The following is a 72,089-nucleotide window of genomic DNA, read 5'->3' on the forward strand; positions in this document are numbered from 1 at the left end:
CCCTTGATCATATCCTGGATCCGCCACTATATATATATATATATATATATATATATATATATATATATATATATATATATATATATATATGTATATATGTATATATATAATGTTTGTGTTTAGTATGTTGTACGATGGAAGCTGATGAAAGAGCTTTATATTATTCTTGATTTTTTGACAGGTAAACAAAGAATATTTCGGGGATTAATCTACTCGATTATTATAATAAGATTATAATAATGTAATTTATTTTTTCTCTTGTATGTATATTCTCAGTCCTGCAGGAAGCTTTCATTTCTTTCTTGGAATAGATAAACGAAGACTTTGGTTCGGCTTCTCCTTCACAAATCTCTGTCAAAAGGTTGACTTTATCGCTACAAACACAAATTACTTCTTCTCATAGAAACCATCTACAAATACTCTGTACTGCTGAAACAGAAACCATCAACTAAAGAGGTCATAAATTTTGCCATTCCTCGTGTTTGAACTTCCTGTTCTTCACAACGACTTCCTTCCTCCCGCCCCTGTTAAGAAGTTCAAAATAGGTTTTCAAAAGGACTGGCTCCCGCTGAGAAGGAAAGTGGGATGAGGAATGACTATAGTGCCATCTAGCAGTTAGACGGCCAAGTACGTGAACACGAAAAAATCTGATTTCTGATTTCTGTAGATTCAATAATGAAGGATATAATTTCTCATCGATTGTGTAATGAATGTCATTGGAAACAGCGAAAAAATAGTACAGTAGCGCACAAATACAAAGATAGTACTCCATTCTCAAAAAAGTCCGAAGTTTTTAGCTCTTTTCCTTACTGTAAAAAAACAGAAGACTTTTCCCTCTAATTTTGATCATTTTCTTATGGGAATTTGGATTATAATTATCTGTATTTATAAGAAGAAAATATCACGCACAGCGTTCAAATTGCACCTTTAAAATGAGATGCATCATATTGAGTGAGCTATTGAGACATTTTTGCGAAAGAACGAAATGAAACCATGATTTGCCTAAAAAATGGTTGAGATCCCATGTTAAATTGAACACCAATCTTCCGGCCGCTGTGGCGCACTCCTTCTCCCTCTTAAAAGAAAATAAACCTTTTCGGGAAAATCCTTTTCCCATACCTAAACAAAAGTAAAAACTATTAGATGAATTGATAAAAAACTTGTTGGAGCAGGGAATTCTCTAAGGAATTGATTGTTGTGAATACGGAAGTAATTGTTTTTTAGTTAAGAATAAAGATAGTAGCTATCGCTTAGTATCGAAGGCTAACCAGTTAGTTATGGGGGATGTTTTTCCGTCTCCAAACATGAGGAATGTGTGTCTAGCTTAGCGGCTTGCCGTTATATAAACCGCTTGGATATGAAACGGGCCTGCCACCATCTCGTTTTGTCTAAAGATTCTAGTCCTATTACAACGATTGTTACACCAAAGGTTGTTATAGATAACCCCAGTACCTTTTGGTATCAAAACTGGGAGTAATTTACTGAATAGAGTCATGCAAAAGATTTTAGGAGATCTAGAAGACAGCGGTATTACTGTATTTTTGACGATCTTTTATTAGGTCATAGAGACAAAGAACAACATAAACAAACGATCAAATTGGTATTAGATAGTTTAAGAAAAAATGGTTTAACAATATCTCCGGATAAGTCTTTCTTCTTTATAAAAATATTATGCATTTGTGATTCTTAGTGCATGGTAACAATATAGAAATTGACCCATCAAGAATTCAAGCGACTAGAAATCTTCCGCCACCTCGAAATGGAAAAGGATTATTGCGTCTAGTGGGTATGGTAAATTTATTGAATTGTTTTTCGCCCGACTTACAAAATATATTGAGTCCCTTGAGCGAACGTAGATCTCCCACGAAATATTTTGTTTGGGGCAAGGAGCAAGATGATGCCTTAAGTAAAATTCAACAATTAATTGAAGATCATGCTTTATTAAAGGTTCCCGATTTAAATAAAAGGTTTTCCGTGTTTTCGGACGGATGTGGTAGATCAATTGGTGGATGGATCGGATAATATGATGATCAAAATAATCTTATTCCTGTAGCGTATTATTCAAAGAAATTCTCAGATTCAGATGGACACCAATCAATATACGAAATTGAATTCATTAGTTTAGCAAAACCACAACTCGAGTTAAGCATTATTTAAGAAATAAATTTTACTACGTTTATACTGATAACATATGTTTGACCTGGATATTAAACAATCCAAAACGTATGTTGAAGTATGGTCCTTTAACAGAACAATTGTGCCAATTTGAATTTGATATAAACCACATAAGATCGGGTGATAATGTATCAGCTGATTTCTTACAAACGATGTACGATCCGTATGAAAACGATTTAGTCAGCAGTAAAATCGGCGAAAATATTAAAACAAAAAAATTAGCTTTCGTAAATATATGGAAATCACCTTTTGTGCCTAAACGTATTCAAGAATATCAACAATAAAATCCTGAATTGTTAAACGTTATAGAGAAAATATAAAAAGGACAAAGAGTCGATGGATTTTTAATCCATAATAATTTATTATTAAAGAAGACTACAGCGGTAAGTAATCCATATAAGATTGTCATATCTATTGTATTAAAAGAGCTTTAATGGAATATTTTCATAATCAAATTTTAACAGGTGTACATGCTGGGACAAAAAGGACTATTGTGACAATAATGAAAAGGTGTACGTGGAACAATTTAGTTGGTGACGTAACTATATTTGTTCAAAGTTGTGAGATATGTCAGAAGGTAAAACAAAACCAAAACAAAAAGAAAATGGGTACCCTGTTAGGTTCGAAGGTTTGTTTTCAAATAAATTTAAACTATATCTTAGATCTTATAGGACCAAATTCCTAAATCGAATGGATATTCGTATATTCTTATTTGTGTAGATAATGCTTTCACTTTTTGTCATCTTGGAAAAATTGAGCAAGATCAATGCTAAGATAGTTGTAATAATTTGTATTCATTATTTTGCAGGTATGCATTTCCACAGTCAATATCTACTGAAAATGCCAGTATTTTTGTATCAGAAACTTTTAAGAGTTTTCTTAAAAGTTTAGGAATATAACATAAGACTGGCACCTTATCACGCTCAAGCAAACATATCTGAACGCTGTATTAAGACTTTAAAGGCTTCTATGAAAGCGTATTTTTCTCATTGTCAGACAAAATGGGCAGAGTATCTATGAATTTCAATACCAGTTAAATATTTGTGAACATTCCGTGTTTTAAAGGCATCACCTATCGACTATTTTAGGTCGACCTTATAACACCTCTTTGGTGAATCGAATGTGTATCTGTGATCAGGAATTGTATAAATCTAAATGAGTAGAAGTTCGGAAAAAAGCCCTAAATAATATGCAAACATCTTGGCATAAGAGAAAAAGTTATTTCTAAAACGAAGGGAACCAGTTTACATTAACGTAGGTGATCGGATTTTAATTAAAACCCATAAAAATCTTCGTTATCAGATAAAATATCAAAAAGTCTATCAGATAAATGGTGAGGTCCTTATGTACTAGATAAATTTTTTAACTCAAAAACACGATACTTTCTACTAATGTTAGAAACAATAAAGACGTTAGAAAAGCCCATGTTTGTGAAGTAAAGAAATTTTTTCCTTGAAGAGGTGCAAATTTTTGATTGGTCAATATGGAAAATCATATTCTCCAGTAATGGAATTGTAGATATTTATTTGTTTGTGTGTTATAATATATGTAAAATAATGTGATTGCGTCGCTCAAAAAGTTTCCTGATTGTGTCGTTAGCATGCATGCAAATAAACAAATAATTAAATTAGATTTCTATTTATACCTTGGTATACCCTTCTGCACCGACTAAAGTAAGGAGACTTCGAAGTCACATATTTTTTGTGCTTTTTCCGGACAATTCCCTTGTATTTTCCAGGTATAGGAGAGATAAGTTGTACTGTAGCAGGTAACAAATGTGTTTTATGTTTAGTATGAAAGAGAATTAAGAAACATACTTTTATGAGAATTTGATTCAGATGGAATTTGTGAAGAAGTGAAATATTTGTAAATTAAAATTTCAAATTTTTTAAAAAGATCGATTATTAAAGTTTAAATTGTAGTGAAAACAAAATTGAAATTAATGTTGAAAATTTCAAAATAAATTATTTAGAAATTAAGCCAATTTTCCACCCTGAGAGAATTTAGATTTGTAAAATTTGAAATTTGTATAACGATTACTTAAATCTGATAAAAATCTTTGATTTTTGAATAAAAATGTTATAATTTCTCCAGGGTGGGCCTCTTGTAACGTTTGTTACAAAATTTCTGTGTTCATGACATTTACAGAAAATCTTAATTTATACACACGGCAACGCTGGAGTGGCTTTAGTAGGGTTCGCGTCGGTTTGAGTCGAAATTGTGTGGGCTTGCTTCTTTGTGTGCAGAGGAATAAGAAGTGGTTGCTGAGTTATGGAAGTTGGGATAACGTATTTGTAACGAAATAATAAATCGTTTGTTTAATGTTTCTTTTCGCTATAACGACGGAGAAAACAAATATATTTATTCCGGTGAAAAGAAAAAACACGGGCAAAAGGACTGAAAGAATGAGTGTTCCTAAACATTGTACGTGAGTACGGTGTACGTGAATGTATTTAAACTTTTACATATTGAATTCCTTTTCATAAAAAATATGTAATTCAGTGTTACAAGTCTTTATTTAATGGATAAAAGCAAAGAATAAGAGCTACTGTTACTCGTATAGCAGGCTGTGCGTGTAAGAGTTTGAGTTGAGGAAAGTAGTTTGGCAGGTGTTCGGCTTGCATGATATGTTGGTTACTCGTTCTGGCGAGGTAAACTTTCTGCAACTCTTTTTTACGAGTACATGCCTTGCCTTTGTAGGAAGAAAATTTAGATATATGTAATTGGACTCTTATTTATAACAGAGTCGTTTGTGCAAAACTTCCTATAACGCAGCAATCATTAAATTACATGTTTTCTTTGCGTATTCTTTTGATTAAACTATGAAAAATGGAAGGAGAACCGAAATAGATTTTGCATTTAATTTTTGATACAAAATTATCCCAAAGCCTTAATAAATGGTAAGTCTATAAATTATTATTTGTTACATGAATTACGGAAGACGTTATCGTAGTTGAAGCCAGTTTTTAATTTATTTGGCGAGTCCGAAAGTAGAAGAAAAAGGTTGTAATTTTCTCTTTCATTGAAAATAAATTAATTTGTTATATTTAACAAGGTGTCTTTCATGTGTTCTCATGCAACTATCCCTTTTAATAATTACTGTACCTCTACATGAAGGAAACCTGTAGCTCTATATGGTTTTGCAGGTATGGGTTTTCTCCGGTTTTGGCATTTCAAACGGAAAAGTGGGATCGGAGCATTCGGGCACTTGTGAGATCATCGTCTTCGTGCTGATGTACTATGTAAGCGACCAATCATCACCTTCCGGGCACAAGGACAGATATTACTCGCCAATTATGGAGATATTCAAGAAGTTTCCACTCCCCTAGTACGATTCTGTAGAATGTTCATGCCTTACATACCTCGTTTTACGGAAGAGGTACACTGTAGCTTACCAGAGCCAATGGATAATGTAGACCATCTGTGCCAGACATATATTGCAATTTGGGAGGCATCAATCGTTCTCACCCAGTATGGGCAGCAATAATTACCTACTTCACATCGTTCAAACTCCGTGCTGATGTACCGGTATGAGCAAAATAATTGATGCTCCACTTTAATCTAACGTTAATCACAACAACATTCTTAATGTTTGTGTTCAATATTAAGAAGCAAAAATCTTTAATTTAGCAGAAATTCCGAAAATTACTAACTCTGTTGAAAGGGGTATATTTTAGATCAGGAGGGAATTCTGTACTTCAACGTACAACTGACACCTCTACGCCACTGATAGTTAGAACAATGTCGGTTCATATCCACAAACAAAACATTTCATCAAATATTTCTAACATTTCTTAGATCTGTGGGCCCCTTATAAATAAAGCAAACAGTGGAAATGATCTATCAAACGGGACAAAATCCAACAAGGTCATAATAAAACTCTTGTCTTCTATTAGGTCAAACATACATAGCTAGTAAAAAAATTGGTAGTGCAGAAGATTAGCTCGAGAGCGTAAAATCAATCAATAAATGTGATTGAAGGCTGTTCGAGGTTCCTTTTAAAGAAATCTTTACTATCATAATTCATTATTTTGTTGTTTTCTCTCTGTCAGACCAAATTAAACTACTGCATATGTTTAAAACTCAACATGATATCAAAGTTAGAAAAATGCTACTATTGCACCTGTATTACTATTCTTCATTTTTGTTTGAAGAGGTTTGGTAATTATTTTCTGTATGGTCATTGGTGCATAAAGAATGCTTTACCCTGAATTTCATTTCTTAAAAGCAGTAATTTAGCTAAAATTATAATCAGTTTTCATATTACCTATGGTCTCGAAATTACATGATTGTGTCGTCTTGTGGCATCAGTACTTAATTAAATCGATTAAGTACTAAGCTTTCCCTCAATTTACTTGTTTCGTAACAGACTTCCGTATTAAATGTTTCATATTCTCTGTAAACGTTTATTGCAATAGTTCTATAATTAATTTAATTATGTAGTCATACTCCTAGATAGACAATCATATAATTATCGAGATGAGACAACATTTTAACGAGACGAGCTGAGACAAGATTTTAAGCTGTCTCGTCTCGTCTTATGGCCACTAGACAAGATCTTTCTCACGTTTCGTCTCGATAACGAGAAGAGGATTCGAGACGATACAGACATACAACTTTGAGACCAGATTGCGTTTGCAGCAGACCAGACGAGACACCCTACAATTTCGTCTCGTCTCGTCTCCTCCAACAGTAAATTAGGTTACTTTACCTTAGGAAAACATTAAATATCAGTAACGGTGGAAAAGATTTACCAAAGTGAAAAAGTAGTGAATTCGTGACACATATTGCATTTCGAACACTTTGAATATAGTTATTAAATAACAGTTACACAAATGTTACCAATAAGGTGGAAACGAAAGTATTATTTTCTTTTAATTCCATGAACGCCAGTAGCGAAATATACGACATTTAGTACCTAGGTTACATGAAGAAGTAAAGAAATGTGTTTCTAATCTACACCTTAGTCCTAAAACGTTGAACATATTAATTATGGCTATTTTGAGGAAAAGATTTTGTAAGTCCAACTTCGGTTATTTCCGGAAAACAAACGAAATATGCTAGGTTCAAACTTCCAACCCAAACGTTGCCAACCTGAAGAATTTCTCTTCTTTTAAATATAACAAGGCATGTTAAAATGTTACCAAGTGTAGAAAGAAATCAACATTGATTGAAATATTTAGTGATAAAATATTTCTAAACTATCTCTTCATGTCAGCATATGCTCATTTTGTCGTTTAAGCTTCCGTACGTAAAAGAACATTTTCAGAACATTTTAGATCAGCCAGAATGATCATGAGAGCTCAGTGTTAAACTACTGTAGTTCAAATTGAAAGGTCGTGAGCTCGATTATAGTTTGGACCAAAATTTTTAGTATGTAATTCTATTTGCATCAATTTCATGAATATTTGAATACATTAAATAGAATTACATTAAATAGATCAGTTGTACATATATTCACTAATGATTTCAGGATTTAAGTAAATATGTTCAAAGTATACCATCTGTGATGTACAAAGTGTTGACAGAACGTCGGTATATTCTACTTGAATGTTAAATACAACTTAACCAAATTGTGTAGTGGCAATAAGTAAGATGTGTAGTGTATATATCTGCAGCTATTTGTCATACGGAAGTTTCATCTCAATATTGTCAGAGGCGTAAATAGGACATGTAGGTATAAACAAAGAATATCCAAAATTGGATAATGGTTTAAGGCAAAAACCCTAGCGCCAAACCCTCACAACAAATCGCGATCCCCAAAGATCATTTTATGAGACTGGAATTATGTTTTAATAAGGACGGCAGACCGGAACTTCTTTACGTAGGTTTTGAGTTAAATATTCTATGCTGTTGCATATGCAAGTGCTGACGCTTGGTCGCTCTCTCTGTCTCATATCTAAATTTATATATAAAAAGATGTGTATGTATAAATATGTGCGTGCGTTTCAAGATAGTTCTGTTATGCCTGCAGTAATTTTAACCAAACTTCCTACACATATAAATTGCAGTCTGGTGAAAAATTCTGTTTGGGTAAGCTGTGATGAATCGGAGGAGGAATACAAATAAAACTAATCGAAAAGATCAATATTAGTGTCGAATCCATAGTTTTCGGGGTCACTCAGGTAAATAGTGTAACTTCCGATTCTATTTGACTCTGTTTTAAGCTTCCATTTGCACCCAACTGAGTGAAGTAAAAATATTGAAATGGACCGATATTATTATCAAATCTTAAATTTTCAGCGTCGATAACTTAATTGGCAGAAGTTGTAATGCTAAGTTCAAATTCATTTTCACTGGGGGCAATACCCCAGCCCTCCTAGGGAAAATTAGGAGAAAGACAAAATGATAAAAAGACCAATACGAATACCGAATCCCTGATTTTGAGGATCACCTAGATAGATAGTTAATTCCATATGCCATTTAAGTGCATCCCAAATTAGCACACTAAAGGGGGGTGAGAAATTGTGAGATGCAAATGTAGTTGAAAATGACCGATATTACGGTCGAGTTCATAGCTTTTGGCGTCCATAAGTTCATTGGGAACAATTCCAATTACCTTTAAGTTCAGCTTCCAGTAGGGGTAAGACTTCCTAGGACACCTAGGGAGAGTGGTTGGAGGTAAAGATAAAATCATTCAAAACGATTGATATTAACATAAACTCCAGGGATCACCGATATAAATAGCAACACTTCTGGTGCCGCTCAAGTCGAAATTCAACCCATTAGTACCAGTGGTGTTGGGCCGAATTCACATGAAAACAATAATTTAAAACAACAGGCATTAGTATCGAATCCATAGTTTTCGTGGCCCTAAATTCGTTGTCAACACACTCTATACTATTAAAGTCTCTGTTTAGCTTCCATTAGTAGCCTGGATTTTTGGGAAACGGCTGACTAGTAGAAATGATAAAAGAGGACCGATATTGGGGTGAGAAAGAATGAAAATAATATGCCTCAAATGATTGAGATAGTATCGAATTTGTAGTTTAGATTCATCAAGCTATTGGACTACAATCGCAATGGCATTTAATGCCACATTTAAGAGTGAACGGACATTCAGCTGGATTTTGAATTTATAGGGGCAGCATCGAAGGCGTTGCTCGCACAGCTAATGTATGTGTAGAAATAGATATTCCAGTGTAACTCAGGAACGTCTGGATCAACTTTTAGCAGTCGCGATAGACATATTTCTTACAATTTCAATCTAAGAAAAGTAATGATAAGACACCTCAGATGGAAGTTGGGCCACATGTGAGGGGTGACCTGAAAATAATTCAAAATGATTTATCTTAGTTTATTATCCATAATTTTCTGGGTCGCTGAAACGAATAGTGACACACCCAATGGAGTTCCAATTTTATCCTCATCAGCAAAGGATGAGGGGCGGGAGAGGTAAAAAATAAAATTTTAAAAATTATTAAATATTTGTCGAATTCATAGTTTCCGGGGCTAAACATTTTTATTACCTTTTATAAGGTATTTTGTACACGCTTCAAACTAGGCTTTTCAATCATATCAATTTGATGGAAGGCGTATTTTGTGGTGGAGTAAGGTGTTTCAATATTTCTGTAAAAAGTAGAGTATCTTCTGATTCTTTGTCATTGAAATAAATGTTCTAAGAGGAAGGAGATTCATTGAAATTGTATTAAGTGTGGAAGAAAAGTAACATTCATTGAAATAGGTACATAATGATAATATAGAGTTCCGAAACTATAGTATATATAGAGGGGAGCACATACTTTGTTTGTAGCCTACATTTTCAAACGTAAAAGAATGTTTTCATTAAAAGTGAATACAGTGAACGTACAAAATGATTCATCCATAGTAGAATGAAAGAGACAAAGGAGAAAAAGCAACATTTGCAACTGATTTGAATATCACGGCCTTTGAAATTCAATTATATTTCGTCAGAAGGAGCTTTGCATGAGTGTTTGTGTTGACTCTTCGGTACAACACTGGACTTCTAATCGGAAGGTCGTGAGTTTGATTATTATTTGATTCATTTTATAATATTTAATGATACGTTCCTCAATGCGTAAATAATTACATAAAATAATTACATGAAAATAAAGCAGCTGTATGTATTCATACAATCATTTCAAGACATAAGTAATTATTTTGTTTAAAATATAACATTTGACATTTGTTGGGTGTTGACAGACCGTCGGTATATTATATGTGAAAGTTAAGTACAAATTAAGTAAATGTGCAATGGCAATACGTAAGTATGTGTTGTGCATTAGTCTGCAGCTATTTGTCATACGGAAATTACTTTTCAATATCCTCTTTAGACCATGGGTTTTACTCCTTAAATATGGAATTATTACAGTTAGAAGTGGTAATTTGCATCCGATGTTTCACTGCTAAAGTTGTGTATTATAATAAATGCAATTTATTCGTCAATGTAATTAATTATATTGATTTATAAACAAAGCCTCTGGATTTATCACTAATTCAATCAGTTCCTAAAGAAAATATAATAATCTCGGAACGTGAAACTTGAGTTCATCAAGGCATAAGTTCTAAATATATTTCAAATTCTTTCGGGATTCGAATTCAAGATAACTTAAACTAGAAAAACAAACCACTGAACAAAGCAACGTTTATTTTAAAGTAATAATTGTGTGATAGTTTCGCAAACTAATTGAATATATTGAATTTATCAGACTAAAAACAAGAGAGAATTGCATCTATATATAACAGGATCCCGGAGAATTGTTCTGAACGATAATTTGCTGATCAAAACGGATTCAACCAATCATAACAAAAGTTAACAAAAGTAAAAGTAAACACCACAGAGCCATTTCCCTTCCTTGTCCGGTAGAAAACTAAGCTACAAATTAAGTCTTTTCAATAACTTGCCACACTGTTCGTCAATTTTAAGTCCTCCATTCCAATTCATAACAGCCTTTCTTGTTTTCAATGGGTCTGGCCTCTTTCCATTTTCGTATTAACGTCCTTTGTTCCCGTGCTAACACTTCAATGTCGAACCAATTAGTATTATGTACTGTAATCCTCATGTGTTTAAAAATGATACTTCTTTCTCTTTCCAATCTCTCATCATCTTTGTGTTGTTTTATCCGTTCTTTTAGTTTTTTCCCGTTTCACCAACATAACTACTGCAATCACTGCCCCTTATCTTGTAAACAACTGCTCTTCTTTCCGTCAAATTCTCTCGTCTTTCCTCCTCTCCTTCTCTTCGGCGTGGAAGACCCGGGTTTGATTCCCGGCGGGAACTCATGTGGTTTTGATTCCACGTTAATCACTAGGTCCACGCCTCATATAGACACGCTGCTGAAAGGGACGCTAAACTAAAATCAACTCAACTCTTTTCTTCTTCTTCATGCATAACACATCCAATACTCTCTTATTCCCTTTTTTGTACGTAGAAACTTTCTCTATTCTCTATATGTTTTCCTAATTAACTACTTGGGTTCCCGCATACTTTGTATTCCTCACCATATCTTCTTTGATTCCTTTTTATCTTTTTCTTTCTTCTTTTCCTTCTTACTATTCTGATCCATTTATCTTATCCTTGCAACCCTTTATCATATCCGTTAGTTTCCAATTGCTTAAGAAAGTCATCTATATCTCCTTCTGCCTTCCTTCTGTCACTACTAATCCACATGATCTTCTCTTCCATATTTTCTGTCAAGTTTTTCTTTGTTGAACTATCAACATTGCTCCTTTTATGAAAGAAGTTACCTGATGCATACTTCTTCCGGAACCATTTTGTGATCAATTCGTCTTCCTTCCTGCTTATTTTCATATCTAGAAATACAATTGCCTTTTTTTTCTACTTCCAATTCGAGTCCTATGCCCTATCTTTATTTCTTTCACAAATTTGTTAAGTTGTCTACGAGTACCCTTCCATATCTCGAAACAATCATCGATATACCTGCTGGAAAACGCAAGCTTGTTCCATACTCTCCACTTAGCTTTTTAAAACCATCTGATCATCACTGTCTCCTCCAATACGGGACTCACTCTTGACCTTATCCTCAGTCCCTCCTTCATTCTTGTTAACTTCTCTCTATAATGCAAAAACTGTTCCCTCATATGCTTCATTGATTTTTTTTTGCATTCCAAGCATGTATTTTCTTTTTCCCATGACTTCATCCACCGTTTCAATATGTGCTACCTCTTCAAGCTCGGGAACATTGCTTTCACATCAATGGTAAACAAAATGTCCTACCCTTTATACATCTCATGTTATTCAATCTGTCCTAAAACTCCTTAGAATGTTTAACACTACAACTCACCTGCTCTCTCCTTAACACTTCAGCTATCCTCTTGACGTTGTCCTCCAGAGATTCACGCAGATTCCCTCGGAAATCAAGCACCGGTCTTAGTTTTACCACTTCCATATGTATCTTGGAAAATTCTTTCATTACTGGATTTTTTCTTCCTCATTTCAACCTCCTTCAGTACCTTTCTTTAAAGACCAAATCATGTTTTCTTTTATTTTTCTCTTTAAATCTTTTCCACCTATCATTTCATATGTCCCATCACACAGATCCTCTAATTCTGCGTTGTATGATCGCTTTTCCATCACTGCACTTTTGCACTCACTTTGTCCGCTTGCTTCATTATGATATCCTTCTTCCTCTCAATTTTTTAACGTCGCCTTCTTTCGTTAGGTTCTCCGCTCCCTTTCTCATGTTCTTTTTAACTACCACCACAGCCTTTCTCCTAATTTTGTCTCTCTTCTCTTTATTCTCAACCTGACTAATGGCCTGTTACACAGAGTAAATCATTTCTTCCACATTCAATTTGTTCTCTTTGATTTTGAATTTCTGTCCTAAGCTTTAGTAACTTCTTTTCTTCTTCGGACACTGATACATCACCAATTACTACAATTTGTCCAGATCCTGTTCCACCTCCGTGCGCTGCCCTGCAGATCTTCTTTTCATTCCAGTCTACTCCGTACCATTAACTGAGAACACATTTCTCACCTATATAGTCTCTGCATGACAATGTCCCTGGTAAATATTGAGGAAGCTGTCTTCTATTCTCTTCTCTAACACAGTCGTCACGTTTTTACTCTTCTTAAGAAAGCTTTCCCTAACACGAGTCTCATTCCATGTGACTTCCTGCTCCATCTTTCTAACAAGTACTTGAGCTTCTTTGTATCACACTTCACATATTTCTTTTCAATTCCCAAACCTTAGGTGTACACTTCTCCACTAGGCACCTTCTCAGAAACTACACTTGAGTCGTCCAGTTTCAAAATGGCTCTTGTCCATTTATATCAAATCCCAGAAAACCGAGAAAAACTGTAGGATCGATGCGTTTTGTAAAATTAGAGCCGTTTTGGAACTGAAGTACTCACTTGTTATCTTTTAGATATTTCAATTCTCCTCCTGTTCTTCCCTTGCCCAATTTTCCTTGTTAGCACCGGAATCAATTCAATTACTAATTGGCTCATATTAGCTATGTTGTCTTAAATAACTTGAACTAGAAAAACAAATCACTGAACAAAGCAACGGTGAACAGTTTCGCAAACTAACTGAACATTTGTCTTTCAGCACATTCTGTAAAAACAAGAGAGGGTTGCATCTAAATATAATAGGATAACGGAAAATCGTTCTGAACGCTGATTGCCTGATCAACAAGGATTCAGCCAACCATAACACAGAAAAACTGTGTTATGAATTGGAATGCAGAACTTAAAATTGATGAATAGTGGGGTAAGTTATTGGAAAGATTTAATTTGTAGCTTAGTTTTCTACCACACAAGAGAGGGGAATGGATCTATGGTGTTTAGTTTCACTTTTGTCAACTTTTGTTATAATTGGCTGAGTCCGTTTTGATCAGCCAATCACCGATAAAAAACCATGATGCAACTCTTTCTTGTTTTTACAGTATCTGATAGAGCCAATATGTTCAGTTAGTTTGCGAAACTGTCACACAATCATTGTTTTTTTTAAAAAAAAAACTGCTTTGTTTAGTTGTTTGTTTTTCTAGTTCAACTCATTTAAGACTATAAAGCTAATATGAACCAATTAGTAATTGAATTCAAGATGTATATTTCAACATGAAATATCATGTAGCTATTAAAGAAACTTGTGTTGCAGAAGATAAGGAATCCCAATACTTTGAATTCTATTCTTGTTTATTTTACTATATATAACCATTGCTTAATTTAACAGAGAATTATTCATAACTCAGTAATGTTAACTTCCACATTTTCAAGTATAAATGTATTAATTCTTTTTCATTTATTTCTGTAATGAACTGTAAGATTCCTTGTGGTTGAGCGGTTACCGTGCGCGCTCTTGTTGTGAGAGCCATGGTTCGATTCCCGGCGGAAACTTATCTGGATTTGATCCGACTTTAGTCTATAGCAGTGTTGGGCAAATTTCAATTGAATTAACAATTGACAATTAATCTGTAAATTTAATTGTTAATTGCAATTAACGATTGAAGTAAGTAATAGTTAATTGTTAATTGCAGTTGGCCATTAATAATGGAAAATCAATTGCAATTAATCAATTGATTGAAAGTAATTGAATTCAGTCATTCAATTGCAATTGAAATTAATTGGCAATTAATTCAATTGCAATTGATTTCCACAGCAATTACTTTCAATTGATTGATCAATTGCAATTGATTTTCACTGATTAATTTTCAACACTGTAGTTCAGAGAGGGCGTGGGAAAATGAAAACTTTAGCCACGACCAATTGACTCACCACCCATCGTTACCAACGACCCACCGTGACCCACTCTGACCCTGCATGAACCACTCTCATCCACTGTGACCCACAGAACTACCAAAACCCATTGTCATCAACTCTGACCCAGGATCCACTCCCTCTTCTCTACTGACTAAAGAGTTTAAACTTGTAATAAAACAAGTCTATGAAATCATCACTCATCGGAGTTGAATTTCTACTATCAATCGCTCAAGCACCGCTCTATTACAATAACGGCGGATCTGACCTTTCTGATATAAATAAAACAAAGAGTTTGTGTCTGTCTGTCTATCTTTGTGCGGCCTGTGAACCAGACAAGTGAACCGAAACTTTTCAAAATTTGATCACGGGTAGCTTGGTCTAGGCTCCAGATCAAGACGAAGAGTTTTTCTTTTCAAATTTCGAACTAAGGGGGTCTCAGGGGTTTTCAGGGACCGGCCTAGGGACCAGACATGTTGACTGAGAGTAACCAAATTTTGGTCACGGGTACCTTGGTCTAGGTCCCACACGTTTTTGACAATATTCGAACCAGGAGGTCTCAGGGGGGAGCGTTTACCGAGACATGAAAAAGTAATAGAAAATGACCGATATTAGTGTCGATTTCATAGTTTTCGCGGTCGTTGAGATCAATGCTGAAACTCCGATCGCATTAACTTTTAAATTCACCCTATTCGGCTGCGGGCCGGGGGTCAACGGGGAGGGGGAGGGATACCGAAACGTAATCCAAAATGACCGATATTAGTGCCAAATCCATAGTTTTCCCGGTTGCTGAGATCAATGGTGACACTACCATTAGCGATGACTTTCAAATTCATCCATCGTTGTGTGCGGGCCTTAGGTCACCAGAGGGTGGAATTCCGAGACATGTAAAAATAATCGAAAATGACCGATATTAATGTCAAATTCATAGTTTTCGGGGTCGCTGAGCTCAATGGTGAAACAGAAGACTACGTTTACTTTCACATTTAGCTCCTATTAGGCATTATAAACGGAGGCATTATAAAGGGGATCAAGAGACATGTAAAAATAATCCACAATGACCGATATTAGTGTCAAATCCGTAGTTTTCGCGGTAGCTGAGATCAATGGTGATACTTTCACTTGCGATGATTTTCAAATTTAGCCACCATTGTATGCGGGCCGGGAGTCACCGGGGGTGGAGAATTGCGAGACTGTAAGAATAATGGAAAATGACAGATATTAGTGTCAAATCCATAGTTTTCGCTGTCCCTGACATGAATGGTGATACCTCCACAGGCGTTGACTTCTAAATGCAGCTCCCATCGCCTGCAGACCAAAGGCGTTGATTTTTGAAAATTGGAACCAGAGGATCACAGGGACTTCTACCAGGATATGTAAAAAGAAGTAGAAAATGGCAGATGTTAGTGTCAAATTCATGGTTTTCGCGGTATTGGCTGGGGGCCAGAGGAGATTTTTTTCACAATTCGAACCAAGGGAGTTTGAGGGGGCGTTCACCGGGACATGTAAAAGTAGTAGAAAATGACCAATATTTGTGTCGAATCCATATTTATCGGGGTTGCTCAGATGTATAGTGACAAACCCGATAATGTTTACGTTCAAATTCAGCCCCCATCGGCCTTCCCAATGAAAACACAAGTACGTTGTTGGATATATATATTCACACAAAATATATCAAATTTTAGAAATGTTTCTTAATTGTTCTCCCGTTGTTCAGTTTGTTTACATTGATATTTTATCTGATCCGTGCGAAGAACGGGGATAACAGCTAGTACGAAATGGTAAAGTGTTTGTCATGGACCAAATTACAATGAATTCAATTATATAGATAAATATTATAATTATCATTGATAATAATTTCCTTGTTAAATTACAGATACTTTTCAGTTGAAAAAAGAATAAAATTTGAAAGTCCCAAATCAACGTCAAGCAGACCAACGTAAAGGAAAAATGTATAAAATTTTCCATATAATTAAGCGTACGGTACCGTACAAACTTCTATTTTTGTGTCTTTTGTGAGCCTATTTCCACGTTTTGTGCGTCACCGTAAATGGGTCAATGTTAGCCTACAAATATGACGGAACAAGTTAATGCTATTCCGTCAGGAACGATTTCGAGGTCGTTTCCTTCACATCGTCTTGTCGTGTTTTCTACCGTTTTCTAAGCCTATTTCCACGTTTTGTGAATCAATGGTAGCGGGTCAAAATGGGCATTGAATGTGGGAAGAAAAATCACCCACTCTCCCACCAGTATCGAATTTCGAGGTCGCTTTTTTCGCATTGTTTAATGCATGTTTTGTACCGTTCTGCGTATATTTTCACGTTTTGTGCGCCAGCGAAATTGGATCAAAGAAGACCTACAAATATGGCAGAAAAAGACATATTTATCCCACACTCAAGGACCATTTTGACCCACTTCCACAGATGCACAAAACGTGGAAATAGGCTTATGACACAAATCATGCATAAAAAATATGAAGGAAACGACCTCGACATTCGATGGTGACGGAACAGCATTAAGTTATTCCGCTATACTTGTAGGCCATTTTGACCTTTTTTTTGTCGCACTAAAGTGGAAATAGGAGCACAAAACGGTACAAAACAGGCACTATACGATGCGAAAGAAACTACCTCCAAATTCGATAGTGGCGGAACAATAGCTCTTTTTCCCCACACCTTGATGGACCATTTTGACGCATTTCTGGTGATGCTCAAAACGTGGAAGTAGAGAAACAGAACGGTACAAAATACACACTAAACGATGTTAAGGAATCGTCCTCCAAATTCGTTGGTGGCAAAACAGCATTAACTTGTTTCGTTATATTCATAGGTCCATTTTGACCCACTTCCGGTGACGCACAAAACGTACAAAACAGGCACTAAACGATGAGAAAGAAACGATCCCGAAATTCGATAGTGGTGGAACAGTGAGCCATTTAACTCCCACTTTAGAGGCCCGTTTAACTCACCTCGGGTGATGCACGAGACGAGAAATAGGTGCAGAAAACTTTTTTTTTTTTAAGGAACTAAACGATGTGAAAGAAACGACCTAGAAATTCGATAGTGTCGGGACAGTGGGTCATTTAATTCCCAATTTAAAGGCCCGTTTAACTCACCTCGGGTGATGCAGAAAACGAGAAATAGATGCAGAAAACTTTTTTCTTTTTTTTCTTTTTTTTTTAAAAAAAGGTACTAAGCGATGCGAAAGAAACGATCTAGAAATTCGATAGTGTCGGAACAGTAGGTCATTTTCGTCACACCTTGGAGGCTAATCTTGACACACTTCTGGTGACGCACAAAACGTGGAAATGGGGTACAAAACGGCACAAAACAGGCATTAGACAATGCGAAAGAAGGACCTCGAAATTCGGTAGTGGTGGAGCAGTGAGTCATTTAACTCCCACTTTGAAGGCCCGTTTAACTCAATTCCGGTGACTCACAAGACGAGGAAGTAGGCACAGAAAACTTTTTTACAAATAGTCACTAAACGATACGAAAGAAACGACCTCAAAATTCGATAGTGGCGGAACCCTTGGTCATTTTTGTCCTATCCTGGAAGCCCATTTTGACACACTTCCGGTGACGCACAAAACGTGGAAATAGGGGCACGAAACGGCACGAAACATTCACTAGTCGATGCGAAAGGAAGGACCTCGAAATTCGGTAGTAGCGGAGCAGTGGGTCATTTTCGTCCCACCTTCGAGGCCCATTTTGACCCTCTTCCAGTGACGCACAAAACATCGAAATAGGCGCACAAAAGGGTACGTGATGTGAAATTATCGACCTCGAAATTCGATAGTGGCGGAACTCTTGGTCATTTTCGTCCCATCTTGGAAGCTCATTTTGACCCACTTCCGGTGACGCACAAAACGTGGAAATAGGGGCACGAAACGGCACGAAAATTCACTAGGCGATGCGAAAGGAAGGACCTAGAAATTCGTTGGTGACGGAACAGTCATTCATTTCCGTCCCATTTTGGGGACTCATTTTAACCCACTTCTCATGACGCACAACACGTGGAAGTAGACACACAAAACGGCACAAAACAATGTGAAGGCAACGACCTCAAAATTCGTAGGTGGCGGAACAGCAATAACTTGTTCCGCCATATTGGTAGGCCCATTTTGACCCACTTCCGGTGACGCTCAAAATGTGGGAATAGGCTCACAAAGCGACACAAAACACGCACAAAAGATGCAAAACGAAGTACCTCGAAATTCGTTGGTGGCGGAACTAGTTAATGACGCCGTGAGCACCAATATAAGTCTGTAGTTCTTACCATTAATGCTGAGAATTGCACGGTCTATTTTTTTTTAGCCAAAGTAGAAGCCCAACCGGGATAGTGATGCCAACCGGCTCGGTTCAACTGAGCGAACAGCTTGAGCTGGCTTGGTTGGGATGACCCATCGACTGGGCTCAATTGAGCCGATGGCTTGAGCCGGCTCGGTAGGGACGAGTCCATAGGCTGGGTTCGAGTCAGCTCAACTGAGCCGATGGCTCGAACCGGCTCGGTTGGGGTAAGCAATCAGCTCGGTTTGGTTCAGCTCGTGTGAGCCACCGGCTCGAGCTGGCTCGGTTGGATGAGCTGTTGGCTCGGTTCACTTCTCTGTTCGGCTCCATAAGTTAATGAGCTGTGAGAGAGCCGCTAGAGTCGTTAACAACGCTAAACGCGGGTCGAGCAGTTTTGAACATGTTTGGCTGGAGTCGTATAACTTTTAACAATTTTTGGCTCGAGCCCGAATACTTGATCCTTCTCAACTCAAACCTAGAACCTCGTGACCGATGTCCTTGCCTCCTGAAGATTTATTGACGACCAAGATCGACAGTCAACTAATTTTTAGTATTGATATACAAACCGCCTATATTCCATGTTAAAGAAAACTCGCTCGTGCCCATCCCTATTGTATGCATGACGGGCATATAGAGTCCTTTCGAGGAGGATGGAACCATAAACATAATAGGCTATATTTAAAAAATACTTAGTTTCACGGTTTTCTTCCCAGGGGGCAAAGGGATGGTAGTTATCCAGCATTTCTTATAAGTACCTTATTTGAAATATGTAATACACTAACAAGTGAACATCACAATATACACACATCTTCTTATCTTCAGTTTTAAATGCTGATTTCAATTGCAACTCACAATTACAATTAACAATTACAAGTTTCAATTGTCAATTGCAATTAACAATTAAATGTTTCAATTGCACTCTTTGCGATTGACAATTAACAATTAAAATTTTCAATTGCCTGGTGACCAATTAACAATTAACAATTCACGAAAAATTAATTGCAAATTTTATGATTGAATTCAATTGCAATTGAAATTAATTGTCAATTACAAATTGAAATCAATTGCAATTGAAATCAATTGCAATTGATTTTCAGAGCAATTACTTTCAATTGATTGATCAATTGCAATTTATTTCAATTGATTTTGCCCAACGCTGGTCTATAGAACCACGTTTCGCACGGACACTAAACTCTCACCAATAAATGAACCATTGTCTACTTCTAGATCCTTAATCAAGCGTCAAAACTTGGTATTGAATGATATGATTTATGGGTTTCACAGATTGCCTACAAGTAATTTATAAATCAAGGACTCTGATCTAGTCTACTAGTGATTATTCATTTTTATTAATTCTTGCTTACTAATAAAATTCCAAACAGATGGAAAAGGCGGAAATTATTCTCTGGAACCTGAATATTTTTTTAAACGATATTTTAAAAAAGAATTTTGCTCTATATAAATCAATATTCAAACCGCCAATAGTAGTAAATGTCAATCACTTTCAGTTTTGGTAGTGTCGCGGGTTGTTACGTTATGTTTTCGTGGCTCCCTGAATTGTTTCCACAAAATCGCTTGTCTCTATCTAATACCATTTTGTTCTATGGTGATAAACGTTGAAACCGAATGTGGTTTATTATAACCACTTCTGGTTTGAATAGATGGTTGACGAAAAGGCGTAACAAATTCTTGAGGGACTGAATCAATTGCTAAAAACCGACCCTCTTTATCTCTTGACGTTTTTGGTCTACGAAAATCAGTATTGAAACCGAAGATAGCATATTTCAAGCACTTTCGGTTTGGTGGTGTAAAGTATAGTCTTGGTATGTTGCTTTGAGATTCTGAAACGTTAGAAAAAAAGTTTCTCGATTTCTTTTACCGGTTTCGTTCTATGGCGATAAACGTTGAAACCAAAAATGATTAATTTGAACCTGTTTGACCAGAGACTTAACGGAGGAACCTATACTTGGAACGCTGAATCGATTGCAAATTGATAAATATTTTCTTTTTTCTTGTTTTTTTGTTTTAAAAAAAAAGAGGATTAACTTCCGGCGGGAGCTTGTGTGGTTCGGATCCCATAAAGGAAACTGTAGATCAACTTGTCATATACCCTCGTTCCTCCACGTTACACTAAACTCAAATCAATTAAAAGAACAAGAAAAACGCATATTATAGAATGGGTTCTCAAACCATTTTCTTCATAGTATTTTTTTTTCCTCGTATGAAACGGAACCAAGTTGTATGAATAACAACAAAATTCGGTGAAACCTTCAAAAATGTTTGCGAAACTTTAGAAAGACTTGACGTAGGGGCCTCTATCAAAATTGGATTCTAACAAGACTCTTGTGATTCACCAATGCTGGCTCCTTCTGCCGCAATGCGCGGTGAACCGTTTGCAACTGCTGAGAGTGGGGATTGCCTGATCAGGTGGAAGACTCGTAATGTACCGCTTACCGACAATTCCATCATACAGAGAAGACAACCTTTTTTTGGATGCTGAGGTGGTCTTTAGATGCAGGGAACAGGGTCATGTGGCGACAATCAAGGTCTGGTACGGTTGAGAGTGTCATAGAGGACCCACTTTTCGTCAGCAATGAGCAAGCGATAAAAGATGGGTTGGTTCAGGTACCGAGTGAGCAGGAACAGAGAGGCTGTCACTCGTTCCTCCATTTTGGGTGCCAACAATGTGTGGGGTACCCAATTGCTTAAATTGTGTGACTTGCCTATCCTATGCAGGTGCAGTCTAAGTACAGTATTTCAGCGAAAACATGGAACCTGTCTGCAAGTTCTTCACACGTTAGACCACTGTTCTCCTTGATGACTCGCTTTAAGGGAAAGCAAAAATTCATTTTTCATTATTTTTGAAGTCGATGGGAAGTGGTAAATGATAATTCGCCGTAATTTATCACTCAGATTTTGAACGTAAGCGAAAAGTAATTATGCAGCGCCGGTATAACTAGGAAGGAACCCTGAAGACAATCCGTTAAACCTGAAAAACGCTATATCTTGTATAAAAGACTGACTTATATTCGTCCATTATACAAATTTGCATCGTTGGATACTCCTAGGTGAGTGTAGGGAATAGACTATGGGCTTTCTACTACTTTCTCTTTTCAATTCTTGTCGATTTTCTCCAAAACAGCTTCGACAATTTTTGCTTAAAAAATCTTGTATGAACTGCTTTACAAAAGAACGAGTATTCTACCCGAGCAATAATGGATACTTCATCATCTTTTGACTTATATTGCTGAAGACCCGTGATTACAGTACTAAATATTGGTACTAGAAAAATTATTGATCGTTTGTTACCTGTGGACGTTTTGCAACATAAACAATAGTGCATTACTGTATACATTTCCTTCCCTCTATAATTTTACATACAACGATTAATTTCAAGAATTTTGAGTTATGTAAATATAGGTTACTGAAATTAAAAAAGGCCTAATTTTAGAAGCGTAATCTGATAATTCTTTCCTAAATACTATTAATATAAAATACGTAAGGATTTCTTGAATATGATAAAACATCAGCAATTATACTTCATTTTTCTAAAAAAAAAGTTCCTCGCAAATGGCAATGTTGCTACAAAATTTAAGTTAATATAGTTTTTAGGATCCTAATTTAAAAGTAGAGGTAACAAATCAAATCTCTATATTTTTGTATATTTATAACTTTAAATATATCTTTACAGTAGTTTTCTTTACATGTTTATTTTCATTGGTACTTACGAGTTACTTGTGAAAGGATTTTAAAAAATAACTTAATATTACTTTAAAGTTAATACATGAGAAAATAAATTACAAACGTCCTTACCTAGTTCGCTGAAAGAATGATATTTTTAAGGACCCGACTTAAACGGAAACAAAGAATGAACAAAGGGAACTTCTCGTATGTGCACTAAAACAAATTAATGTATATAGGTTCTTCTTCTTCTTCTTTTTTCTGTTGTTTTTATGCTCTAACATGTAATAACTTTACTGTGTCATGAATCTTGTAGTAATGATATTGACATTAAATGTGATTTTAGTTTGTTTTCTGAGATCTTAAAACTCTTTGTAAACAAAAGCCGGTTTTCCTATTTATGTCGATGCAGCAGCAGATGATGATAGAATGAGTTACATGTTCCAAAAGAATAGGAGAATATTTTCCTATATTACTGCTTCCATCGTACTGACTTCAATGGGATTTTGGGAATGTATTTCTTAGATTTTGTCTCCAATGACAATCACTGGACAAAGATGTTTAGATATTCGAATTGGCAATGAATCAATTAAGAAAACACGTCAAATAGACGGTTAGTCATGTTGTATGATGATGTTCCCGCTTCGATGTCTCCGTATCTCTCTCTTTCTTCGTGTGTGTTTGTATGTATGTATGTATGTATGTATGTCGTCCTAGGTTGAAAGGTAAATCTTGTATTAAATTTGCGACTTAAAATCATTTTGTTTCTCAATGTAGCTATATTTTGCTTGCACATCAAAATATTTTGTTGGAGTTAGTCTCTGGAAGGAAGTCTAGATTTCAGTGGTCAGAAGTTTAGAAACTTGCATGTGGTTTTCTGTCCATTGCGCAGTTTTCACCAATACACACATAAAATGAATTTTATGTTCACATGTCAATTGTTCCACGATAAAAGTTTGTCTTGATATATTTTAATTTTCAATATTTGTGCGCCATATTATTGCCGTTTCTGGATTTGGCTTTGTATAGTAGTGCATGAAAATGTCATTATCGATATTAATGAGGGTTTTGTTAAGGGAAAATTCTTAAATTTTAAATAATATATTAGTTTTTGGCTTTCTATACCAAAGTGTGATTAGACTGATATGCTTGATCCAGTTCCATTAGCGGAAAATACAATAAAAATGGAGATAATCTATTTTGCTAGCATTCTTTCTACCTATTATTAGTAAATTCGACTTCTTACAAGCAATTTCTTCAAAGTTTCTGTTGTAACCTTATTAATTTAACCTATCGTCAATATGGAGGACTAGGTCATTTCTGTGAAATGGCTTCCTTGAATATACCGATACAAAAACGATAAATTAGTTTCGTGAGTTATAGTTATTGAATTATTTCAATATGTTATATACTAGTAATCGCACCTTTTCCCTTTTTCTATTTTTTTTAGAAGAAACACTCGTTTATCATAACGTTCTATAACGTCTTAACGCTGTAAACTTAGTGTTGTATTTCATTTTGAAGTTATTTGAATTAATTACTAAACAACTTTGTTATTTAGCTAGGTAGATTGCAAGGGATTAAAAAAAAATAAAATTGTCATTTCCTAAAGCTTCTAATTCGTGTTCTTTTGTTTCTTTCTAGGTAAGTACTTCTTATACTAAGTACCGACTTCGTTTCTAATTATTACCAAACGGCATGGTGAGTATGTTTCATTACTTATATGTATTTACGTATCAGTTTCACTAATTTCACGTGTATTGTATCTCCAATGATTGGGAGTATAACGAATTCTAATATGATTATTGCCGTCAAGGTATTTGTATCCTGATAATCTTTCCAAGCCATTAAATTTATTTCCAAGTTTACCAAATTTTGCTAGTTTCTATAAAAATGAAGTTTATTAAACACAAATGACATGTGTCAAATTTAATTTGTTTTTACCATAGCCTTTCCACTTTAGTAATTTCTAAGTACGAAGAAAATATTTTCAAATATTAAATTTTCTAATTCGTGATGTATTGGAAAGCAATATATATTTATCCTATTTGCATATGGTTATATTGTAGTATATTCTCATAGCCGTTAACAGTTAAACACCCTAAGTTTCGATTTAAAACAAGTCCAATGACTGGTTAAATGGTAGACTTATGAAGGACACTGATTTTGGGTATAATAATTATAGCAATTCTATTAGAGTAATGAGAAAGGTTTCCATTCGAATTTATTTTGCTCTAAACTATGAAATTTGTTTCTGGATAAAAATACAGCTTCTGGCAAAGCATATCTATATATTTTCTTAGTTTAACTTCCTACGATTATGCTTCGAGGCTGAGGAAGACGATGTTGATAAGGAACAAAATGATAGATGAAGCAAATTGTAGTAAACTTTAGAAATTCTGAAAAAGTTTCTGAGCACGATGTATGTCCAGCACAAAACTCAGTTTGTGAAAACAAGCATCGAATCACGGACCTTAAGAGCAAACTCAGTACCTTTTTCCTATTAGATACCTAAGAATTTAGTGTCGTGCATCCTTTATACGCTTAATGATAAGTTGTTGGAAATTGGAATTATATTAAACCGACATGCTTCCAAGCGAACCAGATGTATCTAAAATGATAAAGCTTGTTAAATGTCCAGGGACGACATACATGCAAACACTATATATATATATATATATATATATATATATATATATATATATATATATGTGTGTGTGTGTGTGTGTGTGTGTGTGTGTGTGTACTAAGATCCTTTCAAGCTACGACTATTGAAGCTCTTTATAATAATACTAGCAAAGTGACAGTGTATAGTATGATTAATGGGATATAATTGAAAAGTTTCTCTAACATCTAAATTCGAATTCAAATAAAATATTGTTCAATGTAAGATATATTTTTATAGATAGATCTCATTCAACTGAACAAGGTAGGATACTTGAGGGTTACTTTTGATAGAATATTCGAGAAATAAATAAGATGTTCGTGATACTAAAAAGTATGTTGTGTGTTGCCAATATTAATCGACAAGTTTCTTTTCAGAAGTTGTTACTTAACTACACAAATATGTTAATTATTATTTCTTTTCTAACAGTAACGCATGCTTCTTACACACATGCTACTTGTAAATTTAAATCACCGTCATATAGTGTGTCCAACGCAATGCGTTAATTTATTAATCTCTCCGCTTGATCATTATCAAAATGGGAAATGTTAATTCATTCTCCATTATATCTATATTTGAAAGCATTTGTAGTACATGCTGCTGTGGTTTATGAGATTATTTCCTTATAATCGATGTTGAACTCTTTGAATCATATAATAAATCGTACTTTAAATAAACTTCAAAATCTTATAAGGTAGACTGTTAGGTTTGGTTGGTTGTAATCATTAATGAAGGCTTTCAGTGATAAGTTAGACTCATATACAATTCATTAACTACTAAGTTGCGTACCATTTAAAAGGTCCCATATCTATGCGCATTTATGGTGAGATATGTGATTTTTATTATTTGAGTGTGTTAACTATTTGTATACAAAATCAATAGATTATAAATAGAAGTGAAATACTAGACTTCGTGGCTAAATTCTGTTATCTCTTTTACGGTTCTGATAGCTACAATTTGAAGAATGAATGCTCAGTTTAAGCGTTTCAAGTTCGCGCAGAAAGGTGTTCCTACGATCTAAGCATGGCTCAGTTAATCGTATCTAAGGAATATGATACAGACCTTGGTAATATAAACATTTGTTTTGATCTGCATAAAGAGGTATTGTGCAGCGAACGTTAAGGAGACTATAAAAGTGCCAACTTCACTTACTGTAATTGGAGATAAAGTATACGAAAATCTACGTAATTTAAGTTGGCCAGATTCACTTTCATCAAATCATAATAGGAGCTCAAAAAGATTTTGAATGATCAAGACGTTAGAAGATCAACAAAATTACCAAACGGTAAACATTCCAAAGAACGACCCAGAACAAATTTGAATATATTTCACAATATGTCGTGGAGTTAAGAAAACAAGCAGGATCTTATGAATATGGATGTACTGTAAATAAGATACCAATTTGTGTTTGGAATTTGTACTAACGTTGCTTCTAGGCAAACGTTAATGGTGAAGGACCTGCCATTCCAAACGACAATTGATTTTGCAAGTGGAATGGAACTAACAAACCGCCAGAAACAAATGTTTATAGAAGTAATGGAAATGACGACGATGTAAATCAGATTTAATATAATAGACATACTTTTGGATCTCCTTTTAATAAGTAATTTATAAGTGAAGTCAACCTATTGGAGGTTGTAATACGTTGTTCCAGGTGTGCTTGGCTCAATAAATGTAGTTCCGAGGATATTATCAATTCCAAAGAAGTAAGACTATCCATAGCTTTGGATTGATTATTTTAACAAAAGAAACACTGACCAAAGCTCAAAACCCACTTTATTTTAAATTATAATTATTAACGGTTTCGGATATGTAACATATCCCTCTTCAGACACAATCGATAATAAATGAAATTACAGACATATATAGCCATTGTTATGACAAAGTTTAAATTCTTTATCAGTCATTGTTATGAAAAAGTTAAAATTCTTTTAACAGATATATATATATATATATATATATATATATATATATATATATATATATATATATATATATATATATATATATATATATATATATATAGTCATTGTTATAGTTTTTTTCTTTTTCTTCTGTTTGCTGAGGCCTTCAGCGAATCCTAAGTCTTCTTGTTCATTTTCCAACTAATCGCGTTCAGCCATTTTTGGGTCTTATAAGGGTCTTCTTTTATTATTTTCTTCTTGTCTATGCTATCGAAACTTCCTTGCCATAATTCATTAATAAGTAAGCCTCTTGTCCAGTTCATCAGTATATCTCTTGCTACCTTCTTTATCCAATCTGCTTCTTTCCACTTCCTTATTATCATTCTTTTCTCCATCTCCAATACGTTCTTACAGAACTTGGAATACCGAGAAAGCTAATTAGATTAATTAAGATATGTTTAAATGAATCCCTAAGTAAAGTTCGGATAGGAAAATTTTTGTCCGCGAGCTTCCACGTCGAAAATGGCCTGAAACAAGGAAATGCGTTGTCGCCATTATTATTGAACTTTGTGTTGGAATACGCCATAAGGAAAATCAATGATAGGAACCAGGGCCTAGAGTTGAACGGTATTCACCAGGTTATGGCATATGCTGATGATATACATTTAATAGGGGATGATAGGAGAACAATAGAAAGAAATGCAGAGGTCTTATTAAACGCTTGCAGGGACATGGGTTTAGAAGTAAATGCAGAGAAAACTAAATACATGGAAGTGCGTCGGGACCGTAACACAGCAAATTATGGATGCGTTAAAATATTAAATAATACTTTTGATAAAGTGGATAGTTTCAAATATCTAGGATCAATATTAACAGAGGAAAATCATATTCACGGAGAAATTCAATGACGACTAAAAGCAGGGAATTCGTGTTACTATTCGGTTCAAAATCTCTTGTCGTCGCGAATTCTGTCGAGGAATTTGAAGCTTAAAATATACAAAACGATAATTATGTCTGTAGTTCTGTATGGCTGCGAAACATGGTCACTTACTCTGAGGGAAGAACATACACTGAAAGTATTTGAGAACAAGATACTGAGTCGAATATTCGGACCCAAGAGGAACGGGAATGGGGAATGGCGGAAACTTCATAACGAGGAATTACATAATTTATATGGGTTACCCAACATTGTTAGGGTCGTCAAGTCTAGGAGGCTTAGGTGGGCGGGTCATGTAGCTAGAATGGAAGAAAGTAGAAACGCTTTCAAAGTCTTGACTGGAAGACCAATCGGAAAACGACCATTAGGAAGACCTAGGCGCAGATGGGAGGACAATATTAAGGTGGATCTCGCAGAGATTGGAATACAAAGTAGAAACTGGATGCAGTTAGTTAAGGATAGAAGTCAGTGGAGAGCTTTTGTGAACGCGGCATTGAACCTCCGGGTTCCATAGGAGTTAGTTAGAGAAACTACTACAAAAATCATTTCCGAAGAGACTGTTAGCTTTCCTTTAAGTGTTCTACACATAGAGATCGCGAAGGCAGGCGTAGTAGAGACGGAAGGTTCTGAATACGATTATTTTACAGCAGAGGAATTGGAATTTCAATACGTAGCTGGAAAATATTTAAGGATTCTGTCAGGGTTAAGCATTAGTAAATACAATGAAACATCAACATTCAACTGAGTGAAAAACAAAGGGCAATCTTTCTTTATTGCATTTCCTCTTTCCAAAAGGGGGTGATGATGAGATTATATTTAGATTTATTTAGGTTGTTGGAAAGTGCTGTGTAAAATGTAACTGAACCTTGTTGTAAATGTATATCGTTTTGTTTACACGTTATTTGGTTAAGTTGGTTTAAACAATTATGAAGGGTACTTTGCAAAGGGTTAGCCTTTTATTCAATTCACTATTTAGTTAGTTATCTATATTTTATAAGGTTCGATACGTACAGTATGTGTAAATATCGCTGGATGTGTATTGTGTAGTTTGAGTGTGTTTGCTATTTGTATACACCTATATACTCGTACAAATGTAATAAATAGAAATTAAATATAAGGATGTACCTAAGCCCTGGTATGTCTCGTACGGTTCTGATAGCTATAATTGGAAGATTGCACCCTTATTTTAAGCTTCGCAGCACATAATTAGAACTGAAGTCTTAATGTGCGGTTGGAAAAGGTTTTATTGTTTCGAATGCCTTTCTGTATATATTAGGCCGGAGCTTTTCTCCAATTCGGATACTGATTCTTTAAGACGTATATATAATCTAAGAGTTGGGTAAAGATCAACTGTTGTGCGTATATCAGGTAAAAATATCCTAAATTACTATTCCTATTTAATAATAGCTATTTGTTTTATTGATTTTTCACATATAACCATCTACTACATTGGTATCAGTCCCAGCAGTGAAGGATTTTCGATTCGTATACATATCTAGAAACAAATAGAAATACATTTCTTTAAAATTTCTTCTGTAGATTTTCGTAGTTTATCATTGTGTATTTTGAATATTTTGTCAAGATTCCTGTAAACAATCTTCCTTGTTTTACTAGCTCTAGGTTTGTAGCGTCTTCTTCAAAACTACATGGCGTATTTGAACACGCATGTTACTGCGTCCTTGGACTATAACCATGCAACAAATTAAACGGATTATTTTGTCATTTGTAAAAATGCAAGTATATTATAAATACTGAGTGTCCCACATGAAACCGGTACGCCTCACGTATCGGCTAATCATGTCTAGCTTAATTGCTTGTCGGGTGAAAACACTGTCTTCATAGTTGGCTACACTCCATTTTATCGGAAAGTTGAGTACAGCAATGTGTTCGTGCGTCAGTTGTTATGAGAAGCTCGTGTTGTTGAGTTGTTACAAGGTATTATATGTTGAATTAGTGCTTGTGGTAACAAGGAACATTTGTAATAGAAATGGGGCAATTTGCATTAGAACAGCTAATTGATATTTTACATAAAGATAGGCTCCATCAAAAAATGTAAAGAAATGTTCTAAGCGAAGTATCCTGGTAGTAAACTCTCCACGACCAACACTATTCAAGAACTATAAGAAATGGAAGTCTGTAAGATCCGTTTGGAATGTGCAGGGAAATAAGCGACCGACAATGAGGCCCCTGAAACTAAGACAGATTTCGCACGGACATTACGAGAAACCTACGCAAGTCGGCAAGGAAGTTATCGCAGCAGGTTGAAGTATCTTGTGCATCATGTAGTAAAGGATACGAGATTAAAAGACTATCGTATGAGTATAGTGCAAGAATTGAAACGAGAGGATCAGGAGAAACGAGTTCATTATTGTAACTGGCTGTTAACATTAATTGCTAACGTTTACTTAGACTCCTTGCTTTATTTCATGTCAGATAAGGCGTGGTTTTGTTTGTCATGTTATATAAACTCCCAGAATTGCAGATACTGGTCACAGGACCACCTCATATTCTGCATGAAAAACTCTCTACTCAGAGGAGATAGGTGTTTGGTGTGCGTTGTTCGGCATGTGCATTATTGTCGCCATAGTTTTCAATGACACCTTAAACAGTGCCAGATATCTAGAGACTTTTATTACTCTTTCTATGCACAATTAACAGATGTAGAGAAGCTGTATGCAGTATCCCAACAAGATGCAGCAGCCGCTCACACATTCAACCAAAGTATGACCCACATCAGCAAAGTGTTCCTTGAAGACAGACTTTTTAGTAGAGGTAGCTTTTGGCCCCCAAGCACACTGAAAAGCAAAGTGCATCCTGAAAATTCTCACACAATACACGATCTTAAACAGGACATTACTAGAGAAATTAACATCACGCCTGCAGAATTACAGTGTTGCTGGGAATATAAACAAAAGAGGTCAACGATGTCTGGATGCCAGTGGCCACGACTTCCAGCATCTCTTATAAACAGGTAACTGTAGGGGCGGACCAAGGAAAAATTTTCACCTGGGCAAAGGACTTTTCGGCGCCCCCATAGTCGTAGCCTATAGTCACATTTTATTACAGTAATTTTAATATTTTAAACACATTTTTTACAACTGTGATATTTTCCATAAGTATAAGCTTTGCTTTGTTATAAGTAAATACAAACTAATTATTTGCTGAGCCAAACTATATATTTTCGTTAAAATTCAACACGTGTTACAGTTTCGCCAACTAATTCTTTGGCTTCATCAGACACTATGTGATACAGAATAACTGTACAATTGTATATACATAAAACAGCTAAGATCTTATTAATCATATAGACCTATCCTCAAACGTTGGCAACACTGTACATCAAGACTTCACAGATATGGTTCTACTCATAATTAAATTTGCTAAATGTTATAATTTGTCTTCCGAGGCATTTAACAAAACTTCATGTTATGCTCAGTTGGCAACTCTACATTGCTTATGATGTTATTGAGCATGCCTGTGGGTACAATATTTGCTTACTATACTGCTGTGTAAATGTCATTTTGCTTACTTTAATCATTTTGAAATTCTTCTGTGTAAGTGTATCTTTTGCATTGCTATCATTACATGATTCTATGTGTTTCTTTCCTCTGTATCTCCTGTGTTTCTGGGTATCGGTCCGTAAAACTTTGGATTTTTTTACTTTTCTTCATTCCTCTATCGATTGCATGTTGTTTGATTGGGCAATGCTACTATCAATATAAGATGTTCCCTTGTAAGTTATTCAGATTGAAACAAGAAAAGGAAAATTATAAATTCAACAGTTTATATGCAGTTTATATGATTTTTTTAAGTTGTTAGTGTTTTATTTTTTCAGTACTAAATTTCACGTAAGTAAATCCCCACGTTTAGCGGGTTTGCATATCTAGACTCCTAACTATGAAAACATTTACGATCACTCCAACCCCAACCATTTCACAGATTCAACCTGTTGTATAAAAGGTAGTAGGACGTACAATCGAACGTAATTTATACGAAAAAGATTTTTATACATTGCAGGACTTGTAACGTCTAAATATTCATCACAAACTCATAGTCGTACCGACATAAACAAAAGCGAGTGTGGAGCAGAAAACCACTTTACACAAAAGGCAAAAGAGGCTATGTGAAGACATACGAAATGATCAGCCCTCCTTGCTAGTCTAGTGGCTAGCACGTCCGCTTTTGGTGTACGGGGTCCCGGGTTCGATTCCCGGTGGGAGAGTCTCTGTGATTTTAACTGTCCTCGATGCTTTTGTGTTCATGTCCCTGTCGTTCTAGGTAAAACGGGTTAACCGAGTAAACCACGTAAAGCAAGTCAAGTGTAGTTAGGTCAAGTAAGTTCCTGAGACAGGTTCGGTGGAGAACTTTAAAAAAATGATCAAATGGTTTGGGTCAATAGTCTGCGAAACATAAGTTTATGTGTTCAAACCCTGTAGGAAGTAAACTTTTTCTTTTTAAGTGTTACTATTTTCATCAGAGGACTGGGAACATTTCTTTGAATAAGTCTTTGGCAACTACGTTTTTTTTCAAATTCGATTAGAACGGAACATTATACGAATTGCAAATCTAAAATCCATAGCGGAAAACAAAATATTAAGTATATTCAATATTTCATTATTATCCTTTTATTTGTAATGAAAAAACTACGTATTTATAAGCATTGTTAATTTCAGAAGATTCTTCCCGGGAGATTGTCAATATATAAAGGGGGTAAAACTACTAAAAACCGTTAGTCCACTTTGAGTATGATCAAAGATATGGCCCCGAGGGGGGCAATTTTTTTTGGTAGACAAGATATCAAATTCTCCCTCAGGTAACCCCTGAAATCATCACTGTTTGAAAGGTTTAACAAATAGAATATTACATTTATTTCTCGTTCCACGTTTCGAAATGGCAAAATCATAACTTAAAGATAATTATAATGTGTAAAAGAATAAAGAATTTTAGAAGTAATGAAGTAAATATTATCGTGTAAGTTATCGGTTTGTAGTCGGATTAAAACTCGAATATTTGTGTGGATTGTACTTTAAAGTAAATTCTCTATATATATAATTCTTACTGGAAAGGCATGTTCAACTACAATTACTTAATATTTTCAATAATAAATTTTTATTGTTATATTTTTACTATTCAATGTTGTATATTTCACAAAACAAACTCTCGCAAATATATAGTGAAATAATGAATATTATCAAATAAATTATTATTTAGTATGCGTAAATGCTGCATCGCCCAACTTTAAATTTCGTACTTTAACTAATAATAATAATAATAATAATCATAATAATAATAATAATAATAATAATAATAATAATAATAATAATAATAAATCGTAGTTGTATCTTGATCAAAATCTTGTCTGTAAGCCTAGTTCACCCTCTGCCGTGTCGTGACAAAACGCTGTAACTTTGACGAAGAAGTTTTGCGAAAATGAGCCTTAAAGTTTTCATCCGAAAATGTGATCTGTATCGTGTAGAAATAGTGTATCTTGACTTTGGAAACACGTGGTTACATGTAATGTTACGTAAATGCATGTTGTGTGATTAAATTTGGTGAAAATTGATTGGTTGACCATTATTGCCTAGTTACACTGGTTCTACACGATACAGATCACATTTTCGGATGAAAACTTTAAGGCTCATTTTCGCAAAACTTCTTCGCCAAAGTTACAGCGTTTTGTCACGACACGGCAGCCCTGATGTAATATGTCTATTCATCGTATGTTTATGTTTACCGTATTTGTTACTTTGAGGAATGATGTATGTTATTGATATAGATTCTATTACATATTCGTCCATAAATATTATATAAATTATCAGAATTATTCATGGCCTTTCATGGAAATTCACTAGTGCACGCGCAGTAGAAACAAATGATAGTAGTTTACTGATAGTAGTCAGAATGAACATTTCTAACAGACTGTCAGAATGCCTCAATTAAAAGCAGTGGTTCCCAACCTGGGGGCGCGCAGCTTCTTCCTGGGTAGGCGTGAAGAGCGGGTAAGGGGGCGAAAGCTATTGGCTGAAATGAATTGTGAAATGAATAAAGCATCACTTATAATGACCCTTTAAAATTTAGCTTGACAATTTAGAATGACATTTAAAAAACAATACTGCACTAGGAGGATATGCAAAAGTCTTGCTGGAAATAAATGTAAATTCGAGAGATTATTATTATTATTAATCTCCAACTTCTTGGCCGAGATGTGAAATATTCACCGCCTTCTTCATACCGTTAAATCAATTTCTTCACTGTTTTCTGGTCACAGCCCAAATCCCTAGCTATCTAAATGACAGTTTGTGCCACTGTTGCTCGACCTATAATTTCCCCTCGCAGAGTAATAGATAGTCCTCTACAGTCTTTAGAGTGAGGCATTTTGACAGCCTGTGGAAATTTTATTGTGATTCGTATTAGAAATGTCAGTAGAGTGGATCTTTGTGTTTCTACTGAGCATCATCAGCATCATTATCATAGAAGTATTCCGCTATTATTAGGGATCACTTGCCGCAGCTTAGAAACTGTCATGCTCCAGGATATTCTGTTAACCTCTTCATCTTCACATAGGATTTTTCTGTTTTGATATCGCCCATAGCCTAATTCGTCCTCTCCCTGTCTTTCCTGCCGCCATACCCTCTAGCTCGTCCCTCATGATACAGTTCATTCTTAACAAATATCCCAACCCGTTTACCTTCCTCTTCTTAATAATATCTTTCTCTTACCATTTCAGACTCTCACATTCGTCTTCCGCTCGACCCAGCTAATTCTCTCCATTCTTCTCCACACCCATATTTCGAAAGCCTCCAATTGTTTCTCATCATTTTTTAGTAATGACTATGTTTCTGCCCTATACAATACAGTAAAATACAGTACACGAAACATATCATGAGTCTTTTTTCAGCTCTTTATTCACTACCCCATAAAATAGTATTTTCTTCAACCTAAAGTCATCTTTCGCTATTCCTAGCCTTGCTTTATTTCACGTTTGCATGTCATATCATCACTAATAACACGAATACAAAACTAGTCACCTGTTGTATTTTCTCCGCTCTTACTTCTATATTTGACACCGATCACTTCGTTCCAGTTACCATGGATTTTGTCTTTCTAAATTTCCATCCTATATTCTTCACAAACTCTTCTCAAGTTTTAAGATCTTATTGATTTTCTTTTTACATTTGCAACAACAGCCATATCATCCCCAAACCTTATACACCTAATCATGTTACCTCCTACCGAAATTCCATCTCCATTATGTAGACTCTTTTTCGCTATCTCTTCTAGATGGATACTGAATAATGTCGGAGAAAGGCATTATCCGTGTCGAACTCCCCTTCCAATTGCACTCTTTCTCTACTGTGCATGCATCAGTGAACTTCCATGACAAATCATGAACAATTCTGATACTTTATATAATATTTATGGACGAATATGTAATAGAACCTATATCAATAACATACATCATTCCTCAATGTAACAAATGCGGAAAATTTATACATACGATAAATAAACATATTATATCAGGGTAAAAATAGACTTAAACTTCAGACACTACAAAATTCATTTCATTCGCTCTCCCCGCCGGTCTAGTAGCTAGCACGTGAACCTTTGGTGTACGGGGTCTTGGGTTCGTTTCACGCTGGGAGAAAATTTCTAATTTTAACTGTCCTCAATATTTTTGTGCTCGTGTCCCTGTCGTTCAAAAAATGTTACTGGAAAGTGGCGCAGTAGGAGAGAGTTAGCGCATAGAACTTCTATTCTGTAGCCGGTCAGGCTGAATCTTTTTCAAGTGTTTCAATTTTAATGCATACTCAATGTGACAAACAAGATCTTCTCTTCCCTAGAAAAAAAGATGTTGGAATAAGAAGAATTGGAGGTCTTTCAATGGAGACAGTCATTTACAAACTTATTTCCAGCAGTTGTTCTAGATTTGATATTTTCGTCTACTTCCATGCATTTCCTGATTAATTTGTGATCAGTGTTTTCATTTCTTTGAATATACAGTATATAATGAAATACTACATTACATACATAGCAATTCTGAGATTAAGATATGATGTTCATTGGACAATACGCTCTGAACCAGAGAGGTATATCTCAGAATGGAAAAATGTTTCATGCGTCATCTACTCACAATTTTAGTCATAAAGACCTGACTCAGTGCTACCAACTGCTGTCAGTGCCGAGAAAAGTTACGTGTAAGTTGCTTGCATCTGTCCAGGCGTTCACAGCTACAAATTACCTGCACCCCAAGTAATGGAATTAGAGCATTTAGGGGGGAGATACTTTTGCGATTCGCTGTACATCCATCCTACACACTTAATTAAAAATAACGACGAGTAAAAATTGCATATACTCAAAGCTTCTTAGGTACAATCACACTTTTGCCGAGAATTTAATACAGCTAAATGAAACAAATTTCGGATCTATAATTTACTGCCTTATATGCCACGGATGGGCATTCGCGGGTTATGAACCACGAAAGACTTTGCGTAGAGATCCAGTACACGCATAGGTGTGAATCGTACTGAATGATAACTCTACTGAGACAAGTCGTTATGTACCATCTCAATTCTCTTCCACACCACAACCCGTAACTTTGACCCAACTACGTCTTAGCCCTGTATTCTATTCCACTATGGCCAATATATATATATATATATATATATATATATATATTCTAAAGGTGGTCACTACCTTCGTTCAGACCTCTAATGAGGACGCTTATGTTTATTTCCATAGAAGATCCTATTTTTCTCGTTTCTTTCGACCGTGACGTCACTCAAAGACTGTAAGCTGTAGAATGGCTGTTAGTAGTTTTGTGAAGAATTCTCTTCCGTGTTAAAGAGAATTATTATTTTTGCTTTATGTGAAGTTATGTTTTTCTTTTTTCACTTATGTTTTAGATGGCTCTCTTTTGGAAGTTTTTTTTGAATAAAAGTAAAATACACTTTGCTGGATATCGTCCCTTTTCTCCACTAGAACGTGGTAACCCTGAGAATTTTCCGAAATTACAAAAACTCCCCACTGATGAAAGGAGCCGATATAGCTAATGGTTCTACCAAAACAGACAGAGTAAACAAATACGTACTTCCCTGAACTCTTGTACGTACCTTTTCTTATTCACATCTTCCTTCACCACCCCTTTATCAGGGTGTGTTCTGGCAATTGACCTCGAAGAACAAATAATGGGAATTCATGAGTTTTTGTCTCCAGTCACAAATATAGAACATCTGCCTCTCATATGGGAATGCGAAAGAGTTAAGAAAAATAACAAAACGGTATTTTGCCTGGCCAAGATAGGCAGGTAAATTTAACATTATCATCACAGGGTGAACATTGCTTCAATGTGGCCAACTTCCAAGATAGACAGGTGACCAACTTACAGAGTAATAAGTAAGGAATTTCTTATAGGAATATGCATTTTCAAGATGAGCAGGTGGCTAACCTGGAGAAGTGACAAGAGCGGATGGCTAACTTAGAGAGACAAGTTGACAGGTTTTACTGTATATCGAATTTCAAATGCTGGTATTTTTCTTTCGACCCATCCGTGACACATGTGGCTTTCGGAATGCTTTAATTGAACCAAACCGTTGAACTTGTAATGTAAATTGACAATGTTAATGGTTCTCTTCCAATCAAATTAGTTCTGTAAGCTCCTTCAGATTGAACTCTTTCTTTCTTTCTTAATTTATTAGCGTTATCTTCGTTTAGAAAAATGTGAGGAATTAGCGGATCCTTGAATAAGAATCCTTACATAGTTGCAGTCCTAAAATTCAAGTTGCCATGTTATCAATTTCGAAAATACCTTTTCTGTGGTTTCTATAAATAATACATATTTATACACTAGGTATCTTTTTACTTAAGATCATATTACAAAATTAAGTAACAATTAATAATCACTGTCGACAATTACAATTTGGCTATAAAATTATAATTATTAGAACACAAATCATTTGTAAAATATGTAAATGTTGATAATCAAATATCTTTCTTTATATTGCGATCATCAAGTTATTATCCATATTATTGGCTAATATAAAGGATATTAGTTTATATTAAATTATTACCTTCACATACACTAAAATATACGTCTAGTACTAGCTAAATGATGTTGTTTTAGTAAGCCAAAAATATGCAAAACGTAATATTAAAAATTTTCAAGTAAATACTAAATGAGCAAGTGCTAGTACAAGGATATTATAATAATTGATAACGTCTCGTTGAAATAATAAATTACAGTGCAATAAATTTCTAGATTGTGCGGGAGAAACAGACAGAAATTGGTCTAAATAAGATGTCAAAATTCGAAATTTATGTATCATGATCCACCTCCGGTTATCTTGAATAAGTTAGTTCTAAACGTGAGCTGAACAATCGCGTCTAGGTACTGTTAGTATAAGTGATTCATACATATACTCGGTAAAATAAAATAACAGATAAAGCAAAATTTGCACATACTAAAATATTGGATTGTAATAATATTTAAGTGCAAATCTTTCAATAATTTATGATATAAGATGTAACCTGAATAAAACAATGTTTAAACATATAAAGGAGAACATAGTTTTAAAATAATGAATGTATGTTCATCTTGGTTTCTATAAAATATTAATCCTCGAACTAGAATATTTTGTGCACAATAATCAAGTTTCTTGTACATGATTTAAATAGAATAATATTTATGATAAAGTGCTTGTAGTTATTCCAGTATGTGCAACCGAAAAAACTTTGAAAAGTAAAATTATAATGAATATGCTCGTGAATGTAACGTCTGCCTGTTATGCCTTCAAACTTGTAATAATACAGGCAATTATCTCTCCTAAGACAAAACCATCGTTGAAAACATTTCTTCCCTTTCTAATCATTACTGCTGCTGACCTTCATACATCCTCCTCCCAGCTTCAAAAGAATTCTCAAATAGAGCGAAGAACTAGTTACTGGATCTCTAACCACTGAAATCAAAACATTGTATGTGCTAGCAAAGTCCACAAATATGTCTGAACCTTTGTTAGGTATCGGAAGCATATAATAACGTCAATATGACTTAAGTTAATCATTTGAATTATCTAATCAGTCACATAGGAAGAACACATGTATTACACTACAGCAGCCATTACTACCCTTTCCGTTATATACATGAAAATATATGAATTGCTTCATACAATCGCGGAAACATAGTTAACAACAGTTGATAGTATATTCTTTTTAATTTCGATGTTCAAGCTTAGCGGCCTCGTTTCGGTACCAAGACTGTAACAAGTGTGTGTTTAGAGCACAAATAAATGCTAAACCAGTGTAACTTGTTCATGTATTAATGTTCACCTTCATTGACTTCAATCAAACGATCATGTGCATCAAAGTGATACGTGCTAGTCATAAGACCAGCGAAAAAGACTTCAGCAGTAATTAGACCAAGTTAGCATACAAAGCGAAAATGCTGGTAAGCGATAGTAAACTTAATATTTTCATAATGAATATGTGATATCACGCATATGTTATGCAGGTTGCTTTTAAATACAGAATACTTATTTTAAAATCATTCCTAACCGTTCGCACCAGCAAAACAGCCAAGCGTACGGGCGGACAACCAGTCATATACATGCTGAATATGTAGGATTCGTATCACACAATGGCTAATGTTGTTAGTTAAATGTTTATTGTAGGAGTTCCGTTGACAATCAAATTCCTTCCCATTGTGTTCCACGCATGTTTCGTAGGACTTGACTTTGTGATATAGTAAATCACACGGAAGAATAAATATATGAAATACAGCCTACAAAATACGAGGACTGCGTTATTCTGGTAAAAACAAAATCGTACCTAGTGTGCAGGAAATACGTGACGAATTCAGTACTCATATTTTCCTAGTGTACTTGTAGAATTTGTAAGAGAAACGCAAACATATTTTTCTATGAGAGTAATTACGTTTAAAATGAACAATTTGTTAAATTTCCACCCAATCACACAATGTACACATGCATTCACAAGTGCGTTTCCACCATTGTATGCGTGTATTAAGTATTTTATCATATTAGAAATTGGGTATCTGATTATTCTATTCAGTATTGAAGTCTTTGATCAAAGCTATCTATAAACGAGTGAAGTAAAAGTTACCCATAATAATATCAAATTCAAGCTACCATAAGTTAAATTTTAAATCTAATAGTCACAAGATCCTATTACAATAAACACTAATATCATAGTCAAACACAAGTAAGTATGCACAAGTAATTATAATATTATTCTAACCGTAATAATTAGCCAAGATTTTCATACAATGCTCATACATTAACTCATTAAAACTTCTAAAGTGAAACACTAACAGGTTTAAATATAGAGAGAATGATTATTAGAAATTCTACTAACATAAAATCTAATTACAAGTTATTAAAAAGTTGTATGTACAAGTATGAACATTTGAGTATGTATAGTAATCATACACATAAATACCCATAATAATAATTCCCAACAAAATAATGTTCATAAATGATCAATGTGCATAAAAATCCTAGCCCTACAATAAGTATAAGATAAATGTATGAGACACTAACCTCGGGCCACTGTTTCAGTATCAATACATTCGTAGTACTTGAAACAACCAAAACTATGTCAATACCAAACAATAGCAATAATTTATATATCGTCTGAAATACTAAAATAAAAACTAAGCTCAATACGTTAATTATAAATCAATGCTTGCATTCAACTCAGTTCAATATGCTAAGTCTGTGTCAGTAACAACATCAAAGTTAAACCAAGAAAACAAATACGAGCCTGAATCACAACTTATGTTCCAGTATGTTCAAGTTTTTTAAAATACCAAACATGTTTCCATAATAATTAATACTAATAGTAGTATACTAATAAATATTTCAATCATATGTACCACTAAACTAGCTCTAAGCTGAATTTATAATTATAAGTCAAAGCTCGCGTTCAAATATGATCACGTTTTCTTAAAATACAAATTTCAGGTCAATAATAATAACAATAATACTATTAATATACCTAATGTTTAATATATTATTTAAATACTCCAAGATCCATCCAATAATTACGACTCAAAGCTAGTATTCCAACAAGTTCGAGCTTCAATAAAATAATAAACGGTTGGTATTAACAGACATTAATATCAACGTAAATAAAAATAACTAACACATGTTCTATAAAAATGTAACTCCACCTTCCCTAAATATTTCATAAGTCACCTTCCAATAATAACAAGCTAAGGCTTATGTTCAATCAAGTTTGCGCTTCCTTAAAATACTAAACTGTGGATACTAACAAACATTAATATCAACGTAAATAAGAATAACTTCCATATGTTCTGAAAAATCTAATCCACCTTCCCCTAAATATGACAGAACTCCCTTTCAATAATTAGGAGCTAAGGTTCATGTTCAATCACTTTCGTGCTTTCTGAAAATAGTTAATTTGAGATAATATAAAATCATCAATGCTAGTGTTAATTACTCAATGTATGCTCCACAAACAACGCATAGAGCCTTCTCCAAGAATAATTACGAGCCAAAGCTCGTATTCAACCGTTTTCGAGCTTCAATAAAACACAAAACCTAAGTCAGTAGCAAACACTAATATTAACGATAATAAAGTTAACTAATGTATATTCTATTTACCTAAAAACTTAGGCCTTTTCAATAATTACGTGCCAAAGGTCGTGTTCAATCAAGTTCGAACTTCAATCAATAATAAACCTATGGCAATAATAAATAGTGATACTAACATTTATAAAATTAAGTAATGTATATTCTGTTAAGAAAAACTTAAATCAGTTCCAATAATTACGAGCCAAAGCTCGTATTCAATCAAGTTCTAGTTTCCTTAAAATACTAAAATGATGACAGTAACAAATATTAGTATCAGTGATAATAAACATAACGACCACGTATTCTAAAAAAATCTAACTCCCATTTCTCTAAATAAAATATAAATCCTTCCAGTACTTACGAGACAAAGCTCGTATTCAACCATGTTCGGGCTTCAATAATGTACTAAACCTGTACCAATAGTAACCAATAATACTAGTACTAATAGCGTTAACTAATGTATATTCCATGAAAACCTTAAAAAGTTCCAATAATTACGAGCCAAAGCTCGTGTTCAATCAAATTCAAGCTTTCTTAATATACTAAACTAGTGCTACTAATAAATATTGATATCAGCGTTAATAAAGATAACTACCACATATTCTATAAAAATCTAGCCCCCTTTCTCTAAATCAAACATAACTGCATTCCAATAATTACGAGGCAAGGCTCGTGTTCAACCGTGTTGAACCTTCAATATAGTATTAAACCTGCACCAATAATACTAGTCTCATGCCCGGTTGCACCAACCGAGGATTCATCCGTGGATAGGGATTAAACTAAAGTTAATCATCGCAGTGAGGATAATGTGTTGCACCAACACTGATCTGAAGATTATATTGCCAGATCGTCGAATTAAGATTAGCCATCGAAAACGGGAGTTTAATCCTTGATAACGTCGTGATCAGCTGTGTTACTCCCAGTTTAAACTCCCAGTTTTTTCCTCTAGCATTCAAATGTGATACAGTACTATTAATACAATCCTATTTTGGACATTTATAGGGAACAGGCCATTTGAATATATGTTTGGGCCAAACTACACGGCATTTTACAGGTGCCGAATGGAATGGAATGGAATGGATCAGCTGTGAGTAGAGTGAATATGCTTGCAAAAGATTTGGATATTTTAGGTGAATCTGAAGTGCTCGAACAGATACAATATGCTATCCGACCTAGAAGAATAATGAGACAAGGAAAATCCTTTTGAATACTTCAACGATGATGCATTTTGTAATTGTTTTCTCCCGTCGAAGTACTCTGTTTTGTTGCAGGATTGCTTGCAGAAGATATCAATAATTTGGCTATTTATGTGGTTATGTGGCTATAAATGGTGTTACTGTGCTTATTTCAATTGTTCCTAAAGCAAGAAAGTGATATTTGTATCAATAAATATCTGTCATTACTACAATGGACCGATTAAAGTAGCATACTTGCACTAATTCATTATATTCATTGACTTATTTATTATAGTTTGTGAATTGAAGAAGTGTAGTTTTTAGTGGCTACCTAGTAGAGTTGGACAATGTAGGTTAAATTTACCTAACATTTAAGGTAATTATATTTATAAGATTCGACCTTGCTGCAAGACGCTCTCTTGGGGTCAATTATATTTTATGGTATACACTGCAACATTCGTTCATTTAACAGGTCTATTGGCATTTTAAATCTTTACAATTTTAGTTTATTTGGGCTGAATATGCCCTTGTATATTAAATACTGCAGAAATAAGTGTGAAAAGAAAAGTAATAAACCGAAGCAGAAAATTGGAACATTAACTTTGTATGTCATACACTAGAATTGCTCTCATCCTTACATTAAATCTGCTAGCATGTTCTGCAAATTTTACAATAAAAACTATTGATTGCTGCCATCGTGCTTCTACCAATAATCGTGCCCCTATACTTGATGTGTATATATATTTTTAAAAAATATAAGCAAATTTTCATTATAATTTCCGGTGCACCTTTACTGCACGGATCCATAGATTTGTAAAATTTACAGAACAAATTTGTAATAATATTTTAACAGACTAATGTGTTACTAATCGAAATATGTTTTCTTCTTACCTGAAGACATCCCAAATACATAGCTACGTAAAAATATATTAGTGAAAGTCGAACCTGTTATTCGCGGACTTGGCAAGATTCTAGATTACTGGTCCCCCTTCCCATTGATCAGTAATAAAGACAGAAATCAACGTGCCGTGCGGGGCTCTAACCCGCCTTCACTCGCTAACGCTCGCTCGGCTGTACTGTATAAATTAAATGTATATACTTTAGTACAGAAAGAAATCAACCGAGCTACTAACCTACATGGGGGACCAGTAATCTAGAACCTTCCCCGTGGACTTTCCTATAAGGTAGCTATTAATCACAGTATATGAAGTAAAGTAGGCTATCTGAAGACAATGTGCTAATTCATACTGCGCAACGACAAATGTCTGAGCTTAAGAGGTTCACATAATTGTGAAATTTACGTTAGTAATGTGTTATGTTAATTTGAGCATTTGTGCTGTATCGCCGGACTACACGAAAATCGAAGCAAAAAAAATACATTTCGTTAGATTAGATTAGATTACATTATATTAGGTTAGTGTTAAGTTTAGACTTACCCCTCCGTTTTTTTATATAAAAATTAGGAAAATTTACAGGAGAAATGCAGTAAGAAATGATGATTTGAAGTTTTTATGCGTTGTTTAGGTATGTAACTTTGGCAGTAAAGTTATGTTTAATACGAGAAAAGATATGTGGAAGTGGATACTATTTGCAAGACGCGGAAGGTTCGATGATTCAGCAGCGTGCCCATTTTATGTCAAGAGCAGAACCCTTCTAACCCGTTCCTACTCCTACTCTCACTACTACTACTGCTTATACTGTGGATCCGGATAGTAAAATTGCACGTTTTGATGTTTTTACTGCTTTTTTGTAGGTATGAAACTGGAGGAGCAACTCTAAACTTAAGCCTTAGGTTAGGTTAGGTTGAGTTACAAGTCAATTATCTCGAAAAACAGATACGTATAAACTTTTACAGCTTGGAATAAAAAATCAATATATTCGTATAAATATGGAGTCCGGATATAGGTATGGCATAAAAACTACAGTGCAAAAAACAAAACAACTTGTACTAGGTGGCCACTATAAAGCAGAAATGCTACCAACCCAGTCGGGGCAGGGCGAAGCTAGTGGACTCACACGATAGCGAAGAAGTGTATCCGAAAGGAACGGGCGCGGAGCGGCGTGTACGCGCTCAAGTGAGGGAGTGAAAACATGTGAATTTTGGTAATGATACGAGTTTCAATAGCACTTGTCATGGGTTCATACTAATAACTATCTGCACTGTTTGCAGAAACACATTGTCGTAGTGGCCACCTAGCAGGTTAGGTTGGTTAACTTACATTTAGTTAAAATATAATTCGATAAAACTCAAATATGAGTGTCTGAATTTTGACACATACGCGCCATAAATCATAGCAAGTGTACCTATCCGTCAAATAGTCCCTTCCGCCTACATATGTAACGCCGGTTACATCGAAAACAACCAACAACAAACACTTCCTTAACTTCAACTTTTCCCATCGCATGACTTTCAATAATTCTTCATCAGAAATCAAAATAAATTAACCAATTTACCCGGTAAATTTCCTAAAACTGGTCCGGCGATACAGCACTTAACCCTTAATTTGGAACACAAATATACAAGCAATAAAAAATCGGGATATTACCTATAACGTTTTTACTAACGAACAAATACATTATTCAACATGTAAGGTAATTTGATGCCATATATAGTGTTTGCACTATCCTCGTTTATATCTATACCCACCTTCGCTAACGCACACCCTCGTTACCGATCGGGTCACTCCTCTGCGCTCCTACCGTAACTTGCTTAAATAGCATTCATGCTTTTAGTGACCATCTAGCAAGAGTTGGTTAATGTCTTTTGCGCAATAGTTCTTATCGTATACATACACTGAAGTTCCCCTAAAATGAATCTGTACAAGGGAATGCCTCACCCAAGAATGATTATTTAAGATACAAAAAATCGATTTACTGAAAAAGAAGTAAATATATGCAAGAAATTAGTGCTGGATCCATACGTAAATCAGCACCGCATCGCGAATTGGTAACATTATGCAAACCCGACAGTCAATTACTAAAATAAACTTTACTTTATAAAGATGACGATATTTACGTACACCAGTGCTACTTTCTGGAATGAAGTATAACCAACTGGCGACGCAAATGTAAACTTAAACCTTTTTTTTTTTTTTAGCGGAACTGGCGAGGCGATGTAGATGTAAATCTATATCAAAATTTGGATTTTAAAAAGGTGGTTCGAACAGAGTCGTGGGGGGCGAGACGGGGACACATAACCTCATTGTTGATGTCCCTATTATTCCCCCACTCATACTCATATAACTGTTAAATACAGTGTGATGGTGAGACACGGCAATATGATGAGTTAACCTAACCTAACCTTTCCTACTCTTCTCTACACTTCAAAATAATGGCCTAAATATTGATTGTAAGGTAACCTAACGTAATGTAACATAACTTACTCTACTCTACATTTCGAGCGCTTACCTCTGGTGCGTGGGGTCCCTTGTTCGATTGCAGGCTAAGTAAATTTGTTTTGGACAAGATCGTGTCCGTAGGTTTTCTCAGGGTACTCCTATTTCTTCCAATTCTCATTCCACCAATTTTTCTATCATTCACTTGTCTTCCTTAGCCTAAGTGGCATAAACGTGGGACGTTAAAGATTTCATTTCATTTTTCTACCCTAAATTTTAAAATAGTGGTTAAACATTGAGCTAACGTAACCTAACCTACTCTACCCTACCCTACATTTGAAAAAATTGGCAAAGCATTGAGCTAACGTAATCTAACTTACCCTACGCTACTCTACCCTACGCTACCGTATTCTATCCTAATATTCTCTACTTCTCCCTATCCTATCCTATCCTATACTTCAGTGCAAATACCGAACGTTGGATTTTAAACAAGACAGTATTTGTGTGAAGCTTAGCGTAGTTTGTAGTCAAAAATTATTTAAGAAAAATGGACTAACCACCCTTACTTGAAAATGTCTCTTAACAGCCGGATAAAGGAGTTTGATCTGCTAGAAAAAAGCTATTCTTCTATTTTTTTTCAATTTAATATTTGGACTTTAGATATCTATATTGGATTTGGTTTGGAGTTTAGCATCCCTTTCAGCAGCAAAGCTATATAAGATGCGGTCCTACAGCTTAATGTAAGATCCGAACTACATGAGCTCTCGCCGGTTGATCTTCCACGTCATTCCGCTTATCCAAAAAAAAGGCGATATATTTTGGAATATCAGAAACAGCTTCTTTTTAGTATTTGATATGACTTTATTATTATTATTATTTGTTAAAGGATATGTTTGTCCAAAAGCATTAAAACATATTTGCCTTCCCGAGCAGTAAACTTTACCCGCTTTTTTCCCATATCTAGTACAAAAGTTACCACATGCTACGCGAATCAGTTTTCAGTTGTTACTGCACTGTTTTAGCCAATCAAATGCATGATATCGCATGACGTCATGCCATAAACGTCATAGTTTTATACAGCTTCCGATTACTCGTGGATAAGTTAATCCTTTCTCACAAACTGTTGGTGCAACGATGTAAGATTCTTATCCAAAGATAAAAATAATCAATGGATTATCTTATCCGATCTTAATCTTCGGTTGGTGCAACCGGGCATCAATGTATAGTCTATAAAATATCTAATACCATTGCAATAATTACGAGCCAAACTCGTGTTCAAACAAGTTCAAGCTTCATTCAAGCTTCTTCAGTATTTAAGAAATCCATTTTCATTCAAGTTATAAAATACTTACGCAAATTAAACCATCTTTAAAACCAATAAGTAAACCCTTTTCGTCGTTATTTGATTAATATACACTTCTTCTAAATAAAAAAATCCGACCCTACCTTATAACATTAAATACTTATAAGAAACAATAAATCTATCTTCGTATGTATCATCTTACATAAATACTCCTTAACCAACAATTTTCATTAAAGCAATACGAAAATAGCAATTATTAAACTAAAAGAGTATATATATATATATATATATATATATATATATATATATATATATATATATATATATATATATATATATATATATATATATATATAGTTCCAAGTTATATATATATAGCACATAGTTCCAAACTTAGCTGCTAGATGTCATATATATCAAGTTTCAATGATCAAGTCTAGTTTACATCAAAAGTCTCATACGAAGGAATACAAATAACGGTGTACTAGTTTCACTAAAGGGTTAGTTCCGTATTCCATAATTTAAGTAACAAATATTTTCGTACACTTTCATTAGAAGTCCAAGTACCGTGAAAATCAAGTAAAATGCATTTAGCGGTATCATCCTTTCAAGTTATTTCAAATCAAAACGCTGTATATTGGGTCGATGCATAAGTTCGTGCGGTTTTCTTTTGGGTTGGCAACAATGCGGCGTGAAGCAACTGTTTATCGTTATTCCGTTGTTTTACCGTAGCTTTGAGTTTGTGTGTTGTGAAAAACAGGTTTTCTTGTTAGTAAACATATTATTGGATATATTCCAGACAAACTAATGTGGAATATCAAGTTGAGAAAAGTGATAATTTCTGTTACATTTTACTCTTCGATATTAACGAACGATCCAGTGCAGCAGAAGCTGGGAGAACGATTTGTGCAGTGTACGGAAATGAATCAATTGATGAAAGAACAGCACAGAAAAGCTTCTCTTGGCCAATGGCTTACAGATTTCTTCCAGTCAAAACCAAAACATTTCTACAGGCGAGGCATTGAACTGCTACCTGAAAGTTGGCAGGTCATAGATAGTGGATATGAATACATCACTTAGTGACAGCAAAATGTATATAATGTATTGTTACACTCGCAGAATATGTTAATTTTATGTCTATGTTGTATTTGTATTTCAATTAACAGAACAGCAGAATAAAAATAAAATATAAAATATAAGACCCACACGAACTTATGCATCAACCCAATATATATATCTAGTATATAAAATAACGCATGTCAGGTGATATGATTTTTAAAAATTAATAATATTTTCCTATAATACTTAATATTTTATAAATAAACTAATAGAAATATTTTCAATAAACAAATTTACGAACTATTGTGATATACTTATATTAAAATTGTATATTATAAAATCATAAATGAAATAAACTATTTAATACTTGTGCACAGAAACAAGGACAATCTTTGATATAGGAAAGTTAGACAGTAGGAGGTATAAAAGTGCCGACGAAATATCTAACGGTTCGTGAAAACAAAAGCAAGCAAGTCTCCTGTCGCCACGGAAAATGATCAAAAGCAGACCTTTCAAATGTAAGTAAATATTTCAATTATTTTTAGACCTATGTTAGTTTGAAGTTTGTAAAAGTGGTCAGTGACCACACCTTGTTTCTTAAATATTTGAAATTGTGTAATATTTTATATCACATATAAATTTAATCAGAAAATATAATTTAATTACAGTTTAATTAAAAGCTTAATTAAATTGATTGAAGTTTAATTAAAAGAAATGTTATCATAATTTGGCTATAAACATAGTACCTGCGCTGTGCATTGTGGGAAGATGCGCTCTGTGAGGAAGTGAAAATCACCAGCTTTGCTCGCTTTCGGCCAAAATTATTTGATATCTAGGGCAGCAAAAAGGCGATATATTATACCTAAGTACATCTTTCTACTATTATTATATCTTTCTCCACACGTCCATAAAATAGGTCCCAGACGAAGAATATTGCTCAAAACGCCCGTTTTCTCTGTATTTGCTCCTTCCTCCATATGATAATGAATCGAACACAAGTACTAGAAACAGGATTTTCTACTTGACAAAGATTGTGTAATATGAAGCATTTTCGTAAGTTTATCTAAACATTGTCTCGTAAACAGCTCTCGGAGATGATGTTGCAATATTCTAAAAAGTCCACTTAAATCCAAATTATCACAAAAATCGAAATACAAATTATAATCTTCCCTAAGATAATGCAGCGTAAAAACACACACAAAAAAAATTGCAAAAGAATTGTATAACACTTTTGGGGTTCAATTAAATCAACATAAAGCAATAATACTAGAGAAATCGAAACGTAGCATAAAATTCCATCGCGTTACGTCGCTATGTATAGTAACGTTTATTATTGCTATAGGCAACATTAAAATATAGATAATCGATTGTCCAAGAATGCAGAGGATGTTTTTTCCATCACCAGTATTTACATACTTGAAATATGAACAGTAAGCGTGGCTTAAAAACTGCAAACAATGTCACAAGAATTTGATTAATGAATGTAGCTCTAAGTTAATTGATAAATTAATTAACATTGAAATGAACGAAACTCATTTTAAATATATATTACAGGAGATTAAAGGGTAAGGTAGAATATGGACTGTACCTATTAAACGATTTGACTTTAAAGTTTCCTAAGATGCCAGCCAGTAGCACAATGCGTTGGTGATTAGTTACAGGCAATGATTATCACCATGTAACCCGAAGTGTCTCCTCCTGAAGTTCCAATTGCCGTACCTACTAGATCTCAGAGACGATAGTTATGTGTAGAGGTGATGAGTGGGGTTAAAATTAGACTAATCTCCCTTGTCACCTTATTTCCGTGTGGTCAAGTATTGAGCAGTTCAGAAAACCCCAAAATTACCTAGTCGTGTCGACAATCAAATGTTGAAGAAGGCACATTTCATATATCTCTAAGAATGTAGGCCTCAAAAGGCTGACCAAAAACGATCTTATTTGAGATGGAATCATATGACATGGAACTTCTATTTCAACAGACTTCAAGTAGAAAATGAGATTTGGCATGAAGAAATGTTTAGATAGACAGCATCAGGAAAGATTTTCTTTCTAGTGAAATAACGAGCTTGCATTGTTAGTCAATAAGATAATAAATGACCCGACCACAGCTAAATCAAATGTATACAATGCCTGACGCATAAGGAAACACAAAGAGACATGTGTAATGTTAGGTAAAACAGCAGGAATTGGGAAAATTAAAAAAAAAAGTAAGCATTGCAGACTAAACTATTATGAGGGAAGAAGGAACTCTGCTATTGCTCTGTGTTTAATTATAAACAAAAGAATTTATACATCATGCATCAAGCAAATCTCAAGTGAACATTAATATGTGTTTAAGAATGACATCAATATCTCAGTTTGGGTTTGGGATCATGCTTCAGTGAACCTTGACTATCACCATCAGCAGCTATTAGAGAATCAGAACTTATTTCTGTATTAGACAATGTGGGTAACTATAGCTTTTCGTCTATAGAAGACAGAGAGCGTGCCTTAGGTGCCCGTGGTCATGGGTTCAATTCACGGAGAGGCACTCAACAATTTCGATGTTGACCCAGCATCGTGAGGACAATTGGGGAGTTATCTTAAGTAAGAGGTAGCGGACTGCAGTCTAGAAAGCCGGCATTAGGGAATTCGGGTGTCGATGCGTTGACTACACATCCCCACTTTCAACGTAAGCCCGCTGGTAGGAAGCAAAGGACTGTCGTGCCAAGAATTTAGTTTGTTTTAATTATCATAAATGCCTTCTTTATTATTAAATTTTATCTAATATTTTCTTTTCAACTAGTTTGCGAAACTCAGAGCTAGCTACTTGTTTTCTTTATAATTCATGTGCATAGTTAGCACAACTAATCACTAAGAAAAAACAATCTTTTCAATAAAATTTACCTCGCGTCTTTCATAGCTCTAAGTTTAGTTATTTTTAGTTTTTTTTTCTTTCTTTTAAGTTGAAGGGCGGTTTATCATTTTCCCCTCGCTTTCCCTATTTTTTTTCTAGTTTTACCTATGTTTCTTTGCACGGACATTGTGCCTATACGCACATGCTTAGTGTGTTCGTTTACAAAAGCGGGTCATTTTCCTGCCACTATAGAAAGTAAGAGTGCAGTGTATCAGAGAAATATTAATTGACGTATGTAAGTGAATATATCTGTGACGAAGTCATAATTACTCAGTTTTGGCATCGTACATAATTTCCTCATCCTTATTAATCTCTTCACCTCCGCTTCCTGAATTCCAGTTCTAGTATTCTTTCTTGATGGGGGACTGATGTCTCATGTAGGCTTATTAACATAACATCAGCAATAAAGAAAGTACGGTTTAATTTGCACTAATTTTAAAACATTACGTTAATTAAATAATAATAATAATAATACGGAGCGAGCTCAGGCTACTTGTTAGGATTCTTGCTTCGCAATTGGATAATACCGGGTTCGAATTCGGAGACCAGCCATCCTGACTGAGGATTTTCCAGGGTTGTTCCTAATTTATACTGGGCAAATGCTAGGATAGTACCTTGATCTAAGGCTCTGGAGACCTTCCTTTCATTCCTTTTCCAATGTTTTTATCTGTTGATTACTACAGTGTAAAATGGCCTCTGAGGATGTATCTGGTAGCTTATAGTAAATAAACAATAACGACGTAATATATCTTCACGAAACGTGTGGGTTAATTTAACTACAGCCTTACAGTCCCAATAGATAGCTAAAGTTTTAATATCAATTTCCTGACTTTTATATACTATTTTCATATTGTTTCAGCTTTCAATTTTTTCATGTATGTTCCCACCGAGAATTGAATCTGAGATCACATGAACAAATGCGAATATGTTAAATATTTTTGAACACTTTAATATACAAAACACAAAACGCTTCAATGATACGATGCATGGATATGTTTTGGTTACGTCCTGCAATGTATGATTAAGAAGCCAAGAGGGTAAAGAAAAAATAACAGAAATCTCTTTTATAGTTACTCCCTCAACAAACTCCCGACCTCAGAAGGGCAAGCCAAAAGTTAGGTAATCAAGTCATACAACGAACACAACCATATCGCTCTCTTGAAATTCTCGTGTGTATGTTTAAAAATCTACTGTTGTTCCACGCCAACCAGTCTATATTTTTTGTTGTATATACCTTCGAAGTGAAAGATATTCATTATTACATTTGTTGATGGTTGGACTCGTGAGTCAGAAACTACTATTAATAAAGAGTTTGTTTTGTCTACTATCCCTGCGATTAGAAGGGCCTTATCTAAAAGATATTTCATTTGTATATGAGAAAAGAAGAAAGTTTATTTTCTAAGAATAAAATAAATATTTTCAATGTGAAACTAACATTAAGTTTCGAAGAGGAGCTAAACAGAAGAATTTATTACCATTTACATCAGTTTTCAGACAGTTCACTATACTCTGAAATGGGAAGAAATCAAACTGGGAAACATTTTACTAAAGAGACTTCGACAGAAAGTGCAGCATGTAAATATTGCAAGGTTAAAATAAAATAAAAAACAAAGGTAACACACACGTGTTATGGAAATATTTAAAAGCACAGCAACCTACTAACTTATATCACTGAATTTTAGATATTCAATTTTATCATCACAATTTCAGATGTAGGATTGGATATGAATCAAAATCTGAGATTCGAATTTCGGATCCGGATCCAGATCCAAATCCAAGATCCGAATTTCGGATCCAGATCCGAGATCCGGATCCAGGTCCGAGATCCGAATTTCGGATCCAGATCCGAGATCCAGACCCAGATCCGAAATCCGAATTTCAGATCCAGATCCGAGATCCGGATCTGAGATTCGGATCCGAGATCCGGATCTAGGTCCGGATCCGGCAAGATCCGGATCCGGATCCGAAAATTTTTGGCCATCCCTAGTCCGGATCCGCAAGGTGAATTGTGACAATCCGATACCCGCATGCGAAAATCTTCCAGGTCAATATGAAAGCTCCCTTAAGGACTATCACCTTCATCAGTGGAATGCATCTTGCTAATTTTACCTCAACGTAAGAGTACCGAACTTTATTGTTAAAATTAAAAGGACCAAACAAATCATCACTACAGTTTTCGTATTTGAACACAACACTCATGAAAAGTCATGTTAAAGGGCGACCTAGGAAAGATTAATATTCTTTCTCAGGTCTAACTTTTAGTGTTCCCCACATTAGGTACGGAGTTTGTGCAAGTGCTTTCCGGTCGCATTATATCGACCACGATCTTGGTACTAACACATATTTCGGTTTCCAAATTTCAAATATTTATCTCATATTCAGCTGGATTCTATGTATGATTCCAAAATTTCAAATCTAGATAAGAGGCACCAAAATTAATGCCTTATTCTCGGTGCTCATATTGGGATTTACTCAGTAATTAATAATTGTTTTCGGAAACGTACATATTTGATATTTTGAGCAGACTGAGGAAGATAAGTAAACGTAAAAATTAGTCAATACTTCTCTTAACTGTTTATGTTTTCTTAAGTGTCAATGAAATAGCTCTCATGGGGAATTTTAAATATTCTAGTTTTGAATTCCACTTTCAAATGTATTTTGATTCCAGACGTTTCAAATCCGAGTTATGGATCTAGGATCTGGAACCAGTCTGGACCTAGATTCGGCATCTGGACTGACATCTGGATCGAATCAGACATATGTATACTCGTAAATCCATTTAAAATCTCACCTTCGTATTACTAATATAACAATTTTCTTATGTCACGTAGGTAACTAATTAAAGCTGTAGGGATGGCCAAAAATTTTCGGATCCTGGTTTTTCTGACCCAATAAGATCCGGATCTTGTCAGATCAGGACCTAGATCCGAACCTCAGATCCGGATCTCCGATATGGGTTCAGATATCGGATCTGGGTCCGAAATTAGGGTCTCAGATCTTGATTCGCATCCAGAAATGCATCCGAAATTGTGATAACGAACTTGAATATCTAAAATTCGTCAGAAGAACTGTCACGAAGTACTGACAGTGAACAAGAAAACAGAAAATTAAGACAAATATTCGCTAGTCTATTTGTCTCCCTCAGTCAGCTCGAAAGATCAAAAGCATATCTTGCTAAATATATATAACTTTTGTGTAATATCATTTTGACGTGTAACTTCAAAGGAGGAGGGAGAGACATTTCAAAGGAGGCGGAGAGACATTTGAAAATGATCGGAAATGACCGATATTAGTGTCGAATCTACAGTTTTTGGAGTCGCTGAGGTGAACAGTGACACCTCTGTTTTTTTTAGGTCGCTGAGATGAACAATGATACTTCCGATGCCGTGCCCCGCAACATGGGGAGGGGATATATATATATATAAAAATCATCGAAAATGGTCAATATCAAAGAGCGCTTTAGTAATAGTAAAAACGGAACACATTACTACAGAAAACAAAAGTGTCCTGCGCTTGCAAGTTTAATTTAAATGTTTGTTTACAAAGGCTTTAAGAAAGAAAATGTTACGCAATCCGTGCTTCTAGCAGGCAATAATTTCAGACATTTTTTTAAATAAATAATACAAAATGAAAGAAATATGTAGTATTTCTCCTAACCTTTTAGTTAAACAAATTGAGTGTACTCTATAACCTAGGCAGAATATCTTCTAGTTCGTACTATTCTTGAATAATATATAAGGTAATTTGGGGCAGTCCCGGCACGTTAAGCATATATTCATTCCTGCAAAATATATTTATGACGCGATCATGTTATTGTTAAGATATATGATACGTTGAACATTCCTTTATATTTTAATAGTAGTTCTATACCGTTAATATAGTTTCCATAGATGTAAGAGAGACATAAATACAACTCTACATCCTGCCGTGTTTCCCCAAACTTGTTGGGGAATTCCGTCACGCACTATGGGGAACTCCGGCACCAACAATAATAACGACATTAGTTGAAGTTGCAAAAGAAACAAAATATATGTATTGCATAAAGTGATTATACAAGTGTAATGAATACAAACCAATGCATATCATGTGCAACAGCAATCATTGTTGCATAATTTTAGGATAAAATGAAAATAGCAATAACAAATGAAAGAATAGCAGTTTCTAACGTGAGTCTATAGACAGGCTTGCTAGCTTACTGACAATTGTGACAGACGAACTGTGGATTACAACCATCTATCACACATTTCTCATGAAACCAGTAATAACATTTCGTGCACTGCACCGATTGCCCTCCTCGAAAGCTGGAATAGTACCATTGATGACACTCTCCACAATAATCCTTCTCTTCCTCACTGGATTTTGTCTGAGATTCCGCAAGATTAAACTTTCGCCTACAGCCATTACGAATAACAACTGTCTTTTTAGACCCACATGCTTTTTGGCAAGGTGCTGGCTTTTGTCGCAGCTCTTGAATATATTGAAGAGATGTCAAGACTCTTGCTCCTGCTGTGATTCCTCGATGCATTCTGGAAGTTCGAACACGTTTCTTGGGAGCTAATGCTTGAACAGATGTGCCAGAGTCTTGATCAGCAGAACATGGAAGCGACCTTTTCTTGTTTGGTGATGTAGACCTATTGTTGTCATGTGGTAGGCATAATATTGTACTGCTGTTGTTATGTTGTGATCTTGAACCAGAGTTGGAGACTGTAGCATGATGGTCAGGTAAATCCAAGTTTGCACTACATGATGCAGACTGGGGTTCTTCGCCACTAACAGAAGGAGTATTTATAGTGGCGCTGTAATGAGGTAGCGATGGCTGGAACGCACTGTCTGAAATTTTGTGGGGATCTATGGGAAATATTCCACATGCTTCAAACCCATTAACGGCATTAGCAAGTGTAGCAGCCCTTACCCATGCTTTCCTAAGAAGAGTTCCGAAAACACATTTTGTGATGGATAAGTTTAATCCTGCATTTGTACGCAACCACATACGGCATTCTTCATTGTAAAATTGCTTTAGAGGTTTGAAGAAAGATACATCTAGAGGTTGAAGCTTATGCGTTCCATGAGGAGGTAAGCACAGAAGGTTGGTATTCAATTCGCAGACTCTTTCCAGGACATTGAAATCCTTACAATGTGACCAGTGTCCATCAAGAATCAAAAGAATTTCACCTTGAGGTTTGTACTTCGCAAGATGTTCCAAGAATTTTGCGAAAACTGTAGTTGTCATATACCCAGAATCAGACACTTCAACCACTGCTCCTGGAGGCATTCCATTACTGAATTCCTTCTTTTTTCTTTGGCCCTTCATTACTACAAAAGGAGGAATAAAATTTCCAGAAGCATTTGCACAAGCCATTACAGTCACAGTCTCCCCTCTTTCTGCATTAGATTAACTGTACACGTCTTTCTTCCCTCTTTTGGACAACACTTTTCCTGGTTTAGATATTAATTGTAACCCCGTTTCATCACAATTAAACACATGTCCAGGCTTATCCCACAAATCGTATGTATCATAGCAATCTTCAAGAATTTTGTAAAACGCTTCAACTGTATCTTTTGTAAGACCCCTAGCCTGAGCGAATGAGAGGTTTTCAGCTTTCCGCACACTAGCAGATCTATGTCTCTTTAAAAAAAACCTAAACCCAATCATAACCAGCCATCTTTGTTTTTTATTGAAGCGGTTTTTAATGTTGTTTCTTTCAGCGAAAGAAAATGCTAATCGACGCAGGTCTGTAACTGTGAGTCCAAATCCTGCAGAATCTAATTTCAGAATCCTTTTCTCCAGTTCGTCTTCTTGGACTTTCAAACAGGTTGAAATGCCACCAAATCTTTTATCCATGTCAGATTGCTTCAGTCGATCACTTAGGGTCATTCATGGAACATCATACGCTCTGGCGGCAGCTGCAACTGGCATCCCTTGCATTACAGCTTCAACGGCTGCTTTCATATTTTCGAGGGACCAACTACATTTGTTTGTCATACGAATGTAATTCCTAACCATTTTTTTCCTGGAGTGAGAAAATGTTTCTTATTTAGAACTCACCTTCACGTGTACACATTAATTTTAGCAGCACTAACTATAGCACTCTGATATCACCAAGTGACGAAGTTGCCCCAAAGTCATGTGCCGGGATTGCCCCAAATGCTGTTAATATTAACATACATTTTTATTTGCAATTAGCAACACTGATTCTAGAGATTGATGATATGCACTTGTTGTGCAATGACGCATAGAAGTTTCCAGGCCATAGTTTTCCCATCTACTCGTTTTTAGATTTATGGTACAGATTAGCTACTGAAACATAAATCTTACATCAGGTATATACTCAGAAAATTCACAGACAACTTACCTGCTTCTTCAATTTTTGTTTCCATTATAAACGGACGTAGATGTCAGGAACTCACATTGCAAACAGCAACACACTCATGCAAATCACACTACACTAATGACAAGTGCCGGTCTTGAAGGGTTGAAGGCTAGCCGTGTTGCAAGCTTATAAGTGACGGAATTCCCCAAATGCCGGGACTACCCCAAATGACCTTACATTAAGTCACCGGTTTAAAAGATTAACAAGTTATATTTGCTATATGTAGTATGTGCAGTCAGTTAAAAGTGATTCAATTAAAAGAAAAAAAAACATTGATGCTATATGATAGTCAATAATCTAACGTTATGTATCTCGTAGTCATCAATACATTAATGTGGGAAAAACACGCATCGCACTTCAGAAATATATATATTTCTGAAATGCGATGTGTATATATAGAGAATTTATGTTATATGGTTAGATCGGTACTAAAGAGAAGCTGGGAATGGCTGAACGAATGGTTCTTTCTAGCAACCACTCTTCTACGAAACATATTACGAAGTTTCTAAAAACCCATTTCGGAAGAACCTAATGGACACACTTTAACATGTACGTGCTGTAAAGCAACAGCTTTTGGCCCCATTGAAGAGAAATCCGCAAAACATTTATCACCTAGACACGCCTGGTGTCGATATCGAGTATGGAACCCCACAGCTTTCTACTATTCACCTTCCATTTGGTGCCTTAACACTATATATATATATATATATATATATATATATATATATATATATATATATATATATATATATATATATATATATATATATATATATATATATATATATATATATATATATATATATGTGTGTGTGTGTGTGTGTGTGTGGTGTGTATTTATCTGATACTATGATTTTGGGTGAAACAGTCTTTGAGGCTGTTCACATAGACCGTCACCACCGACATTTTAACGCCAACGAAATTCTTTTCCTTGTATTTTAAATGAGTACATGCATACATAGCCGCCTGAAATTCTGACGGCCGCTAACAGTGACCAACAGTCACGTATAACATTGTGTAGAAGAAAATTTTATGTTCGCGAGTAAGTAAGTACGTGCTAAGAAGGAAGAAAATCAATGTTGCCAGATCTGACCATTTACATAAATAATACGTTGAAATTGAATTTTTATAGATATTTGACCCTGCCCTGATTGATAATGGACTTTACTGGAAAAATGTTTTCTTCAATTTAACCGAACTAACTTATTATAGTATAAAACCTCTTGTGTGATTTGTCAGAAAATATTTAGTATCTAAATATGTAACATAAATATTAGTAGTAACAGAATCTTAGAGAAGTACACGAATCATTCGGAATTGATTATCTTATGTATTAAAAGTTCCCTTTCGGGTTTGAAAGCGAGAAAATGTGCATAATTGTTCGTTAGATTTTGTAAAAAGAAAATGTTTGTAATAGCAATTTATTGATTGAATTTATAGCTAAATATGTGCATCTTCGAAGCACGTGGTTCCCAGTTCGAATGTCGATGAGAGCATATTTATGGTTTCTATTCAGCATTGTGAGACAGTTAAAAAGCTACTTGAACTAAAACACTTTTAATTTCAGTATTAAAAACATATTGATTAAAGGGGATATATACAGGGTGTTAATAAACTAGACCGACAAACTGAAACAAGTGATTCCTCCCATCAAAACAAGGAAAAAGTTCATATATATACCTGTGGTCGAAAGTGCATAGTTTCAGAGCAAGGAATGTCCAAAATCGTGCAAAAATGAACTTTGGGAGCAAATATCTCCAAACCTATTAGTTACAGAGCTGAGGCGGCATGTTATTGTCTTAGACTTGTAACCTGCTCTATCGAAAAATGCATGATTCTGAATCGTTCAGACGCGGCGCAAGGGATTCTCCCGCCCTCGGGGAGCGGGGGACAGAGTCCTTAAAGGAATTGGGGGTCCCGGATATTCTGTTAGGACAGATGGGTCCGATTCATGACAAATAGAACAACGTAGCATCAAGTAATAAGTCGTTCAAAGACCATCAATATTTTGAACAAAATCTAGATGACAAAGGATTTTGGGTGCATTGTGCGTGGTTGGACATCTACAGTAGGGGTTGAATATAGTGATAAAAGGAAAATAAATAACATAATTACATCTGAAGGTTCATGACCCACAGTTTTCATCTGTGTGCTAAAGGAGACAGACAGTAATAATACGTAATGATTTTGGAAGAATTGATCCAATGAGGATTTGCGAGAAAATGGAAGCATCAACTAGAAAAAGAAAAAAAAAACGAAAATAAGATCAATAGACACAATGTTTCTTATAACAAACTCACTTGGTCGTACATCTAAAGTGGAACCCCTTGCCACGTAGGTGCACACTAATACTGACACGGAAGGGTTCCACAAGTTGTCGGTGAAATCTGATTGTCACCTAGCACCATCTGATAGAACATCATGAGAAATGAAAATGAGCAAAATTTAAGGTGCTATGGACCAGAAGGGTAGAAGCTACTGGGCTTCAAAATTTAAAAAAAAATGAAAGGAAATCTTTTAGTTTTACGTCCCAAGATTATGCCGGTTAGGCTAAAGGAGACGGTGATTATGAGAAATGAATGAAAAATGGTGGAATGAAGAAAGTGGGAGGAAACGGGAGAACCCCGAGGAAACCCACGCACACGGTGTTTGTCCACCACAAAGTTCACTTGGCAGGAGCTGGGATCGAACCCGGGACCCCAAGCACCCATCTGTGAACACTTGTATATGGTACTATTTGAAACAAAATATATTTATGCTGAGTTGGCAACACTGCTTCATCTATGGCAACATTGTTTGTGGTTTTCGATAGGGCATTTTATTCTCATTAAATTGTGCAACTTTTGGTTTGATTCCTTTAACGGTTTTTAAGATATTTACTTTAAACGTACACAATTCCATGATATAATTTTTTGTTTATTCAAATTTTGAAGCCCCGTAGCTTCTATTCTTCTGGTCCATAGCACCTTAAATTTTGCTCATTTTCATTTCTCATGATGCTCTATCAGATGTGCTATATGGCAATCAGACCTTAGCGACAACTTGTGGGACCCTCCCGTGTGAGATACCATTTACTCCCTTTCCCCTTCCCACGTAGCGAACAACAGATTGTTTACAACGTATAGGAGCTGATGACAAATGAGAGCTACAGTAACTGGTTAAGGAACAAAGAGAAAGACAAGTCGTGTTAAGAACGTATATATATCTCGAGACGAGTTAGTAACTTATCCTTTCATATTTATTTCAAACAAAAGTTGAGGGAATGTAAAAATGCTATATAATGGGAAATCAGCGAGAAATCTCATGAACACTTCTGGAAAGATGCCTGCTCATTGCGATGATCAACATGGAATGTTTCTTATCCATGTAGGTCACGTTGTAGTTAGTAAAGGAAATACGACACATGGTATTGGCAGGCAGTAACAGAGGTGAGAGTGTCAGTGTACGGATCAGAAGCATACGGACATGTCAGGGAGCAACAGCACAATCTACATTGAAAGTAATAACTCTCCTTTCACATAACTCCTTTCTTCTTTGATGTATGAACATACAAGATTATTACAGGAACAGCGAAAAGAAATTGCAGATAAATTGAAAATCCTTTTATTGTAATTATCCGTAACATTGTAATAATCACGCATAGCCTTGTAATCAATGGATCTCTGGTTCGATTCCTAGGGGTTACAAGAGGTTAAGAGCCAAAGGTAGGTCATGACCTTATTTGTAGCGGTATCGGTACTGAGAAAGTCATAAGACTAAGATAATCAATGCAGTAAGAAACGTATCTGTACCTAGGGCAACCCTAAAGCGGTGAAACACGAAATTGTAACATTTATTTCGAACACGAGGAACCGTGGATCTGGCAGTCTATAACCGTGTACTAGATGAAGTTATACATAAGCTAACAAAATGCATATCTCAGCAATGTCCGGTAATGGTCAAGCCATTACACAGAACGCATAAGGGATTCTCAGACATGCTCGGACGTAATGGTTTGTCGAAAGTATGCAAAACGTACCCAGACGGAATGTATTAATGACATGTCAATCTAAAGGCCAGAAAGGTGTCATTCTGTCAACTGTGCTTTATTTATAACCATAAAACAATAAATAACAACAGCAATGCAATGAAAACACCACTACAGATGCAAGAAATAGCTTTACACCTACCTCTATAGAAGCTGCCTAAAACACCGTTCTCCGACGTCAGTACAGATATTGCAATGGCGACGCAGTAAGTCTCCAACACGTGTTAACATAGGTGGTGCCTCCTTCATGCTATGGCTAGCGGTAACAGTTCTAGCAACTAGCTTTGCTTCAGACAGTACAGGTGTTTCGTAGACAAGCACTTTCATATGACCCCACAGAAGAAAATCTCATGTTTCTTTCTGTGGTGTCAAAAGTCTCGCGGTTTACGAACAGGCGTAGCCATGGGACAACCTCGCTCTATCCATTGCTCCGGATACACATGATTCAGATAGTACCGCACGTCATGTGAGAAATGGGATGAGGCTCCGTCATGTTGGAACCAAATACACTGACGAAATTATAGCGGAATCTCTCTAAATAGTACTGGTAAAACGTTTGCTATAAAATAACAATAAAACTGTCCATTTAATCGAGCTAGTGAAAGACGTGGACCAATGAAGTAATCTCCCAAAATACCATGGCTATAAATGTTATGGATAATTCCAGTCTCTAAAGATGGATGCGATATCTGCATTCGAAACGTCGTATGTCCATGTCTTCACCTGGATGATAGCCCGAGGAGTCTTATTAAAAATATACGAGTTTTTAAATTTCCTGCAATTTGTTATCGCTGTCCTTGTAACAATCTCGTATGTTCATACATCAATGAATGAAGGAAGAAGCGAAGAGAGGGTTATTACTTTCAGTGTAGATTGTGCAATTGTTTCCAAACTTGTGCGTGTGCTATTGATCCGTACACTGACATTCTCACCTTTGTTACTGCCTGGCAGTACAATGTGTCGTATTTCCTATAACTAACTACAACGTGATCCACATGGCCAAGAAACATTCCAAGTTGGTCATTGCAATGAGCAGGCGTCTTTCTAGAAGTGTCCATGGGTTTCTTAACAGTTCTCCCATTGTATAGCATTTTTTCATTCCCATAACTTTTTATATTTCTTTAATTATCCGCCTCCTTCAGCGTAAGAGGCAACACTGTGGAATGCTAATTTGTTTCAAACAAATCTGAAAGGATAAGTTACTAACAATTCTAGAGACATCTACTTCCTTTCCACGAATTTTCCCTTTTTTCGTTGCATCACCAGTATTGGAGCTTTTATATGCCATCAGCTCCTATACGCTGTAAACAATCTGTTGTTCGTTACGTGGAGGACGAAAAGGGATACATGGGAACTCAGTGTTAGTATGCACCTATATGGCAAGGGGCACCACTTTAGATCTGAGATCAAGTGAATTTCTAATGAAGAACATTTTATCTATTGTTTTTATTTTCTCTTTTGTCGGTTGATACTTCAATTTTCTCGCAAATCCTGATTGGATGAATTATTCCAAAATCATTACGTATTATTAATGTCTGTTTCCTTTAGCACACAGACCACGGCTGTGGCTCAAGAACATTCAGATGTAATGATGTAATAATAATGTGCATATTCAGCCCCATCTGTAAATATACAACCACGCACAACACACCAAAAGTCGTTTGCCATCTTGATTTTGGTCAAAATATTGATTGTCTTTCAACGACTTTTTGTTACTTGGTGCTAGGTTGTTCTATTTGTCATGAATCGGACCCATCTGTCCTAACAGAATAACCGGGACGCCCTTCCTTTGCGGACTCCCTTGTGCCGCGACTGAACGATTCAGAATCATACATTTTTCGATGGAGCAGATTGCAAGTAAAACAATAACATGCCATCTCAGCTTAATAGCTAATAGTTCTGGATTTATTTCACCCAAAGTTCATTTTCCGTTATAGCTCTGAAACTATGCACTTTTGGCCACTGGTCCACATGAACTTTTCATTTTGATGTGAGGAATCACCTGTTTCTGTTTGTCGGTCTAGTTCATTATTACTATGTATACACCTCAAACTCCAGAAGGTAGCAATTGCGACCTAAAAAGACATGTAAGAAATTAACAACTTGTTTGCAACATTTGATTTTAGCAATACTACTGTCCTGGTTGATTGGAAGCCATGGAAAAAAAGAGGAGGCCTTCTGTGTTTTGCCACTGAATGTAATGACTTTACGGCACCAGGAACTCACGAGGAACGGATATGAATGTGTCTTTCGGACATCCGAATCAAAGCTAGTCCATTTGAAAAAATAACGAAGATACGTTCATACACAAAAAATGAGATGCCATGGACAACGGAGTAAGCCCCTGGGGCCCATTAACCCTGTTAGTTTAAAGAAAATCGTAGACTCTCAGGGAAAAATATCTATTAAATCAACACTGTTCATTGAAATGTCATCGTTTATAGTTATTGATATCTTCAGCAAGAAACAAGCTTTCCAGGGGTGTTATGTATTAGGGCCCATAACATACTTGATCAGGGAAAATTGGGAAAATGTCTTGAAAATTCCCTCCAGAAATCCCTCCCATCAACTTGTGTAGTTTTAGCCCCCTCTGGAGTGGTCCCGGGTAAAACTACACAATCTAAATGTATCTCGAAAAATACTATAGGGAATAAGAAATGCGCATACCAAGCTTTGTTTTGATAGATGGAATAGGCATGAAGGGAAAGGTTGTATAAAATACGCTCTGTAGCTATATATAAAACCGAACCTATGGAATGACCTATAGACAGAACATGGTATAAAAAATATAAACGCAGTACTATTTATCCTGATATCAAGGATTGTACCACATATTGTGTCAAATGAAGCAAGCGTTTTAAACAGCAACTTTGCTACAATTGCATTCGGATAAACCCACGTTATCCATCAACGTCCTCATCCATGCTCTTTTGTTCTCTATTCCGTTCTTACTGTGTCATACTATACCTTCTCCCTTGTTTGATGAATATACCTCCTATCCATATATATATCTCATGGTATTCTTCAAGGTATATTTTAATTGTGTACTCCTACCGGTCTGCGACTTAAGAGGGAGGATAAGTGGGAAATCCGCCTCTGAAGAACTGGATATCTCCCATAAGGTTTGAACTTCCCATATTAAATTTATCTGATGTGCACTTTATTCCTCCGCCAAGGAATGTGCTTGATTTCGCACACTGACTCCTACAGGTTGTGGTGTCGCTTCACAGGACTCATAACTTCATAAAAGAGCTATTTTGCAAGACATTTTTGCGACTTATCTCAAATACTTCTCTCCATGTCACGAAACAATATAATAAATATTAAAACGCTTGTTTCATTTTACAGAGAATGTGGTACAATTCTTGACATGAGGACTCAATAGTACTGTGTTTATATTTTTATATTATGTTCTCTTTATAGGTCAAGTCATAGGTACGGTTCTGTACGTACAGAGCGTATTGGTGTACAACTTTTTTCATTCATACCTATTCCGTCTATCAAAACAAAACTGGGTACACACATTTCTTATCTCCTATAATATTGTTTGAGACATATTGATTCTGCGGTTTTACCCGGGACCACTCCAGAGAGGTCTAAAGTTGACAAGAGAGATTTCTGGAAGGAACTTTCTCGACATTCTCCCAATTTTCTCTGTTCAATAATGTAATGGGGCCCAATACATGACACCTCTGGAAAGTTTGTTTCATGCTGAAGAGAATGAACTATAAACCACGAATTTCCAATGAACCGTGCTGATGCAATAGCTATTTCACTGCGAGTCTACGATTTTCTTTTAGCTAACAGGGTTAATGAGCCCCAGGGACTTACTCCATTATCCATGGCACCTAATTTTTTGTGAGTGAACATATCTTTGTTATGCTTATCGAATGGACTAGGTTTGATTTCGATGTTCGGATGACACATTCATGTCCACCCTTGCCAGTCACATCCTTGTGTCCACACTAAAGGAATTGTTTGAACTTTAATGATTGGTTCATGCGCAGGTGTCACTAAGTAATGTGAATATCAGAAGGCAACTCAGTTCATAACTCTCTGTGAGTGACCAAAATGGATAAAGAGAAGTTAATGAACTTACTACACACTAAAGAATGTCTGTTAATACGTTGCACAGAGATTACTCTACTAAGCCACTAAAATAAAACCTAGCACCAGATAGGACAAGAAGTAGGACTGCCAGGTAACATTATTATTATAAATAATAGCTACTTTTTAAAGTACTTGTATATCAAATCATAACATATTACATATTGTATGTATGCGATTCATAGGACACCGATTTTTAGTCTATAAGGAAGACAGTTTTCAGATTCAAGGACGTGGTGACTCAATAATAAAGTCCTCATTTCTAGTGCGTAACGTCCCTAGTTCGATCCTAATTAATGCCAAGTGAACTATATGGTAGGTAAACAAATGTAGGTGTATTTTCTCGGAGTTTGTTCGTTCCGTCCCACTTTTATTACTCCATTATTTCGCTCAATACTCCACCATTGCCATCCCATCGCCTTGGAGCATGTCGTGTAACGTTAAACTAAAGAACGAAACAAAAGCTTTCAAGTTTGTGAAATAGTCTTTTAGTAGTGACTATCTAGTATTTAAACTCACACACTATATTTTTACAATACAGGTAAATAGGTTTTACACATTGTCACCTAAATCAGGTTATCTTCCAGAATATTTTTCCGGAGGGACGTGCAGGTACTGCACTGGAAAATTCTTGGTTATTTTGATGCTACGCAATGTAGTTTATTTAAGATCCGGGAAGACAAGGCATTTTGAGCTTATATCTGAGACATCCACTTCACATAATAATTCCTTTGAAAGAAAATCTTTCTTCGAATGTATAAAATCCCTTGAAATACATTTGGAAGAGCACGGAAACAGCCTAAACATCAATTCTGAGGATTTTTCTTATTTTTCAATTTGTACAAAAAGCTTGAAAAGAAATAATAAAATCAACAAACATCCCGTTATATTTCTGATATTTAAATACAGTTGCTTTTGTGTTGGTTATCCGTCTCTGCATGACCGTCACTAAAGGAAACAAAGAGTAAGATTTATTAACCTTTCAAGTTGACAATTGTTTGTTGTTTAATAAAGTTTATTTCACTCATAATTAACAAATGTATCATTTTCTACCTCTGTCTTACTGTTAGAGCTAAAAACTGGCATATAAATTTTAGATGGGTAGCCATTATAATAGTGTTTATCTCCATTATTGTAAGAATTTTTACTCGCATTCATGAAATGAACTCTTTGAGTGTTTCGTCAATGGTTCTGCCGGATAGGCCAAAGAAGATGGTGATGATGAAATTGATAAAATAGCGGAATGAGGAAAGAACGAAGAAACGGGAGAACCTCATTTTGAGAAAATGGAAACGAAAGGAGTTTTTCAGTTTTGGAATCACATTTAGGAAATGTGTTTCCACCTTCATTCATAGTAGGTTTAATTGGTCATGAGTAGGTTTAATTCTTACATCAGTGGATCATCATGCTTCTTCCCTTGCAAACTAAAATGACGTTCCTGATTTAATCTTATCGTAATATTACTCATAACAAACATGCAATCTCATTTATAATATATTTTTCATTACCGATTAATATCCTGTCTCGAAATCAGTAGCGTCGTTTCAGATTTTTCTAGGGGGAGGGATTGTCCACCAACAAAGAGTTTCAAGTTTTTATTAGTCTATTAACATATATTTTTAACAAGAAAATACGCCTTTCTCAAACTCAGGGGAGCATCTGTCCCCTGGCTTCCTATACTATGCCCCTCTTAAATGACGTTAAAGTGATTAACGGTAAGCGCTTTCTCACAAGAGAGAAAACAATGTGACAATCTAAGTAAGATTGTTTGGCAACCCTGATGCAAATCATGAGACTTACGTCTTAGTTATACAATCTGGTGAAATTTGATATTTTACGACCGACAGTTTTGTCGGTGTGTGTGCAGAGCCCTTTTGTGTTAACTGCATCGTTTCCTATCTCACTTGGGCTTTTCGTTCGATGCTGAAAGGTGATACACTAGCGCACTCATTCCCTTCCTTTATTCGACCCGCAGCTCCTACTGCTAACCTATACATTATTCAGTCAACAATGAAAATGCCTTACGCTTGCATGGAGACAGACGTTAGTAGAAAACGAATCTTGAGACTCACACCATCTGGATAAACAAAATCTAATACCTCTTTTTCCTTCGTGACATCATTCATTCTTATCTTCTTTAGTTGTTTCGTTCAAAACCAGTAGTGAAATATCATTGGCAATTTTAGATCACTTGCTCTTATTGTAAATTCATATTCAAAGGTAACAAAGGATGGGATAATCGCAATAGGTAACAAAACTGATCAACTAAACGTTTAACATGTCACGGAATTATACAGAGGTATTAATGATAATAAGTCAGTACATCTAAATAGTTTCCCACAGTCATGATATTTTACTTCCTTCAATATGAAAAATAAAAATGTGCGATTCCTAGTGGGAATTCATGTGACTCCGATTTCTCAAGCTTCGGAACCGAGATTACGATTAACTTTTAAAAAAATCAGCAATTGAACCTAAATTCTAGAGCAAAAGTGGATTTAGGAAGGAGAGCTTATTTTATACTAGTAAATTATTGTTACCCTTCTAAGTTTTCGAGACTGCTGTTTGAAAATCTTATGACATAAAATTTAGCTGCTAGGAGTTTTCCGCTATTACCTTTATCTTTAATATGGCTGTAATCCACATTTATTTCTTAGTTAGACAATTTCAAAAATCATCATTAAGGATACAATTAGTGAGTTGAAAGATCTAAAAGTGCGACTTTCTTAAGTGTTTTCGCTCAACCAAGTTTTCAAATACGAATATTTCTTTCGTATATTACTATTTCCTTTAGTTCCCTCCAATATGAGAGTTGCACTGAAAGTTTCGGGAAACTTGCACGAAGACGCTATCTTTTATATTGCTTTTCAAAGTATTCGACCTTAATGGCAACATATTTGTTCATTCGAATAAACCAATTGTTCAAGCAGTTATATCACTGAGTAAGAGATACCTCAGAAATATCTATTGTGTAACTTTGTACTCTTTCTTCTTGGGCTTGAAATGCTTGGCCACGCATTCCACTTTTGATGATAGGAAATAAGAAAAAAAAAACATGTTTCGCGACAAATCATGATATACAACCTATTATCTAATAAATATTAACAATTCCCAATCCATTATATGTTTAAAAACAGTTTGAATAGAACTAAAAGGAAGACAAAGACAACGCAACTGTGTTACTAATTTACACTAGAAAAACCTTACTATATGATTAACTAAGGTTTGCAAATTAACAGTTTTTTTAAAGAATTGAACAGGTGGATCTTTAAAAATTAAGATCTGTGCGCAAGTAAAAGTTGTTAAAAATTAAGGATCCCGTTGGTTCGTAGAAATGACCTCCTCTCATTTTCTGAGAAGTAAAGGTCAATATGGTTGTCGCGCAAATCCGATGCAAACATACGACATCTGATTAAGCATGAAAAAAAATCGAGATCACCAAAATTTAAGGTCCTATGCACTATAGGGAGCAGAGATAGGAAACAGAAAACTGTCAATGTTGTCGAAATGAGATAAAGATAGTGATGACGGTGAAAGGTATATCTTGCAAAGAGTATAAGTAATAAAACCAAACTTAATCTACCAATCATAAGAAGGAAGGTCATCGATGGACTATGAACGACTATAAAAAAGATTACAATCTGGAATGCAGTGTTGCCAACTCAGCAGAAGGTTTATATGTCAGAAAGACAATAAAATAGCAATTAGAACATCGGGAAAATGCCTAAGTAACACAAAACACAATAGGAAAGAAAGATTGCACATGTTCGAAATGGCACGGATGACAAACAGAGCATCTTCCGTTGTAGTTTAGCTCCAGTTGACATGAAGGCCGTTAATGAATAAGTAGTCAACACACATACATATTTCGCAGCGAGTACAGCGGATGAAAGCAAGCTGATGACACGCGTCCCTGCAATATTTCTCTGAATGTCCTATTTCGAAGTACCATTCGGAAAGCCTTGGATTGGTCCGAGATGTTCACTGGTATGGCCACATTTGAAGAATGCATAGCGGATCAAGTTTTTGAATCGCATTGCGGAAAACTGGTAATGAACAAATTACTGAAGGCAAAGAAAGGTGTCGCGTTGCCACTCTTTAATACTAGATGATGAGATTAATATACTGGTGATGAGCTTAACTTTTTTTTTTTGAATGGACGCAAGAAAACATTTGCAAGTTGTACAATCTCTATCCATTCCGCATCACTCAGCTCCTTATAGAACTTATCATCAGAAATTGTCGCATTGTAAAGATCCTTGTTTGCTAGCCAGCAGTCAGTAGAAAGAAACCACGATTCGTACCCTGAAAATCGGGGCACAAGACTTGCTATAGGAAGATTTGTAAATCGACTTTCGTGATATTCTTTGAACTATATGCATATACTTTCACATTAGGGAATTCAGCGCCAATGGGCTCCAAAACATGTGTGGAAGTAGTATGCCATCCATTCAAATCGCAGCAATCTCATATGAATGCATCGTGGTGGCGATTGAACCCATGGCATCAAAGGTCGTCTTTCTGTCCTTAATGGTAAGACTTGAGCCAGAACGTAATTCTTAATCAAATCTGGCCTGATTTGCATTAATAATCTCTTCTGAAGTCAATTCGTGCTCTGTAATGAAAACCTTGATTTCATTAACAAAGCCTGCGACAGCTGTTTTAATAGCTGCGTCTTCAACGTCGACACTCGTACTAACTTGACGTATTGTCATGCGCGAAACTATTTTGCTTTTCCTTTGAAGCGTTTGACCTATGATTTGGACGCTGTGAATGACAAGGTGTTGTGTGAATCAATTTATTTTTTAATATTCATAACCCAAATGCGTATTGCGAGTTCGCGAATAATTACATGGTGTTGTCTCGTTGCAAGGAAGTGTTTACGTACAGGACTATTATGTCCTGCTTGCAAGGAATACCGACATCTGTAAAGAGTAGTGAGTGCCTTTTTAAGCTCTTGCAAGACTTTTAGTTTTTATTTTACGTTTTTGTACCACAACAGTAGTGATTTTTAGACGCGGTGATATGTCAGTTGCTAATCCTGGAGGACACAGCTGGGAAGGCTTCGTGCCTTTGGCTTGCTTGATCCAGATCTTGTATGCATTGGCCACGTAATTGTCCGGGAATTTTGTGCACATTTTCTTTGGTGGTGATGAAACATATGACAAACTACTGCTTTTGTGGTGCTCAATAATGACCTTTTATTCTGGCTGCAACATCTTTCCTTCTGGCAACTTTGAATCACTGCCTGAATCACTTCAAAATTTTCATCATGTGCCCCATCGTCTTGTATTATTATTGTGTTAATCTCATTCACAACATCCTCTTCCTCACTAGCTGCGTTCTAGTCTGTTTTGCAATGAGATGTTCCTCTCCTGTAGATACTTCCTACTAGATACCGAACGCATTTCCGCTAACAACTTCACGGTTACAAGTAGTATCAAAACCTAAGTTCTGGGCTACCCCTCCCCACCAACTCTGACTGCCTATAACTACTAGACCCACCACTAGCCACTATTATTTAGCGCATTACTTTATTTAAGTTATACGACATCCACAGTAGTTTATAGTTACAATCCACAAAGTATATTTATGTATCTAAAATTACATCTATCTTATACTGAACTTATATCTATAACTCTTCTATCTTATAATGACCCCACGGTAGGGTATCAATTCCATCTTTTAGAACACATATCTTATCATCTGTGCAAGTTAAAGCTAACTTATTTAGTTCTATACTATATATATCGTGCCTACAATTTCTAATCAGATTCATCTTCTTATAGTAGTCCCTTTGGTTGAACAAACAGAAATATTAGTTCTATGTATCAAATATTAGTTCTATGTATACTCATCAAATATTAGTTCTATGTATA

This window comes from Thermobia domestica, chromosome 9, assembly GCF_964235325.1.
Source record: "Thermobia domestica chromosome 9, izTheDome1.hap1.1, whole genome shotgun sequence".
In the NCBI taxonomy this organism is placed as follows: Eukaryota; Metazoa; Arthropoda; class Insecta; order Zygentoma; family Lepismatidae; genus Thermobia; species Thermobia domestica.